The 60,948-nt window shown below is 29.4% G+C and overlaps 3 protein-coding genes and 1 long non-coding RNA gene across 7 annotated transcripts; 1 reads left to right on the top strand and 3 right to left on the bottom strand.

Moving 5' to 3' along the window:
- Nucleotides 1-8,677: 8,677 nt before the first annotated feature.
- On the top strand, nt 8,678-59,035 carry LOC136079681 (voltage-dependent calcium channel subunit alpha-2/delta-4-like). 4 transcript variants are annotated; one of them, XM_065795860.1, is made up of 4 exons: nt 8,683-8,854; nt 31,858-32,937; nt 53,635-53,871; nt 55,762-57,309. In XM_065795860.1, the coding sequence occupies exons 2-4, from the start codon at nt 32,850-32,852 to the stop codon at nt 56,100-56,102; spliced, it is 666 nt and encodes a 221-aa protein (XP_065651932.1). In that variant the 5' UTR covers nt 8,683-8,854; nt 31,858-32,849; the 3' UTR covers nt 56,103-57,309. The 4 variants fall into 4 exon arrangements, with proteins under 4 accessions (XP_065651933.1, XP_065651932.1, XP_065651934.1 ...); XM_065795861.1 differs by lacking the exon at nt 31,858-32,937 and having other exon boundaries at nt 8,678-8,854; XM_065795862.1 differs by lacking the exons at nt 8,683-8,854; nt 55,762-57,309 and adding an exon at nt 58,711-59,035 and having other exon boundaries at nt 32,614-32,937.
- On the bottom strand, nt 9,428-10,470 carry LOC136079684 (uncharacterized). The gene is made up of 3 exons (XR_010638126.1): nt 10,267-10,470; nt 10,096-10,173; nt 9,428-9,819 (listed from the first exon to the last, which is right to left on the bottom strand). It is a non-coding gene; the product is annotated as an uncharacterized LOC136079684 (long non-coding RNA).
- Nucleotides 15,348-18,488, bottom strand: LOC136079682 (uncharacterized). The gene is made up of 5 exons (XM_065795864.1): nt 18,381-18,488; nt 17,883-18,295; nt 16,528-17,668; nt 16,220-16,313; nt 15,348-16,136 (listed from the first exon to the last, which is right to left on the bottom strand). The coding sequence occupies exons 2-3, from the start codon at nt 17,929-17,931 to the stop codon at nt 17,178-17,180; spliced, it is 540 nt and encodes a 179-aa protein (XP_065651936.1). The 5' UTR covers nt 17,932-18,295; nt 18,381-18,488; the 3' UTR covers nt 15,348-16,136; nt 16,220-16,313; nt 16,528-17,177.
- LOC136079683 (uncharacterized) lies at nt 21,494-24,634 on the bottom strand. Its single transcript, XM_065795865.1, has 5 exons — nt 24,527-24,634; nt 24,029-24,441; nt 22,674-23,814; nt 22,366-22,459; nt 21,494-22,282 (listed from the first exon to the last, which is right to left on the bottom strand). The coding sequence occupies exons 2-3, from the start codon at nt 24,075-24,077 to the stop codon at nt 23,324-23,326; spliced, it is 540 nt and encodes a 179-aa protein (XP_065651937.1). The 5' UTR covers nt 24,078-24,441; nt 24,527-24,634; the 3' UTR covers nt 21,494-22,282; nt 22,366-22,459; nt 22,674-23,323.
- Nucleotides 59,036-60,948: the final 1,913 nt, after the last annotated feature.

Raw genomic sequence — 60,948 nt, forward strand, 5'->3', positions numbered from 1 at the left:
CCTTGCTATTTTCAGCTTTATTAATAACTCTGGTTTGAGCCAGATTTACCGATAGACAGACTAGGTAAATTAGGCCCAGGGCTTTTCCAACCTAGGACCTGACGATTTTAGGGGTTTGCTAAAAATATTAAATGTTAAAAACGAGGATCTTTTTTTTATTATGCAAATTTGCTATTTATAAATGATGCGGGCCTTGCTTGGCAATTGCTAAATGATTTTACTAAAGGTCTCCGAGAATGTAAATCTGGATTTGATCCTTGATCATATCAACAGACCAACGCATCAAATTTAGAATTGAACTCACATAGAGCGCTTTCAATATGCTCAAATCTGTGAAAATATAATATAAGGTCAAAGTAGGCATCAAAACTTGAAACAAGTTTTGTAAAACCTACCCTAGTCATTACATAGCCTACTACATAGTCATTAGGATCATGGTTAGGGTATAATTTTAAATAATACTCGTTTTGCGTACAATATCTTTTTACTGACATGAAGGGGTGGCTTGAAATACTCATCCTCCAAAAAGAGTCACACCCTAAGACTATCAAAATATAAATATTTTGTTTTACTTATGGCACGCGTGACATCGGTAAATTTTGACACGGGAAGCACTCAAATGCTATTTTAATTATAGTGCTCAGAGACAAGACTATTACGTCTTCCTAAAACTTCCGTTGAATATATCTTTCAAATCATACTACCTAATTAAATAGCCTGATTTTTCAGGCGATGTAAAGTTTTAAAAATTGAAATGATATGCCGTGCGGAATATTTGCAATTAATAAAGTAAATATTTTGTTGAAAATATTAGGAAAAGCTCAAAGTCTGAGCTTCGGAACATAATCACAAGAGATTTTATTTTATACTAATTTGGGCACCAGTATTTGGATAGTAGAAATCGTTGATACGTAGGTAAAACCACAACTACTAAATTCTAACCGCGAGCAAGCTAATTGAATAACACTTTGTTTAAAAATTTGAAAAAAGGTATTTTAATTGCTATTAAAATTTTATAGTTTGAAATTGGTAGAGAAAGTTGCCATGGTTGTCAAAGTTTCATCAAATCATAAAAAACTCCCTTTGTATACCTGCTGTTATTAATATATTGCAAGACAAGTCAACTTTTTGCACTCTCAGTGCAATTTTTTTTAATTTGAAAATAAAACACTGTTTTAAAAAAAGATTATTACAACAGTCTCGATAAGTTGGACACTTATAGAAGATAGATAAATAGTCCTAAAAGCTAAATAGACTTACCGAATGTCCGAGTTGAGCAAAGCTCTCGGTAAAAAAGGGATAGGCAGTTTGATTCTTTCGAATAATTTCCATTTTTTTAAAAATAGCTCAAAATCAGTAGCGTAGTGAGAGAGGGGCCAAAGGGGAAATAGCCCCGAGCATGAAGGCTTAAAGGCGCCGAAAAAAAATTAAGGAGCAAAAAAAAAAATTATTGTTAATAGGCGCATTTTTTTCATTATTGCCCAAGGCGCAAAAATTCCTTGCTACGCCGCACTATGCGTCGCGCTGATAAAAAAAAACAGAAATAGCCTTATAACTAGCGAACTGTTTAACATTTTGAAATAATTTTTTTAACAAAGCATTAATTATGAGATATTGTTTGTTTATACATATATTTATAAAAAAAGTCCGGTTTTTTTTAAAACCGGTTTTTTTGGCGGTTTATTTTCATTCCGGTTTTTTGGCGCTTTGTCCGTACTCATTCGTTTGATTAAAAACACATAAAACCGATAGTTTTTGATATTTAAAACTCTAAGTCTGATATATCAATTTATCTTTTTTAGGGGTAACATGCATTTTATGCCTTCTACTTATATTTTCATGTTAAATAAAAAAGGAAATAACATAAGTATTTTATTATAAATAAAAGTGAAATAAATAAAAAAGTTCCATTCCCTTCAATTGCAGAATAAAGGTTCTGATGCTAAAGTAGGTTTTTAACAATATGTGGCTATGAAAATAACCGTTTTTTAAAACTTGCCTATCTATTACAGCTGCATGGTTTAGTGATACTTCCTTGATTTCTTTTCTTAATACGAACAATTTATCCTTGACTTCCTAAAATCATTTAACCACAAACATTAAAATTTTAAAAAGTTTCATTATTGTAATAAAGAGTATAGTTTAAGATATAAACATTTATTATAGAAATTATCTTTTATCAAATTCTAATTCTAATAATTATACATTCAAGAAAAAAACTGTGTTCACTGTAATAAATAGATATAATTGAGTTTTTTTTTTGTTTTTTTTTGCAAGCATAAAAAAAAACATACTGTGTTGATTATGTAAAAAGGCCTCAGAAATATCAGATTGGCTACCACCAGCACCTAAAATATATCATTAATAGAACTAAACGATAACATTAAATATCTAAATTTAAAGATACACATAGCTTTCTCCAATATTCACCTTAAGAACAGTTATCAGCAGAATCTTCTTACAGTATAGCTTTTATACCTCTTGCATTTTGTTTTTCTTGCAGTATAGATTCATGTCAGATGTCATAAATAAATAAATAGCTGTATCCCGAGTATTTTTGGCAAAAAAAGTTAAACGTGCATGACCCACTCGTGCAGTTTTGTTGGCTTTGCTCCTGGTTTCAATGTCACTCTCAGACAAAGACTCTAATGGATACTTAAAATATTTAATAAAAGAAACACCATGAACTATCATTCTATGCACAGACTGTGACATTGGAATGGCTTTTAAAAACTGATCGTTAGAAATGAGATCAAACAGACGTTCAGATTTCTGCTTAAAAATTTTTACATCTGGTCTTGTGGTTGAACTGTTCATATCAATGAGCAGGTCCCTAAATAGTTTGATCATATTGGTATTCAAATTTAAAATTCTTCCAATCACAGATTGTTAAAGAATTTTTTTGTAACATTGCCAGTATTGGATGTACCACTTCCCTTCCTGACAAAAGATACCCTTATTTTTAATTGTGTTTTGAATAAGTGCTGGAATTTTTATTTGTTTTCAATAAATTCTTGGCTGTTTTTTGCTGGAATTTTTCTTCCATGTTTCACTGCAGGAAGTTTGCATGCAGTATTGAAGACCCACTCCATGCTGCATATCCACAAATGAAGACTGCAAACTCCAAGTTTTAATATATTCTTGTCTACAAGTTTATCTTTATTCCAAATAGTTTCCAAATTAAGCTCCTTAGGACTTGCTTGATATAGATGACAGCACTGAAATGCTAAAACTATTTTAAGCATTTTTGATACCACAGCATTAAGTGTTTTACCATTATTCATTGTGGTATAAATAGTTGACAAACTTGAATTTATAACAAAAGTATTTTCATGAAGTGTAAACTTGATATTCTCTAAAGATAAAATTTCATTTTGTAAATGTTCAAACTTCTCTTGAATAAAACTAGCAGTCTCTTTGGCAAAACAAAACATAAGATGACGGGTTGGATCTGTACTATCTGGATTATGATTCTTCCATATTACCTTTTTCCGACTTCGAATCTCCAACAGTACAAACAGTATGCTATACACAGTGGAATCATTCACACCTCACTTCATAGTTGCTGCATTCTGAAACTCAGATTGGTCACTCTGACCATCACCTCCCACTTTGCAAATAACGTATATGATATTATGCTCCTCCTGTGCTAAAACTTTAATAGGATTATCTTCATCCTCCAAAAGATGCTCAAATACTTTAGAAACTGAATGTTTGATCATATTGAAGATACTACATTTTACTTCAGTTTTTGAATATTCCACATGCTCTGGATGTCAATTTTTTGTATTCTTTTAACTTGGTTAAACCTGGAGGAACAAGATGATGATTCTGTGTAACAAATTTCTTAAATTCAGCCCATGTTCTGTCTGTTAGTCTCAAATTGCAAAAAGTATGCAATGAAAAATTTGGACCATATAAAGTAGACCTGGTTGCAGTAAAGGGATTAGATGCAAATCTTTTTACAGCATGTTCTTCCAGTTCTTTTCCCTGAAGATTATCAGTTTTTTTACATTTCATCCTACTCGTGAGTTCTGAAAAAAATTATCTAGGTTTTGGCGCACAAGGTGCAGTATATATACCTGTTTCAGGTGTTCCCATTGTTACAGTATATTTTCTAAAACATGTATAGAATGTTTGTACATATATATATATATATATATATATATATATATATATGTATATATATATATATATATATATATATATATATAAATATATATAAATATATATATATATATATATATATATATATATATATATATATATATATATATATATATATATATATATATATATATATATATATACACACAACATTTTAATTTAAAAGTGATAAAAAACTTGCGAGACATAATTTTTTTTTTTTTTTTTATCTAGAAAATCTTTGTATTTAGTAAAGAACAACCTGCTTTTTTTCCCACATTTGTTAAAGTTTTTATCAACTCAAAAGCCAGTCTTCGAAAAATTGTGAAACTAACCATACAGCCAGCATTATTTAGTGCAAAAAACTTAGATTGCAAAAATTTGGTACAGGCTTTAAAATTTTTTCGAAAGGATGTTCCAAGAACAACTTAATTCGAGAAGAAAAATGGTCGTAATGTTTTAAAGATGTCAGAAAGGGAAGTTAAATATCAGCATATAAAAGCAATGTTTATAAATAATACACTATTATTTATTAAATTACTATTATTTTTATTTGTTTATATTTAACTAATGTGAAGTGCTTGTCTTTAGCAAAAATAAATTAGTTTATGCACACACTTTAATATTTATTATGTTAAAACTCTCATCAGGTGAAGATATCTTTAATAAAAAAATATCTTGATTTCTTTAAAAAGTACCACAGCCAAATATGTGACAATTAAGACCAAGTAATTGCTAAAAACAAGGATAGACCAACAATTTTTTTGTAGATATTCTTTTTAACGCGCCTTTATTTAGAAAAAGTGTGCATTTATTAGTTGGCTAGTTTATAAAAAAATTCTAACAATAGGATAAACAAAGCCCGTTTTAACTGGTATATTCAACTATGTACATTTAGAAATGTGCTATCCAGTTATTATAGAGATCAGCATCATCTGAAATGTCGCCAGCAGCGATATTTCAAATGATGGTCCGCAACCGGCATGTTCACTGGGATAGATAAAAAAACAACACAGAATGTTTCCACAAACTGCACTTTAACTAGTAAAACAAGCTATCTTAAGTTTCTATTAAGTTTCTAGTAAAACAAGTTCATTTAAGTTTCTATGAGCTAGCAAAGTTTTGCAAACAACTATAACTCCACAACTTGTAATATATGAAACATGTGTTTTAAAGAAACGTAAATACAATAAAAAAAAATAGAGCAGAACTTTGAATAATTCCTTTAAAATGAAAATCTGACTGTTTACTTTAAGAGTAAGAAAACTAACAAGCATAAATAAATGCGCTTACATACCATAGTGGGTAGCGAACAAGCAAAAATCATCAATCTACAAGCTCCTACATCAAATCAAAAATATTATCTCAAGCAATACACTCAATAAAAAACCTCTAATACATGTAACTGGTGACTTAAACGGTGTCAACACCAAAAGTTTAATTAATGCACAGTATTCACCAATTAAATAACCAACCAACAAGACCAAACCGTGTTTTAGATATGATACTTACGAACGCTCGATGATTTAAAGCAGCCAGACATATCTCGCTTTTTAACTAAATCAAACCATCAAAACGAACGCTTTCTTTTTACTACAGGCATTGTTTCAAACCTTTTAAAAAACTTAAAACAAATATCAGCTGGACCCGATCAGATCTACCTCGAATGCGTTTGTCTTGAAATCTCCGATATTCCAAGTTTTCTGTCTAACTAGTGTTTGTCTCACTCATTTACGCCTTATCAATGGAAACTTGCAAAAATAACACCTATTATTAAATTAACAAACCCAAGAAAAACGGTCAGACTTCAGTTCAATCTCTCTCACATCCCAACTCTGCAAGACATTAGAAAGAAATGTCACCAAGTTTATTATTCACCATACTCACACCATCTTAGAAGACAACAATCAATATGGCTTTCTTCCAGGTAAAAGCACCATGGATGTAATCGCACGTGTCATAAAAGACTGGCATCTTGCTATAGACAAAAAGAAAAATTTAATTGCAATATTCATCGAAATTGCTAAAGCCTTTGACAAGCTTCTTCTTACCAAATTTTCAGTATATCTTCCTAAATGACTTATTTCAGCAAATTTATATTATACTAAAAAGCGTAGCAACAGAACGACGACCTGTGGAATCATCCAAGGCAGTGCACTCAGACCCGTTCTCTTTGTACTCTTCATACTTGATATAAACAATATATTTGACTGCTGATGACATCCTTGCATATATTGTCGTAGACCTAGCCCACTCAACCCAACCACAAGAAATTTGCGACAAAGTTAATTACTGGTGCATCAAAAACAAAATGTTATTAAACATAACAAAATGCAAAATTATGAGCATACCTAGTAATAAACTTGACACACGCCCACCACCAATTATTTCCATCAACTCCAAACCTCTCGAATATGTATTATCATATAAATACCTAGGATTGGATTTAAATATAAAAATAAACACCAACCGACTATTGCAACGCATTAAGCCCAAATTTTTCTGAGCTCAGTACCTAATTAAAAGCCTAAAAAAACTAGATTTTTATACCAAAATACTAGTAAAAATATACCGAAAATTTGGACTTAGTCAATTGATCCATAGTGCACCGTTACCGTGTGCAAGCAGTACCAAAATAAACCACGGAATACAGCATATACATCTTAAAACGCTAAAATCTATAGGTATTAGAAGAGAAATTGTGAGAACAAAGTATAACATCGAAAACACTGATACATGCATTGACAATATATGTATAAAAATCTTAAATCAAATTCTACGAAACCCAAATCTTCCGCTATACATAAAACAAAAAATAAATCTAAAATAACAATAAGACAAAACATCAACTTCGGGTTTAACCCACATCAAATACGACAAAAATAGTTTTACCCAACGAACATTGCGTCTTATAAGAGATGGGAAGCATAACTTGTAAACTAGTTAATGAAAGCAACGACTACTTAACGCCCATAATATGTATATATATATATATATATATATATATATATATATATATATATATATATATATATATATATATATATATATATATATATATATATATATATATCTGTGTGTGTGTGTGTGTGTGTGTGTGTGTGTGTGTGTGTGTGTGTGTGTGTGTGTGTGTGTGTATGCATGTATGTAAAAATTCTGTAATTTCCAAGTTTTTAGACCATTGAATTTAAATAAAATTCTATATATTAAAAACAAAAAATACGTACTTTTGTACTATGAAATTATAACCGCTAAGTTCGCGTATCTGCGACTCAATCTAATAGAAATGCATTGACAACATTTTAAAAATATTTGACTAATATCAATTAAAGAAAAGCAATAATTTGTTAATCGGTAACACCACAAGAGTCAATACTGAAGCCACAAGTAGAGTTATTGTGATAGTTTCATTTCCAACAGATAGTTTATAATTAAAGCTCCTCATCTTTAAACTCCTTATAAATATTTTTAGCAAAGGGAAATATAGCATTATTATCAAAAGCATGTATTATTTCTTTACCTTGAACACATTATTCAAAATGATTAACGCAAAGCGGAACTCTGCAGCAATATGTGCTTTGCTCCCTGATGTGAAGCTAAAAAAACAGTATAAACGTATAAAACTGTAAAAAAAAAAAAAAATAACGCATTGGTTTTGTAAGCATAAAATACTTAACCCCCACCGCGTTTTGCGCAGAACCACATATAACAATAGTTGGACCACACACAATTTGCTTTTTCGCGCTTAATTTGTGCAGTGTAGTTTTACGTTTGTTTCGAAAAGCTTAAGTAACGTTAATATAGAGACAACTGATGATTTATTTAAACTTAATTATTATTTAAACTATAATTCAAAAAGATCAAACAAAAGTTTTTTTTTTTTCAAAAAAAGTTGAAATATTTTACACAAGGGGTAGATGCACTCTAATTGAAATGGAGGATTTAAGTTTCAAGCTTAGCAACGTAAATTTGATAATAATAGTATCAAATTAATTAATGTATGTAAACCATGTAATCAATGTCAGTAAATCATGTCAAGAAATAAATGTAATTTAAAAATTATCAGAGTGGATAAAAAGTTATACAATAAGCAGACGTCAACAAGTCAACCAATGTGATATAGTCTCTGCATAATATCTTAAATGGTGAACCTTGAGGATCAATGCTTGAGTTTTTTATATTAGACATCTTCTCAACGCAAAAAAAACTTGAATGAAGTACTTTTTATTTTTTACTGATTGCAAAAAGTTGATTAGTTACTCAAATTAGTTCTTGCCGTATTTTTATTCATTTATTACACTAAATTTCTGAAAAGACTCCACTTATGACTCCCTACTTACCGTTCTTGAATTAATGTCAACTTTTACTAAAAAAATTTACGTCCCAGCATGCTTTAAACTGTTTTTTGTAAACCTGGTTTACATTAGATTCAAACAAACATTGTTTTACATCATATATTAGCCATTATTTGATAGAAACAAATCGTTAGCAAATAAATAGTTACTTAATATAGTTCTCATGCGATACTTTTACTTTCTTTTTATTCTGTGGCATTGTCTGTATTGCAAGAGTTATTTAAGAGTTAAGTCACAAAAGTATCGACATGAAGTAGAAATTAAAAATATAAAGTATATTATATAATATATAAAATGTATAACGTTTATAATCAACATAAATAAAAGTTGTGTGAAAGTCTATACGATGGAAGGTAATTTTTTTTTAATTAAGATTTTTTTAAAAAAAAAACAGTAATAGGCTAGGTGAATAAAAAAAAGCATATGTTTTTACTTAACATTTTTGAAGTGATTGCTCAGCTTTACGCGAATAAAAATTTGAGAAATATTGCTAAAAATTTTATTCACGTAAAGCTGAGCAATTACTCCAAAAACGCTGAGCAAAAGTAATTGCTTTTTTTTATTCACCCGGCCTAATATGCTGCAGAGTCATTCTTGTTATACTTTGTAATTAAATAGGGTAAAGCATTAAATAGCCGCGTACGAACTATTTTTCTCTCAAAACTCTTTAATCTGTTTTTCATAGACTTCACACCTAAAATGTTATCAAAAGTCAAATTACCACGGCGTTAATTTTTGCTTAAAAATATCCCGATTGCCAGTTTGCGTGTTTTCTCACTTCCAATCATAGTAAGTGGAAACCATGTAAAAATAGCAGTAAAATTTTAATAGACCAATCAATACCAGAAGTTTTTGCGAGTGGTTTCTATCGGTACAGACATTTTGCGCTAAACTTGAATTTTATTTATAAGAAAACAAAGTGTATGTTAATGTACCTCATCCTACCATTTTTTTAATTATATCTTGAGATTATACTTACACATTGATAACATAATATCAAATTGATATTTGCAGAAAAAACATTACAAAATTGGACACTACAATTATAATTGTACTTCTGAATAAAAGTTAATTATTAAAAAACTAAAAATCTATATGTAAAATAATTTTTTCAACTTAAAATTTTGTAAAACACCAGAGTTAAACAATCTCCAAAATTAATTTAAAGAAATTATGAAATATAATTAATCTAATTAACAAATAAAATTCTTCTTAGAAAATGCTGCTATAAAAATTATTTTAAGTTGGTTTGTAGTTGAAGGTTCTTTTGATTTCGATGCAGGAAAGTAAGTCGTCAAGGCTGTACGCCTTCCAATACCTAAAAAATAAAAATAAAAAATTACTACTGTCCTATCAAATTATCATACATGTTCTATTTTCGTTCGATTTGTAAATTCTATTTCATAAATCTACACACATTGTAGTTTGCATAGCTTGTTGAACAGCCTAGCTTTAAATGTATTGTGGATTAAATAGCTAACCTTAACTTAACCTTAAACCAATAGAACTACTATAAACATCTACAAGTAAGGTGTCATCTTATTGATATTTTTATAACAGGTACTATTGATAAAAACTAATAGAAAAAAATTACTTTCATATTTTGAATATCTTATCTTTTTCCTGAAGGTTATATGAAAATATCTTGAAATGATGTAAATAAAATCCAAGTCTAAAAAAATATATTAATTAATTTGAACAAATATAATTTCTGAAATCAAGATATAATCAAAATGCAAAAGGATTTTCAGAAATAAAATGAAACCTAAAAATTTGTTGCTTATACATTCTTTTTGATGTTTGCCTGCACAAATTTTTTAATAAAAACTGACCAGCTCTCCAAGTCATTACATCTGTGATACCTATTTTGAAATTCACAATACTTGAAGTAATCATTTTGTGACATACAAATCCGGAGTCCTTTTGGGACTCCGCATCCCTGCTTGGATCATGGCTTTACTTAGATAACCTTAACACAAACATTAAGGTTTTTAATAAACTGGTACTTTGTATAAGATTACTATAACTTCATACAAAGTATATCTGATACCTTGTATCAGATGTTTATCAACTTTGAAAAACAAACTACAAATTGTTTTTGTTTTTAAACATGCAACATATAAATGGATATAAATGAATAAAAACGAGAGAAACACAGTTTTTTAAGATATACACCAACATTTGTATGAAAAATTATTAATATAAATCATTTTAATCTGTAAAAATAGAAAATTTGTGAGCACTTCAGTTCATTACTTATATAATGCAACATAATCAAATAGTCGTTTGAAAATACTAATCATAATTCCTTAAATACTTTTTTGTAGCTGTTTATACATTTTATTCACATTAGTACCAGTCTTTACATTTCTGGAGGTCTTTCAATAATAACACTGTATTTCAATAATAACCAATAATAAACAAGTTTATCAACTTGATAATAACATAATAATAAGTTAATAATATGTAACCAAGTAAAAAATTTATCCTTTATAAAAATATTTAATGAAGTTACATTAAAAGTATACAAAAATGCAGAATAAACATAAACTTACTTCATAAAATAATTTGAATGCAGTTCTCAGTTAAACACGTTCAACACTGATGTGTAGCCTGTCACACATTGCAAGTTAAGATGTTTGTTAACATTTTTTTATACTGTTTTATTTATATATTTATACCTACTAATAAATATTATTTTTATGAAATATATTTTATCAACTATAAAATTTTTAAAATGTTTCATAAAATTTTTTTTTAATGTTAAGCAAAATGAAGTAAGTTTATGTTTATTCTACATTATTGTGTTTTTAGGATATTTAAACACACTAAATATTATTTTTTTTTTTATTTGGCTGAGGTAAGCAGGCTTTGTGAGAAAAAAAAATGTTTGAAAGTGTTTGAAGTTTCAAATTTTATCTTTATATTATTAGATCTTCATAATTGTTTATATTAAATATTATTATTACTTATATATTTTTATTTTGTTTTCTGTTTTATTTCTAATTCATGAATTTCGAAGTTATGTTCATTAAATTTTGAAATTGTCTTGATTTTATTCTGCATTTTTGTATACTTTTAATGTAACTTCATTAAATATTTTTATGAAGGATAAATTTTTTACTTGGTTACATATTATTAACTTATTATTAAGTTATTATCAAGTTGATAAACAAGTTTATTATGTAGAGTATATAAAAGAATGCTCTGAGCATTACTATTATAATATTTTAAATTTTAACTCATAGAAAATTTTCATTTTCAGTTTTTCAAATTTTTGATATGCATAACAATGATTGAAAGAACTATCGTTAATAAAAAAAAATTCAGACATCAACAAAAAGTATATAATAGATATACTCAGAGCATTACCATTATAACTATTTTAAATTTTAATTCATAGAAAAGTTTAATTTTTGATGGCGAATTTAATTATAAATAAAAATTTCACAAAAAAATCACGACTGTTTAAGAAGAGAAAGAACTTTTATTGGAAGCAATTTCCCATTTTTACGTCTATGGTTAGTGAATTGGATGCTCGATATAACTGGATCACTCCTTATCATAAGATAGTTAAACTGGTTTTTCATAACATTTATCCTTGAAATTTTGCATGAATGGTTTATTCTTGCATTTCTAATCTCTTTGATAAGAGCCTCTAGTGATTCTTCTGAATAAAATCCAATGGGAAGTTCTAATGCATCGGCAATCTGTAAACCATGTTCTAAAAGTTTGTGAACGCTTGGAGGAATAACATACCAGTTATATTCAGAAAGAGTTTTATCTGCTGTATCATTACAATAATTCTGAAAAGACCTTGGATCTAAATCATATCCTGAACAAACTGCCTTTAAAATTGTCTAAAAAAGTCTAAAAATGACGTCAACATCTACACCAGTTATCCCAGAGAAGGTATCTCATTCCTCAAAGGCTCTTTGGGCAGTATTACCATCATTAGTGTTTCCAAAACCTTGCTTTTGCATGTCAACAGTAAGACTTAGTTCTTCCATCATTTTCTTTTGGATAAATGCTTTTCTTTCTTTAACTGATTCTTTTTGCTCAGAGGTTTCAGCATAAAATGACATTATTTTCAATTTATATCCAATGTGAAGAATGTACTAAAAGCATTTTATCCAACAGTGAAGTGGTGAAAGAACAAAAAATAAAGCTTCTTTATTGACATATTTAGATCTAATCATTTTAATATCATTCATCCGTGTTGGCTTTGCTGAACATACATTACAGCTTTAAAAAGAGGTAGTACTTGTCAGTGCATTGACAACCTTTCCATCAAACATAGTCAAATCCAAATTATACTTTGTAATGTCATCATAGATGACTTCATAGATGTCATCATAGATGTCTTTGTCGTAGCTGTCTTTGTAATAGCTGTCATCGTCATAGCTGTCATTGTCATAGCTGTCATAGATGTCTTTGTCATAGCTGTCATCATAGATGACTTTGTCGGTTCTGACTCTAAACGTACTACAAACGAGTCAAGTTTCTGAATCTCAATTCGTAATTGTTTCTCTTCTTCTTTAAATAGCACATCTGTTTCCTTTTTGTACTGCAAATAAACTGGTCTGCAGAAATGTGTACTAAATGGTTTTTTGTTGCACCATATTACTGTATTAATAATAGTCAGTTTTAAAGGCACATTATATGTTTGGAAAATACTCTCTTTGTTTCTAATAACTTCATCTAGAGTTGTATCTAAATATTTTTGTTCATACAGACTCTGGCTAGACGCTCCATCAAAACCGCCTTTGAAACCCATAATTCCATAACCGCATAATGTTGATTGATATCTTTAACCAACAATTTAAAAAATATTTTATTGCAACTATTTAGGCGCAAGATTTTACACAGTGTGTGATTAAAAAGAAATTGAAGGGAGCAAAATGATTCTGAAAAAATCATTTTATCAGCATAGCATTACTTTTTTTCAGTTAAAATTTTTTGAAAAGACGATAGATGTTTGCATTTTGTAACAAGGAGCTATTACTGATTATCTGATATTGTTCACCGGACAGATCACTTTGAATTTTTAGGCAGTAGGCATCTTCAACTTTCATTTTAACAGGTTCATGCAGAGAAATGTTTTTCCTAATTTTATTTGCTTTATCTGGATCCAAAGCCTTCTTCACTATAAAGATAAAATTGTTTCTATTAATGTTGGATTCAGTTGCTGAACTTTTTAAAAAAGCTGAGGCCAATGCTTCGTGATTGTTTTCAGCTAAATGGGCAATTTTAGCTCTTTTGCTTCATTTACTAAGATTTTTCCAAACTTTATTTATTCTACCTGGAACTTCTTTAAATTTAACTCTTTCATCAAAATTGGGAAAAACTCCACCTGTAAATAGAAACTTAATTAAATAGAATGATTGCATTAAGAAAATTATTAACAAATAATTCTGTTTCTTTACCTGCAGCCAAACACTCTCTATTAAAATCAATCTGTCATAGTTAATATTATGCTTATCTAACTTTGCTTCCACTTTTGCTTTAAAAAGAGACAACTTATTCTTAAAGTCGGTAAGGTCTGATTTATCGAAATCATCTTTATGAAGGTTATAAACATTTGAAACTTCTTTAAACAAAGATTTAAACAGATTAACTTTATTGAAAGTTTGCTCTTCATTTTTTTGAAGAAGAGCAATTTTTGTTTTGCTTTATATATTATCTATAACATAACACACAAAAATTATCAAAAGTTTAACAACCTTATTGTCATTTACATAACAGCTTAATAGCTACAAGTATTTTGAAAATCCATATATATATATATATATATATATATATATATATATATATATATATATATATATATATATATATATATATATATATATATATTTATATATATATATATATATATATATATATGTATATATATATATATACATATATATAAATGTATATATATATATATAAACATATATATATATATATATATATATATATATAAACATGTATATATATATTTATATATATATATATATATGTATATATATATATATATATATATATTATATATACATATACAGAAAAATAAAAATGAGTATGTGTAAATGAAAATATAAATGTATAGATGAAATTTTATAACAAAACAAAAAACATTTGACAACCTAATCAATTATCAAGATTATCTCTTTATCTTTTACTGTATCACATTTTAACTTGTTGCTTACCAAGCCCAATCATAACAAAAATTGGGTAAGAAAAGTCAATAACCAAGACAGACAAAGGTTGTGGATTTTTACAAATATTTGCATTCATTTTATAAAGTTTATACCAACTTTTACTTTGTTTGATATCAACTATGTTCTCAGGCTTACAATAGTCAGAGCTCGGCATATCAAATAACAGGATTGCTGATGCAATTTTTACCTTCTCCTCTAATGTTAACTCGTCATCTTGCATAGCTTGAGGCATTATGGTTGAATCCAAATGCCAACAATGTTTGTACTGAGACTTTAATACAGCATCAGCAGCTATTGGCTTTTTACATACATTCTTTTACAGATGCATTTGATGTATGGCCGTAAGGTTGAGAAACGGAGCTTTAATGACATGCTCAGATTATAGGTACCATTTTGCATAGAAGTAAACAAGAATTTCTGTTATAAGAAGTAAACAAGAATTTCTGTTATCTTCACCAATGGATGGAGGTACTCCAAGTATGTAAGTATCTCCATTAATGTTAACTAAAACAGCCCTTCTATCCCTCTTCAATACTTTTCCTTTGTTTAGCTCAAACAAGGTCTTGCCATCAAAATGAATTGTAGATGAATATGGAGATGCATTAACTCAACATCGTCTTTTGTAATGATTGACATGTTTTCATTTTCTTTTTCTATTTCTATAAGCAGTTGACAACTGCTTTTATTTTATTTAAGATCAACACCTGATTGGTATAAAATTGCCGATGCTACCTCCTGTAAAACATTTAGTGACATATCACAGGCTGCAGTAGTAAGTGAAACATTACCAGTATAAATATCTTTCAGAATTTTTGCAATTACAGTATTTGAGTTTTCAGAGACATCTATGTCATACCAACCACTTGGATCGGAATCAGATTCAATTTAAGAGTCCTCGCTTAGAATCGTCTCTATAAGTTCACTAAAGGGTGTTTCGTCTATCAAGCTTTTAAACTGTGAACAATTTTTTTCCTGAATAAATTAACAGAGGTTAAACCAGCGCTAAATTATTTAACTAAAAGCCTTGACTACCTTTTTTTTATACTTAATAGCAACTTTTTCTTATCTTTACTGATTATATTTTTGAGATTAGAATTGCTAGCTCAAAAAAAATTTTTAATTCAATTTCAAACTCATTTTGTTTTAGTCAAATAACTGATGGTTCTTCTTTTTGCATTTTTAGTCAATTTGGAATAAGACTTATGCATATTAAAAGTTTTTGTCACTAAAATTAAATCATTTAACACATCAAAGCTAGCTTTAATCCACGGTCTCTTGATTTTAAACAAAAAACTTTCACGACAACCATCTGGACAAAATCTTAAAAATTTTCTTCACAGAGACAAGCAATAATGTTCGATATTGGTGCAGGTTTAAATTGTTAGTTATATCAAATGTTGAAGACTATTCAAGCTTTTTGAAAGCTGTACATCTAAACAGAAAGGTTTAGGCATTTTTAAATAAATACTTTAGAAACCAGTAATTTAAATAACTCCAGTATCGATAAAATTCTACCTGATATAGCTGGTTTTGCCTCTTTTATAATAAAAAGTCCCGTTTTCTTTGACCTTTGTTGTGCTTTACTCCTTTTTAATATGTTTATTGCAATCTTAAAATAGAAAACCAAAATGATAAACAATCAGAAGTTGCACCAAAATATTAATATACAACAATAGAAACAACTTAAAATTTCAAAAGTTTACCAATTCTTGTGATTTTCAATACCACCAAACAAAGTTTTTTTGGTGGTATTGAAAAACCGTATATTTTCAAACTAAAATATAGCTCGCTATATATAAAGTTATAAAAAATTTGAAATTAACCTTCGGCTCTATATTTAAATGTATCTTTGCATACTTCTGTAGATCACAAAATGATACTTTTGAACTCTCCAATAACTGAAGAAGCACTGCTGCCTAATTCGTATCCAAAGATGCACTCATTAACCTTTGCAAACTTTCTGAGGCAATGAACTATAGGCAATAAATAAGTTTGAGATGCTAACACATCTCTCTATAAAATATCTACTTTTTCCAGAAGTTATTGGAATTGTTCCCATCAAAGGCTATCCCATAATAACATCGAAGTAAGATATAATATTCTTTAAGCCAATTTTTAAAAAGAGGCCAATGATCTAAAAGTAGTCTTTCCAAGTAATGTCACAACCCCCATAAGAAGATGTAACTCTGGTGGAGGGACAAAGTGATTAATTTTATCTTTAGCATTTTTATCTTGATAAACGAGCCGAGGACTAAAAACATTTTAAAAATCTTTCAACAAATAAGTTGTACCAACGATCAAAAGAACCTAACTTTTTTGGATTACCAGATTCTAGGGAACATTCGCTTTCACACCACAAGCACGCATGTTTACCTGAATGAGTAGACAGACCTAAGATGCTGTTAGCACATTTTAAGTCAAATGCAAGGTGATATGTAACAATATCCAGATTTAATTTACTCAAGATGTTTTGCTAATTTCCATTTTCTTTACTTACATCTTCAAAAATAGAAAGAATAAAACACCTTTTAACTCCGCTGTCAATGTAAATCTCATTTTTGTTGGTTCTATCAAATACATTTGCAATTATTTTAAAAAATCCTTGACCTCCATTGATTGATATACGTACCATACTTTTTATAAGAATAAATTCAGAAGTGTCATGGATAAATACTACATGTCTTGTTACAATTTCATCATTCCAAATAAAGTTCTCTTGTTCTATTTTATATTTAGATTCAATTTCCTCTTGTAATAATGTCATCGTACTAATTACATTATTCTCCACAACAGTAGATAATCCCAGATTCTTACGGAGACTTGATATCAGTTTTTTTGTTTTATTTTTTGTCGATTCCAAAACAGAAGTTAATTCCATCACTGTTTGAAATGATATCTGATTAAAAAACTTTCTAGAAGATTTATTGTCTTTAGTTCCAACAGTTAAAGTTAACGGATTTCCACCTTAAAGATAAAGTATAGTTAATTATATGTATCTTTAACCTACACCTACTTTAATTTTACATAGCAAACATTTTGAAAAAGTTGTTAGCAACCTATACAATTGCTTAGTTAAAAACCTCATATTTACTGAGTGTTTTAAACATGCATGTAAGTTTTATCTGAGCATATAAACCCTCTTTAACTATTTAAAAATGAAAAATAAAAACTTACAGACCTGTAGATATTTTAAAGGATTGGCCTCTCTCAATGCCTTCTCGTTCCATCTTTTTTTTTCTTATGCCTGAAGCAACTTGCTCAAATAATGTAGGATCAAGAGTTTCTGACAAATTAATTTAATTCAAAACAGCCTGACTAGAACAACAGTTGTGATAACATCTTGAAGAATAAAGTTTACTCTTAAATTATTATACGCCTTAAGGCTAATTTTTGAAGTTTATAAATAAATATTTGAAAACTTCTAATTTACTTATCAAGTAACTTATTATTAAATTTTTAATCTTTTCCAAGGAGAGTAAAGCAGCAGCTGCACATATTTTTTTTGAGAGGTTCAACATCTTTTGTATTAACATAAGATGATAGTATAATATCAATAAGCTCAGTACTACGTCTAATTCTTGGTCTGTCAACCTAATTCAAAAATAGTACTTTATAAATAATCTATATCTTTATATGTATTAATTATTTAACTTAAATAATATTTTAAGTAATATACTTGAGAAATGTTATTTATCTAGTTTAAAAGATAAGTGTTTGATCCCTTTAGCCAGTCTTCTCCGTTTAACCAGCGCTTTTGCGGGTTGAAAATTTTTCGGAAATTTTTAACTAGGGAAAATTTTAGGAAAATGTTATGTATTATTTAGGCAGTTGTAATGGACAATTTTATGGTAAAATATTGTGAAGATTATAAAAATTTTAGAAAGCTTTTTTTGAAAAACACTTTTGTCGGTACTTTGTTGAGTTTTTTTATTACAACTTTAAGTAGCAACTAATTTAATTTGTTTTTAAAATATTCTAAAGCTGTTTTGTCCTGTTATTTGCTTAGCATAATGATGTTCATATCCGTAGCAAGCTTTGTTTAAGGCTTAGCATAATGCGCACCCCCATTCCTAAAGTGGATTTTTCAATATTTATTAAATTGGCCTGAGTCAATATTTAATAGATATTGGCTAAGTTATTTTTCAATATCGGGCGGCAAAATATTTTCTCCCTAAGTTTTTCGGTTTGCGTATTTCAGTTTTTCCGTTCAAATATACAAAAAAAACCAGTCAGCAGACAAACATCAAACAATGCAATTAGTCAACTCAGAGTAACAACAGAGCTTAACGCTAAGTCAAAAACGAATTAATATGCGTTGTTATAAAAATGTAATTTTGACTATTAAAAAACTACTCGTGAAGTTGTTACAAACTATAATATACACAAACACAATTAAAAAAAAAGATATACATAGAATATACATACACACAAAATAAAAAAAATTAAAAGCCTTTAGTTTTAGTTAAGCCGTGCAAAGTACTTAAGCAACAGAGAAAAAAAATCAAAGAAGATCCATTTTGATCAATTTCGAGGAGACCATCTGCAAAACGTGCTAAGACACAATAATTAAATAAATTCTTTTAGTTAGTTCCCTTTTCACAATCTGTATGCTAAAATTGATTTATCTATTTTAAATATTAGACCAATTAAAAGTTTGTAGTCCTATAAATAGAAAAAAAAATTTCTTTATTAATACCCAACTAGGAGTTTAAGCTTTTTGTTATTTTCTCAAAATCAAATTACTTGAAGTTTGGGCGTTTTGCATATGGACAAATAAGTTAATATAATAAATATATTAAAATAGTTATAAAAAAATGATAAATATGAACAAAATGGATAATTGTAAACAACAAAAACTTTCAGGTAATACTTGAATTTACACTGGATAGAAAATTGGTTATATATTTTTTTAAACTAATTCACTTCCTGCAAGGCTGCAAGCAACCACTGTTTAAGTCTCAAGGTCAAAAAAGTATTATTAATTATTTTTAAAATTGTATTAAATGTTATTGCATAGATGCATAGAGTGAAGTTGAAAACAAAAAGTGGTTGACAGAAGTCTTAAAAGACTGTAGATTTTATGATTCAGGAAAACATAAAGACAGAAAAGAATTCTAAAACAACGATGTGCAAGAAATAAAGCTAGATAAATAAAAGTAATTTCGACCTAAAAGAACCTGTACAGTTAAAAGATGTAACTTTGCTGATTAGCAAGTCATGTAAAATTAAGCTTTGGTTGTTGAAACAACAGATGATAGCTTGTTTACTAATAGCGCCACCATGGTAACGTTTGTAAATAAATAAATAAAAAGATGTAACCTTACAACAATGGAACAAAGGCTCACATTTGGCAGCTAGAGCATATTTAACTACATTTACAATGCGTTTTTAGATGCAAAAGAATGGGTATCATTTAAAGAAAAGACCCAAATCAACAACAGTATTTTATACAAGGACGAATAAGAGATTTATAGAGGTAGAGAATGAAATAAGAAAGCGGTGAGTACAATAAAGAGAGGCAAATTGTGAGTTTTAAAACAAAAAAAACTTAGTTGTTTGCTGCTAATAATGATCATTTACCTTAGCATACACATAAGCAGGTGCTAATTTTGCAATGGATAGTATATAGGGTTTCCACAGAAGGCCAACACTAAATGATAATCTGCAAAGCCGTAAAGTAGAAGACTCAGTAAGAGAGTTGTTATTTATCAATGAAGAAATATTGATAATATTGTTATATTGCAATAATTATCAGTAGTAAACAACTAAGTTATGTTTGGATTTAAATTGCCAGCCATTTCAAACTCAAAAGAAACAAGCTCAGCTGCATTTTCTAAGCAATCAAATGTTAATTTGGGAGTTGGGTTGTGAGAAAATAAAATTTTCAATTGTATTGTTATCGAATAAGGTCACACAAGGTGTAAGATTGTCAGCAAGATAATTATTATAGAACAGAAAAAATACAGAACTAAGGTTGGAATTTTGTGACATCCGAGAAGTTACTTGAGTAACTTCAGGAATTTTTAGGAATGAACTCATCAAACTTGTCATCATGAATAACTTCAACTACTTTCCTGCTTCTATACCTGTATACATGTGTACATGTAAACTAGCAATTTAAATTTAAATGGCCAGTTTATATTTGAATTCTATTTCTAACAATATTACTATAATGATAAAAAATAAACGAAAGAAAAGGATGGCTAAAGTTAAATGTTATACTTTAACACTATGGTGTTGGTTATACGCTTACAACGTCACTTTAATATTATTTAGTATAATTTATTTAATTTAAATGTAATAATAATCAACTGAGATTTCTCGAGTTAGTGTTGGTTATTAAGTGTAGAACATGGTTTTGGTCATTAAGTGTGAGAACATGAAACTTCAAGTTGAGGTTGCTAAGGATGCCAAGTTGTTTTGATCTTTTATAAACAAAAGTTAAAATTTAAGAACATTCTTTTACAGATGCATTTGATGTATGGCCGTAAGGTTGAGAAACGGAGCTTTAATGACATGCTCAGATTATAGGTACCATTTTGCATAGAAGTAAACAAGAATTTCTGTTATAAGAAGTAAACAAGAATTTCTGTTATCTTCACCAATGGATGGAGGTACTCCAAGTATGTAAGTATCTCCATTAATGTTAACTAAAACAGCCCTTCTATCCCTCTTCAATACTTTTCCTTTGTTTAGCTCAAACAAGGTCTTGCCATCAAAATGAATTGTAGATGAATATGGAGATGCATTAACTCAACATCGTCTTTTGTAATGATTGACATGTTTTCATTTTCTTTTTCTATTTCTATAAGCAGTTGACAACTGCTTTTATTTTATTTAAGATCAACACCTGATTGGTATAAAATTGCCGATGCTACCTCCTGTAAAACATTTAGTGACATATCACAGGCTGCAGTAGTAAGTGAAACATTACCAGTATAAATATCTTTCAGAATTTTTGCAATTACAGTATTTGAGTTTTCAGAGACATCTATGTCATACCAACCACTTGGATCGGAATCAGATTCAATTTAAGAGTCCTCGCTTAGAATCGTCTCTATAAGTTCACTAAAGGGTGTTTCGTCTATCAAGCTTTTAAACTGTGAACAATTTTTTTCCTGAATAAATTAACAGAGGTTAAACCAGCGCTAAATTATTTAACTAAAAGCCTTGACTACCTTTTTTTTATACTTAATAGCAACTTTTTCTTATCTTTACTGATTATATTTTTGAGATTAGAATTGCTAGCTCAAAAAAAATTTTTAATTCAATTTCAAACTCATTTTGTTTTAGTCAAATAACTGATGGTTCTTCTTTTTGCATTTTTAGTCAATTTGGAATAAGACTTATGCATATTAAAAGTTTTTGTCACTAAAATTAAATCATTTAACACATCAAAGCTAGCTTTAATCCACGGTCTCTTGATTTTAAACAAAAAACTTTCACGACAACCATCTGGACAAAATCTTAAAAATTTTCTTCACAGAGACAAGCAATAATGTTCGATATTGGTGCAGGTTTAAATTGTTAGTTATATCAAATGTTGAAGACTATTCAAGCTTTTTGAAAGCTGTACATCTAAACAGAAAGGTTTAGGCATTTTTAAATAAATACTTTAGAAACCAGTAATTTAAATAACTCCAGTATCGATAAAATTCTACCTGATATAGCTGGTTTTGCCTCTTTTATAATAAAAAGTCCCGTTTTCTTTGACCTTTGTTGTGCTTTACTCCTTTTTAATATGTTTATTGCAATCTTAAAATAGAAAACCAAAATGATAAACAATCAGAAGTTGCACCAAAATATTAATATACAACAATAGAAACAACTTAAAATTTCAAAAGTTTACCAATTCTTGTGATTTTCAATACCACCAAACAAAGTTTTTTTGGTGGTATTGAAAAACCGTATATTTTCAAACTAAAATATAGCTCGCTATATATAAAGTTATAAAAAATTTGAAATTAACCTTCGGCTCTATATTTAAATGTATCTTTGCATACTTCTGTAGATCACAAAATGATACTTTTGAACTCTCCAATAACTGAAGAAGCACTGCTGCCTAATTCGTATCCAAAGATGCACTCATTAACCTTTGCAAACTTTCTGAGGCAATGAACTATAGGCAATAAATAAGTTTGAGATGCTAACACATCTCTCTATAAAATATCTACTTTTTCCAGAAGTTATTGGAATTGTTCCCATCAAAGGCTATCCCATAATAACATCGAAGTAAGATATAATATTCTTTAAGCCAATTTTTAAAAAGAGGCCAATGATCTAAAAGTAGTCTTTCCAAGTAATGTCACAACCCCCATAAGAAGATGTAACTCTGGTGGAGGGACAAAGTGATTAATTTTATCTTTAGCATTTTTATCTTGATAAACGAGCCGAGGACTAAAAACATTTTAAAAATCTTTCAACAAATAAGTTGTACCAACGATCAAAAGAACCTAACTTTTTTGGATTACCAGATTCTAGGGAACATTCGCTTTCACACCACAAGCACGCATGTTTACCTGAATGAGTAGACAGACCTAAGATGCTGTTAGCACATTTTAAGTCAAATGCAAGGTGATATGTAACAATATCCAGATTTAATTTACTCAAGATGTTTTGCTAATTTCCATTTTCTTTACTTACATCTTCAAAAATAGAAAGAATAAAACACCTTTTAACTCCGCTGTCAATGTAAATCTCATTTTTGTTGGTTCTATCAAATACATTTGCAATTATTTTAAAAAATCCTTGACCTCCATTGATTGATATACGTACCATACTTTTTATAAGAATAAATTCAGAAGTGTCATGGATAAATACTACATGTCTTGTTACAATTTCATCATTCCAAATAAAGTTCTCTTGTTCTATTTTATATTTAGATTCAATTTCCTCTTGTAATAATGTCATCGTACTAATTACATTATTCTCCACAACAGTAGATAATCCCAGATTCTTACGGAGACTTGATATCAGTTTTTTTGTTTTATTTTTTGTCGATTCCAAAACAGAAGTTAATTCCATCACTGTTTGAAATGATATCTGATTAAAAAACTTTCTAGAAGATTTATTGTCTTTAGTTCCAACAGTTAAAGTTAACGGATTTCCACCTTAAAGATAAAGTATAGTTAATTATATGTATCTTTAACCTACACCTACTTTAATTTTACATAGCAAACATTTTGAAAAAGTTGTTAGCAACCTATACAATTGCTTAGTTAAAAACCTCATATTTACTGAGTGTTTTAAACATGCATGTAAGTTTTATCTGAGCATATAAACCCTCTTTAACTATTTAAAAATGAAAAATAAAAACTTACAGACCTGTAGATATTTTAAAGGATTGGCCTCTCTCAATGCCTTCTCGTTCCATCTTTTTTTTTCTTATGCCTGAAGCAACTTGCTCAAATAATGTAGGATCAAGAGTTTCTGACAAATTAATTTAATTCAAAACAGCCTGACTAGAACAACAGTTGTGATAACATCTTGAAGAATAAAGTTTACTCTTAAATTATTATACGCCTTAAGGCTAATTTTTGAAGTTTATAAATAAATATTTGAAAACTTCTAATTTACTTATCAAGTAACTTATTATTAAATTTTTAATCTTTTCCAAGGAGAGTAAAGCAGCAGCTGCACATATTTTTTTTGAGAGGTTCAACATCTTTTGTATTAACATAAGATGATAGTATAATATCAATAAGCTCAGTACTACGTCTAATTCTTGGTCTGTCAACCTAATTCAAAAATAGTACTTTATAAATAATCTATATCTTTATATGTATTAATTATTTAACTTAAATAATATTTTAAGTAATATACTTGAGAAATGTTATTTATCTAGTTTAAAAGATAAGTGTTTGATCCCTTTAGCCAGTCTTCTCCGTTTAACCAGCGCTTTTGCGGGTTGAAAATTTTTCGGAAATTTTTAACTAGGGAAAATTTTAGGAAAATGTTATGTATTATTTAGGCAGTTGTAATGGACAATTTTATGGTAAAATATTGTGAAGATTATAAAAATTTTAGAAAGCTTTTTTTGAAAAACACTTTTGTCGGTACTTTGTTGAGTTTTTTTATTACAACTTTAAGTAGCAACTAATTTAATTTGTTTTTAAAATATTCTAAAGCTGTTTTGTCCTGTTATTTGCTTAGCATAATGATGTTCATATCCGTAGCAAGCTTTGTTTAAGGCTTAGCATAATGCGCACCCCCATTCCTAAAGTGGATTTTTCAATATTTATTAAATTGGCCTGAGTCAATATTTAATAGATATTGGCTAAGTTATTTTTCAATATCGGGCGGCAAAATATTTTCTCCCTAAGTTTTTCGGTTTGCGTATTTCAGTTTTTCCGTTCAAATATACAAAAAAAACCAGTCAGCAGACAAACATCAAACAATGCAATTAGTCAACTCAGAGTAACAACAGAGCTTAACGCTAAGTCAAAAACGAATTAATATGCGTTGTTATAAAAATGTAATTTTGACTATTAAAAAACTACTCGTGAAGTTGTTACAAACTATAATATACACAAACACAATTAAAAAAAAAGATATACATAGAATATACATACACACAAAATAAAAAAAATTAAAAGCCTTTAGTTTTAGTTAAGCCGTGCAAAGTACTTAAGCAACAGAGAAAAAAAATCAAAGAAGATCCATTTTGATCATTTGAGGAGACCATCTGCAAAACGTGCTAAGACACAATAATTAAATAAATTCTTTTAGTTAGTTCCCTTTTCACAATCTGTATGCTAAAATTGATTTATCTATTTAAATATTAGACCAATTAAAAGTTTGTAGTCCTATAAATAGAAAAAAAAATTTCTTTATTAATACCCAACTAGGAGTTTAAGCTTTTTGTTATTTTCTCAAAATCAAATTACTTGAAGTTTGGGCGTTTTGCATATGGACAAATAAGTTAATATAATAAATATATTAAAATAGTTATAAAAAAATGATAAATATGAACAAAATGGATAATTGTAAACAAGCAAAAACTTTCAGGTAATACTTGAATTTACACTGATAAAATTGGTTATATATTTTTTTAAACTAATTCACTTCCTGCAAGGCTGCAAGCAACCACTGTTTAAGTCTGGAGTTAAAAAAGTATTATTAATTATTTTTAAAATTGTATTAAATGTTATTGCATAGATGCATAGAGTGAAGTTGAAAACAAAAAGTGGTTGACAGAAGTCTTAAAAGACTGTAGATTTTATGATTCAGGAAAACATAAAGACAGAAAAGAATTCTAAAACAACGATGTGCAAGAAATAAAGCTAGATAAATAAAAGTAATTTGAGCCTAAAAGAACCTGTACAGTTAAAAGATGTAACTTTGCTGATTAGCAAGTCATGTAAAATTAAGCTTTGGTTGTTGAAACAACAGATGATAGCTTGTTTACTAATAGCGCCACCATGGTAACGTTTGTAAATAAATAAATAAAAAGATGTAACCTTACAACAATGGAACAAAGGCTCACATTTGGCAGCTAGAGCATATTTAACTACATTTACAATGCGTTTTTAGATGCAAAAGAATGGGTATCATTTAAAGAAAAGACCCAAATCAACAACAGTATTTTATACAAGGACGAATAAGAGATTTATAGAGGTAGAGAATGAAATAAGAAAGCGGTGAGTACAATAAAGAGAGGCAAATTGTGAGTTTTAAAACAAAAAAAACTTAGTTGTTTGCTGCTAATAATGATCATTTACCTTAGCATACACATAAGCAGGTGCTAATTTTGCAATGGATAGTATATGGGTTTCCACAAGAAGGCCAACACTAAATGATAATCTGCAAAGCCGTAAAGTAGAAGACTCAGTAAGAGAGTTGTTATTTATCAATGAAGAAATATTGATAATATTGTTATATTGCAATAATTATCAGTAGTAAACAACTAAGTTATGTTTGGATTTAAATTGCCAGCCATTTCAAACTCAAAAGAAACAAGCTCAGCTGCATTTTCTAAGCAATCAAATGTTAATTTGGGAGTTGGGTTGTGAGAAAATAAAATTTTCAATTGTATTGTTATCGAATAAGGTCACACAAGGTGTAAGATTGTCAGCAAGATAATTATTATAGAACAGAAAAAATACAGAACTAAGGTTGGAATTTTGTGACATCCGAGAAGTTACTTGAGTAACTTCAGGAATTTTTAGGAATGAACTCATCAAACTTGTCATCATGAATAACTTCAACTACTTTCCTGCTTCTATACCTGTATACATGTGTACATGTAAACTGGCCATTTAAATTTAAATGGCCAGTTTATATTTCAATTCTATTTCTAACAATATTATTATAATGATAAAAAATAAACGAAAGAAAAGGATGGCTAAAGTTAAATGTTATACTTTAACACTATGGTGTTGGTTATACGCTTACAACGTCACTTTAATATTATTTAGTATAATTTATTTAATTTAAATGTAATAATAATCAACTGAGATTTCTCGAGTTAGTGTTGGTTATTAAGTGTAGAACATGGTTTTGGTCATTAAGTGTAGAACATGAAACTTCAAGTTGAGGTTGCTAAGATCTAAGTTGTTTTGATCTTTTATAAACAAAAGTTAAAATTTAAGAAAATTTATTTTCAATATACAATTGTAGGTTGATTAAGGTTGTTATGTAGAATTGTATTCATTAATATTTATTCTTTCTATTTTCAGAAAATGTTTGAAAACTAGAAGGTTCTAAAAATTCTGATATTGAGCGAGCCAAGGCGGTTTACTTTTTTTTTTTTTTACATTTTTTTTTAGGTGCCCCAAGAAGTCCTTAACGTCTTATCACATCACCTAGGAAGAGCATTTGAAAGGAAATCTTTCCTTACCGATATTATAAAACTTGCTCAATAAACTCAAAATACAAAAGATGACGTGTAAATAGAAAGAAATATTTTTAATATTCGTCTTGAATGTATTTATTAATTGCAATTCTATAGAAAGAAATTTGTTTTTCAAAATTTTTTTATTTTTTTTATAGAAGGAAATTAACTTTTCCTTATAATTTTTATAATTTATATTAAAAAGCACATGGGTAATAAAATATTTTAAAAAATTGTGGGAGAGTTATTTTATTTCTGCAAATTACGCTTAAAAATAAAGTAGCTAACTATTAAAACGCAGAGTGCTCAAAAAAATTTTATTTTGATACTCAGGGTGCCAAAATCATAAAAGTAAAACTTAAATGCAATGAAACACACCAGTTAAAATGAACAAAACTCAGTTTTGATATCAGAAATATAGTCTCTTACCCCAAAGACCTATGTTTTATTGTATAATACGAAACATGTTTACCGTTTGACGAACCTTTGTTGAGTTTTGTTGTATTTTGATGTAATTTTGCAAACATTTGATGATTCTATTTATAATCCTTGATTGCAGGGTTAGAAAAAACTCGCGTTCATAAGCAAAAACTCAACCCAACTGGGTTTTTGATTGGGTTTTTACGTTTTTGAAAACGTTTGGTACAAATCTTTATTAGCAATGCTGGATTAATTTATAGTTATTTGAAAACCATTTTTCATTTTTTAATGGTATATTGTAAAGTAAAGTTAACATTTTAAAATATCAGTTTTATTTAAGATAAAAGTAAAGTATATGTTATTAAACATGACAAAGTATCATTCAGGGGGAGGAAATAATGCTAGCTATTGGAATGAAGTGACCATATCAAGTGATCAACCAAATAGAGTAATATTTAATTGTTGCAAAGAAAGCATAATTCAAAAAATAGAGACAATTAAAATTCATTTGGATAAAAGCAGAAGAAAGAAAAAAGGAAGTGCTAATGATTTCACTGAAGTATTTAGCAGTATATCAGAGTCAAAGATAAATACTGCAGCATCGAACAAGTTTAACCAGTCAGAATATAAGTAGAAAGATAGTTTAGGCTTTATAATTGATTCTTCTTATTCATCAATTGTTCAGTCAATTGCAATGACGGTGCAGCGGCAAACATACATTTTTTAATTTGTTATTACAGTTACATTATTTGTTACAACAAGTAATTAGAAGGATGAACTTGAATTGCAAGTTGCAAGAGTTTATATGTGATTAAGTTAAAATAAGTACAGATGTAAAATGTTTGTTAAAGTTTACTTTCCTTACAATTTTTTTTTTCTTAGAAAAAACATTAGATAGAAGTCAAGAAGAAGAAGCTGAAGAACTACCCCGAGTGAAAATAAAGCATACCCCGAGTTTTTGCCTGGCTATAATACATTTAGACTAAAAAATTCTAATTGTTTTCCAACATATTTATTAAATGAAAACAAGTAGGGGAGATGGGGGCGCATTGATCGCCGGGGCAGTATGATCTTTTGGCTTTTACTCGTTCATTTTTGCCTTACTAGAAGTGAGGTTGCAATTTAATTAACCATTATGCTTCCCTAATTGATTATTCGTAATATTTTTTCATAAGGTTATCAGCGTCAAAAAAAATAAAGAAAATATTGTTTTTCGTCATAAAAAGTGATTTTTTTAAATCGTACTATAATTCAAATATATTTTTATTTAGATGTCTGTATGGGTTAACAACAATTTTATTTTAAATTTGTAAGTGTTAGGTGAATAATATAATATATAATTTTTATTTGGCTGCAATTTATACAGTAGATATTGCTATCAATATGTTACCTATACCTATTGGGGTACATTGATCTTTGACTATGCGGGGCCCATTGATCGGAGGATCAAAGTGCCCCATTGAAGACAAAGTGCCCCATGTTTTTGTTTATAAGCAATACAGTTACACGAATGGAATTGTATTTATAATTTAAAAAAAAACCATATATAAACAAACAATAGCTTTTAGCATTTCATTTTTTAAATCTACTTATGTTATAAGCTAGTAATAATAATACTATTATTTTATAATATCAAAAGAATAATATTTAACATAATAATTAAAAAATATTTAACATAATATTATTATGTTAAATATTAGCATTTATTAAAAACATATGTTTTTATTGATATATTTTTTTACAGATCTTAAAATAGTTAGAAATAGAATTAAAAAAACAAATAAAGTTGCTATACCAAGTGAAACAATGAAAGTAGCTGTTAATAAAGTTTTAGAAGGAACACAACTGAATGTTGTAGCACGTCAGTTTAACATAGATAGAATGACTTTAAAAAGATATTGTCGTAAAAAGAGGCTTAATCCAAATGAAGCTTTCAAGCCTAACTACAACAATAGACAAGTTTTTACAGCAGAAGATGAAAAAAGTTTATCAAGTTATTTACTAATTGCATCAAAAATGAACTATGGCCTTTCAACTAGGTCAACGCGATTATTGGCATATGAATTTGCTTTAAAAAACAATAAGATATGCCCATCATCATGGATCAAAAATAAAATTGCAGGCATTGATTGGTTGCAAGGTTTTATGAAAAGACAACCAGAGTTGTCTCTACGAACACCTGAAGCAACGAGCTTCGCTCGATCAACAGCTTTTAACAAACACACTGTAAGAGAGTTTTTTCAAAATCTTAAAACGCTAAGAAATCGATATAAATATAATCCTAACTGTATATATAATGTTGATGAAAATGGTTTAACAACCGTTCAAAAGCCGGTAAAGGTTTTAGCTGGTAGAGGAAGCAAACAAGTTGGAAGAATCACATCTGCAGAACGAGGAACATTGGTAACTGCATGTTGTGCCTCTAATGCTATTGGAAATTCCATTCCTCCATTATTTATTTTTCCTAGGGTAAAGTTTCATGATTACATGATTAAGGAAGGACCTCCTGGATGTGTGGGATTTGCAAATCCTTCTGGTTGGATGAACTCAGAAATTTTCATAGAATGGATTAAACATTTTGTTAAATATTCAAACTGTTCTCAGGAATCTCCAGTTTTGTTACTTCTCGACAGTCATGAAAGTCATATTTCTGTTAAAGGCTTGGAGCTTGCAATTCAACACGGAATTACAATGATAAGTTTTCCTCCCCATTGCAGCCATAAATTGCAGCCATTAGATAGAACTGTTTTTGGACCATTGAAAAGGTTTTACAATTCTGCATGTGATAATTGGATGGTTTCAAACCCAAGACCATTGACCATTTATGATATTGTTTTAATAGTTCGAGAACCGTATACAAAAGCTTTCTTACCATCTAATATACAGACAGGATTTAGAGTAGCTGGCATTGAGCCATTCAATTCTGAAATTTTCAAAGATGACGAATATTTACCATCATCAGTTACAGATAGAGCTGCTCCAGATACAGTTACTATCACTCCTGTCAACAACATGGAATCTGAAATGATACCAGCACATGTTAATCACATAGAGTCTGAAATAACTATAGTAAATATTGAAACAAGTATTTTAAACAAAGTGTCAACAAGTGTTGCTTCTATAATCTCACCTGAGGTTTTAAAACCTTACCCAAAAGCATCTGCCAGAAAGAAAAATGTTAAAAGTAGGCAGTTAAAAACAAGGATCTTGACTGATACTCCTGTCAGAAATGAAATTCGTTTGTCAAAAGAAAAGAAAATTTTGAAGCAAACCAAAAATCAACAAAAAGTCTCCACAAAAGATAAGAAAGAAACTAAGAATTACTTGCTTAGGAATACAAAACAATGTAAACCAAAAGCTGCTTCACAACTTGACTTTCACAAATGATGAAATATTCTTAATCAAAATATTGTACTTTTAACAAGTTTTGTAAACTTAAAAGTCGTATTCTTATTTCAGTCTTTATATTTCAGTTCTTATAAATTTCAAGTTGTTGTAAAGTTTTAAACGTATATAAAGCGGGTAGCTTATAGCTGCTGTGATTTATACATTTTTTAATTAAAAATTAGACTAGTGGGTTTAACTGCTATATTTAAAAAATAATTAAAAAATTTAGATGTATTATATGTTATACAATATTACCCTTTGACTAAATTATTTACAAGATTTAGTTATAGAAGTGTTAAACGTTTAGATAATATTACGCATATAAGATCAATGTGCCCCAAGTCGGAGATCATAGTACCCCATAGTTTGGGGTACATTAATCTTTTGAGAGGGTTGTTTAAAAGTTAAAATTATTCATGTTTATCATTTTTTTAAATCAAAATATTTATATATTCCAAAAGCCAGATAGTTCTACATGTGTTTCGTAGTTAATAAGTTTTTACATCTCTTTCAGGTTCTGCGCAATTTTCAAAACACTGCTACGGCGATCAATGCGGCCCCATCTCCCCTACAACAACAGCAACATATTGGTGGAAAATTAAAAAAATGAAGGAGTTCCAAAGCTCTCCAAATTGCCTGAAATTTTTAAAGATTTTTACGATAGTTGCACACTTTTCCAGGTAGTAATGGAAGGATTTTTCTCATCTCTTCGCATTATTTGGAAAAAAATTAGAAATCATTTATGAAAAGAAAAAGCTAAGACACTTGTTCGAAATTACATTTAAGATCAAGATCATCTGCTGAAGACTAAGTTGTTAGATGACTTTGTTTTAAATTTTTAAGTTTAAATATTACAGCTCGAAGTAATATAAAATTCTTATTTATGACTCACAAAACTCCATATTTTATTATTATTAGAAAAATTGTTGAGCAGCATCAAATCTTGAGCGTTAACGTAAATTTCTTTATAAATGAAAAAATTAAAAATAAAAAGAAATAAAGACCAAAAACCCGTAAGCTTTTGGTGGGTTTTTGCTCCTGGGTTTTTGGGTGTTTTATAGTTCTTAAGTCAATAACGAAATCTCTAAGATAAACCCATGTTTGAATGTATTATTATTAATTATTATAAATGAATTTGTTGTTTTAAATATTTTATCATCCAAGAATTGTAAAACTTTTGAAAAATTTATAACCAAGGTGTTTCAGCAATTCATTTTTTAACAGTTACAATCGTATATAAAAATTGATATCATTTTTGATGTTTACACAGAAAACAGTCTTAAAAAATCAGCAAGAGTCAAAAGAGGACAAACTTTTCCGAGTCGTGTGTTACCTGAATCAAAAATTTGAGGCAATCAGATCAAAAAAGAATTGTTCTATGCAGTCTAAATATCTTGTCTTATTGATAGATTGATCGTTGTGACCCACGAGGAATTGATAATATTAAACCAAATAATCAATAAAGTCAATTCAAAGCCTTGCAAACATGAAGAAACAAAGACTCGTATGTTTTGTCACACGTGTCATGCTGCTATAAATAGTGGGGTCAAAAAAACCATGATCAAAGATATTGATACTGATGTTGCTGTTAACGGTAAAACTTATTTTTTAAAGATACGATTTTGTACAATACACTTTAATCCCCTGATTCTTTTACAGCCCTGCTATTCGTTTACCTATTTTTAAAATAAAGTGTCTAACTACAATAATATATATATATATATATATATATATATATATATATATATATATATATATATATATATATATATATATATATATATATATATATATATATATATATATATATATATATATATATATATATATATATATACATATATATATATGTATATATATAGAACCCTTAGATGTTGTCCGAAAGTTTTTTCGATATTTTGTTGACAAAAAGTAAAAATTAAAATGCAAGACCGGAATTTTTTTTTTTTAATAATGATAGACTGCCTGCCCCAACCAAACCCTCAGTCGATGTAGCAGCACTCCCTTGCGGGTCAGGCTATTTGTCAGTCGATGTAGCAGCACTCCCTTGCGAGTCAGGCTATTTGTCAGTCGATGTAGCAGCACTCCCTTGCGAGTCAGGCTATTTGTCAGTCGATGTAGCAGCACTCCCTTGCGAGTCAGGCTATAAGATAGTCGATGTAGCAACACTCCGCGCATGATTTACAGTAAAAAAAATAAAAATAAAAACATTTTATTAAAAAAAATTAAAATAAAAACATTTTATTAAAAAAAATAAAAATAAAAACATTGTTTATATTGTTAAAAACATTCAAAATGTTATAAAAACATTCAGAATGTTTTTAAAAACATTCTGGTCAATTAAATTTGCGTTTTTGTGGCTTTTTTAAAAAACGATTAATTTGTAATTAAATTAATGGTTTTTACTTTCGTCCAACACGGAAATGTTGGACGAAAGTCAAAAGTAATTAAAAGTGACGTATGTGTTGGCGTAAGAATCACTTTTTTCCTTCCGCTCTTCCTAAAGCCAACAAACTATAGAACTATATATATATATATATATATATATATATATATATATATATATATATATATATATATATATATATATATATTTGTTGCTGTATTTTTGATAAGTTTATAACTGATGCCTAAAATCAGTGTTATTTTTCTTTTAAATTGCTTGCTACGGATATGATTCAGTTACCCTGAAGGCTATTTTACTTGTGGTTCTGAGTGTTTTAAAATGAGTATCTCAATATTATTAACGTATTGGCCATGTTTTATAAAGTAACAATCTTCCATGAAATAAAAAACATTTATCGTAAAGAAAATAATAAGTTAATATTCATAACATCTATAATCACAATAAAGAAGCAAAAACAGCGAGAATACAAGAAACTCTTGCAAAGTAGAAAATAAAAATAAATAAAAAATTTCGAAATTAGTGCAGTCGGTTGATGCTTTTTTACGTAACAATATTTCACTGCCGGACACCAACAAATCCTTTTGCACAACTTAAGTTTATATATTCCTGTATGTAAAACAATCGAGACACAAACCGTTAAGCGAATAAAATTGGTTAAATTGGTCTTTAAAGATAAGAAAGATTTGTGTCTTGTTGACGCCATTATATTACGTCACGGTCGTAGTAATAACCAAATTCGGACGAATAACGGACGAATAAATAAAAACATGGCACGTTGTTAATGATTGAACTTTGCAATGACATCGCAAACGGTGGACACTTTTTATTAACAACTATAAATAATTTTTTAAAGAGTGAAAAAAGAAAAAGAAAAATCAATAAATCAGGAGATATTTTGCTTTAGTTTTTCAAAAATATAATCAATTATAAAGAAAAAACGAAATATCTAAAAAGAAGAAAAAAGAACGAACTAATTGAAAGGATATAAAATAAACTACAAAAGTAACGAAAATAATAATAAACAAAAAAAAGTTTAAAAATGAATGAAAAAGGAAAGAAAACATTCGAAAATTTGGGAAAACTCGGCATAACAAGATTTTATATTGTTTTTACTTTTTTCATATTTCGTTAGTTATTCATTTCATATTATGATTTATTTTAAGGTAGTTTTATTTAGCTATGCAATGATGTTTTCCGTTATGTAATGGTATTTTCTTTTCTTTAGTTTTTAGTATATGTAGTGCATATAGCTTTACTTATTATTTGTTGCTAATCATTAAAATCATTTGCTAGTTATTTACTCCATCATGTTAGTTTTATAAAGTGTTTCTTTTTTTCTTTCTATGTTTTATGAATTATTTATTGTTACTAGTTTGCTTGATTACATTATTATGCTTTGTACTTTTTTAGCGGTAGCTTTGTTTGTAATGTTTATTCCTTTTTTTGGTTTTTGTTTTTCACAGTGTTTTTCTGTTTTTGTTTTTTTTGTTTATTGTGTTATTGTGTTATTGTACAATATATTATGGTTTTCATATTTTAACAATTATGATTAACATATTTACTAAATCTATATAATTTTTTTAGTAGTAGTCGTTTTTATGTCATCGTTAATTGTTACGTTTTGTCAATTTTTTACTGTTTGTAACTGTAGCTATGTATGTATAAATGATTATTGTATAAAACGTAATATTGATTTATTTTATTTATTGTAATTACTGTATTACTATTATTATTATTATTACTATTAATAATATAATTATTAATATTACCAAGATTATTTGTATATATGTAAATTATTTTTTTAAGGTATTTACTTGTATGCTCTGTATGTTGTATTACTCTGTATGCTTATTTCTTGATGCGCTTTTCATTTCTTTCAGTTTTAATAACAATCATGTCTACCAGTAAAAGAAGAAAAATAGAGCTTGTTGATGTCGCACAATTTCCTGAGGTACTTGTTCCTGTGCGTGATATCAATTGGGAATTGTGCATTTTGTGTCAGCGTGTTTCACCGGAACCTCTTATAATTCCCAAAGAGGCAGGTTATAAAACTCTAAGTGAAAACTTGATCGAGTTCGATAATCATGAAGCTTTGCCACCAACTATTCGCTTGGATAAAATAAGTGATGGAAAGGAGTTATTGCACGCATTAATTGTTAATAAGGCAAAGTACCACAAGCTTCGCCGAAACAAGTACGACTCTCAGAAACTGCAGAGAATCATTGAGAGAAACCAAAATGTGCAAGATGATTCTGAAAACGCCCAGAGCTCTGCTAGGTGCATGCGATCCTCATGTAAAGCAGTTGACATAAAAAGTTGTTGTTTGCTTTGTGATGGTGAATCTGTGACAGGCAACCCCTTAGTACAGGCAAGCACAAAAGAAATTGGCCCAAAAGTGTATGCTCTAGCCATTGAAATGCAGGACACAAATCTGCTTAACAAAATAGCAAACCAAGATTTCATAGCACTCGAAGTCAAATATCATAAAGACTGTTACAGGGGATTTCTCAACAGAGCCCGCAGTCATGAGCGCTCCTTTAGCAATGATGAACACAATCTCTATCGATTGACTTATGGCTCTGTCATTGCGGAATTGGTTAGTTAGATGGAAGAGATGTTTATATATGGTACATCATCCCCTGTTTTTAAGCTGTCTGACATCAATAAACTTTGTGCAGATCGTATGTCGAGTCTCGGAGTTCAGTCTGAGTCTATCAACCGAACTAGACTGAAGGACGATTTAATTTCCTTAGTTCCTGGTTTGAGGGAAGACAAGTGTGGTAAAGAAGTCATCTTAAGCTTTGAGCCAGATGTGGGTAATGCCATACGTGATGCTTGCAACTTCAACGATATGTCGGACGGTATTTGCATTGCTCAGGCAGCTGGTATTCTCCGTAGAGATATGTTTAGAGAGTTTCCCAAATTCAGCGGCTCGCTTATAGGCGACTTTGGATCTCGTGATTGTGTGCCACCTTCCCTTGTAAATTTTGTTAATACTCTTTTAGGAGGCTACAATATCGACAATGGTTCACCTGCTTCCGCACCCGAGCAGGAAGCTGCTTATTCCATTGCACAGTTAATTCGATTTAATAGTGTAAAGCGTAGCAGAGCCAACAGACCTCAACAAATACGTCATCAAGCAAACCAAGAAACTCCATTGGCCGTGTACCTTGGTTTGATGATCCATAACTGCACTCGGAAAAGATCAGTTGTCGACAAATTGAATTCTCTAGGTTTAAGTATTTCATATGACCGAGTTCAAGAAATTGAATCAAGTTTGACTAATGAAAAGTGCAAATTTTATGAGCAAATAGGTCATGTGATACCAAGTTGCCTGTCTGAAGGTGTTTTTACAACAGCTGCGATAGACAATATTGATCACAATCCATCTTCAACTACATCTAACGATTCATTCCACGGCTCTAGCGTCACAATTATTCAGCATCCGGATACTCCCCATTCAAATTCAAAATCCACTTCAGATGGACTCCTTTGGTCTAGGAAAATCAATAGCAAATTGCCGGATACATACACCACTCTCCCTGCAACGAATAATGTTGTTTCCGAACCACTAATGACCACCGTGAATGCATCACCTATTGCTAGTGATCCAATAACCATTGAGCAGTTGACACCTTGGCTAAATTCTGTGCAGGAGTCTGTGTATAACACATCAACAAATAAAACTTCATTCGCTGCTTTCCATGCGGAAAGAAATATGCATCCAGCAACCTTTCCATGTCATAACATACTATTGCCATTGCTAACAGATCACATTCAGTCTCCAGCAACAGTACGCCATTTGATGGATGTAATAATAAAAATAACGAGTGCTGTCAATAACAAACAAGGTGCTGTTATAACTGGTGATCAGCCCGTGTACGCAGTTGCAAAGTATATACAATGGAAGTTTCCGGATGTTTATGGAGAGGATAAAATAGTCATTATGATGGGTGGACTCCATATTGAAATGGCCATTCAAAACATGATTGGAAAGTGGTTGAAGGGCAGTGGTTGGACTGAAATGTTCATAAAAGCAGAGGTTGCTAGCATTGGAAGGAGTGAGTCGCTGCTTAAATCGTCGCACATAAAGAGAACAAGATATGCGCACGAAGTGAGCCTGGCATCTCTTTTCATTCTTCGTGATGAGGCGTATAAGCTAGATTGTAAGGACTTTGTTGAGTCATTGGAAGAGTGGATTTCCAGGAAAAGCAACGAATCTAATCAGTTTCTTTATTGGCAAACCGTTATGGAGTTGGAGAGCCTGCTACTGAGTTTTGTGCGCAGTATTCGCGAATCAAACTTCGAGGAGTACGTGCGAATGCTAAAGCAGATTGCTCCGTGGTTCTTCGCACTTGATCTAACTAATTACTCTCGCTGGTTGCCGGTTTTCATCAAAACCTTGGAAGAGCTACCTGTCCGACACCCTTATGTGTTTGAGGAATTCAAAAAGGGCCACTTCACAAGTAGGAAAACTAACGCGGACTTCTCTGCCATGTCTGATGACCAGCTTCATGAACAGAACAACAAATTGATCAAGAGTGACGGAGGAGCAATCAATGTACTTCATAACGAAACTGCTCTTCTTAAGTGGATGGTGGCTGGTCCAGAAATTTCTCGAATGATTAATGAGTTTGAGAATGAAGTTCGCAGTTCCACTTCTTTGGGTTATCAACACCGTCGCCATCATGAAGACAGAAATAGTTTTCAGACTCGTTATCTTCATCACGTGTCTGAAGTGGTGAAATCTATGCGCGATGATGGGAATCCTTTTGCGGAGCAGTTACTGCAGACAGCAGACAACCATAAGATTATAATGTCCAATTCAGCTGAAAAAACTGTTCAAGAAGCCAAGATCACAGGGCAACAGCAATACAACGAGTACGTAGCTGACCGTCTTGTGTCCAGACAAAAGTCAATTCATGAGCCTTTGAAAAGAAACAAATTTGAATTGTTCCACAGTTTGAAAATTCTAGGTTCCAAACATAAAACTAAAATCGCTGATCTTAAACATGACTCCAACTACTTTTGTAAAATGTATGTAGCAAGTCAAAATCGTGTTAGTGATATAGAGGATTTCTTTTCACACGAAAACAACCGTTATCCGCCGTCAATTTCTGAATTCGGAAGGAAGCGTAAGGCCACCAGCAAATCAGATGTCCTCATTTGTTTGGAACAGTATGGTAGCGAGAAACAACAAGACTTCAACCTTGACTATAAGGTTTCTGCTCTGATTGTTGATGGTGCAGCACTCGTACACATGCTTCACCCGAGATCGTCAAAGACATTCTCTGACTACTGCGAAAATGTGATTGGACCATTCGTGGACAGACTTCTGAGATCCGTGCAGCGCCTTGACATTGTTTTTGATCGGTATGTCCCAAAAAGCTTGAAGTCCGAAACACGGGAAGATCGTGGATCAGGGCAACGCATAAACGTCACAATGGGTACACTTATTCCAAAAAAGTTTGACAGATTCCTATCTGTGGACTTCAATAAGACGCAACTGTTCGGCCTTATTTCCAGATTCGTTTTAACGCAATCCGTAGTTGGAAAAGTTATTGTTTGTACCATTGAAGAAACTGCATGTGCCAGTCAACAAGATTTAGATGTATCGTCCATATCTCCTTGTAGTGCTGAAGAGGCAGATGGCCGTCTTTTGCTCCATGCTAATCATGCACTGAAAAATGGCACCTTAACTATAACTATACGCACTGTGGACTCCGATGTGGTCGTTGTAGCTCTCTCTGTGTTTAGCCAGATGATTGGAGTGAAAGAGTTGTGGATTGATTTTGGAGTTGGAAAAGGAAGACGAATGATAGGAGTTCACCATCTACATCAACACATTCCAGATGGTGTATCGTCAAATTTACCATTCTTCCATGCCTTCACCGGATGTGACACAGTATCAACATTCTGTGGGATTGGAAAACGAACGGCATGGAAAGCGTGGATGAACTACCGAGTAGTTGATGCTGCATTTCACAATCTTTCCACGTCAGACTTAAAAAATGATGTCTTAACTGATACGGCAATGAAGGCCATTGAGCGATTTGTAGTATTGATGTACGATCGATCATCAACCGCTGCTGGCGTAAACGAATGCCGCCGTATACTCTACACCATGGCCGATGGCAGCCATCTTGAAATTTCAAAACATTGATTTCAGTCAGTTTTATGTAACTTTTCTCTTAGAACAAATCGATGTTTATTTGAAGTGGATATCACTACTAGTTCTACAGTTATGACCATTTAAATACATTCAAAATGGCCGCCATTCGCCATTTTGAATAATTCATCAGTAAAACGATTCCAGATGCATAACAAGTTTGTGTCTCGCTATTTTTTTGTTGCTCATACCGTCCACTATCACTATGCAAAGTTACACGCTGGTGTCCAGAAGTGAAATGTTTTTATGATAGCCAGCTGCACTATTGTTATAAATATCTGGGTAGATAAATTGTTGTATATACAGTTAGTATATGTTAGTTAAGTGGTAACCTTTGGTTTTTTAAAAATACAAACTTTTCTCCTTTTGTAACAATAAAAAAACGAAACTTCTAAATAAATCTTTTATTATATTATAGTAGTTTGGTTTTAATGTTTCAAACACATTTCTAAAGTCTCACAATACTCATATATTTACTTTAAAAAATGTTGTGCTTGTCCAGATAAATGCGCATTACATTCTACCTTTATAAGACAGTCTGGTAAGATATATAGTAGACACGTAACTATAGATATATACTTTATCAAAAAAAACAAAACAACAACAACAAAAAAAAAAATGTCACGACAACTTGAGAATCGGTTATTTAAAAGTAAAACTCTTAACGGCATTGTATCCAGCTCTTATCGAGTATAAAAAATAATATTAATAGGAATAATAATAATAATAAGATAAAAGGTGGACTACTGCTTTGGCTGTTGTACGTACTAATATTTGGTACCAGCTAAAAGAAATATTAAATTTTTGGCTCAAATTTTTTGCCAAAATTAAGAGTAAAAATATTTCTATTAATTTTGCACTTAATAGTACATCAATAATCATTTTTGAAGTTTATGCCAACTTACCCCATGATTGTTAGCGTAAATTTTTTTTTTTTTTTGAGGACCCGGGAAGGCCTCAAGAATTTTTTTTTAATTTAAACATGTAATAAAGTTTGGTAGTTTAATGTTACAGGATTTCTTTGCTCTAGAACGTGTCACTGCTTTTTGACAATTTATTATCAATGTTTTGGAATATGTTTAAACAAAATTTATTTATTGTATCCAGTTGTTAAATTATATATTTAGATAGTCATACATTTAGATCTGATTTTAAAAGGTATAAACAATTTTTGTATCAGATGAAATACTTACAAAGTGCAAAAAAAAAAGTAGCACTGTATCAAATTTTGAACGATGTGGTTTCATCATTTTAAAACACCAAAATGATACCAAAGAAGTTCTTGAAAACAAATGTACGATTGCTTGTGAAATCGTTTTTCAACATACCAAAATAGATCAAACGATGGCAAACCCTCAAGGTTTTGTTCTAAAGTCAAAGATTTTAGAAGAAGAAAAGAGTATAATTAAATCTTGATGATACTGTTTTCTTCTTACAAATCGAGGTTGACGCTCATTGTACAACTAGGATGAACCAATTTGCTAGTAATATATTGAAAGAATTTGCAATTGTGATTTCAAAATCAACTATCGGACTAATATTGAATATTACTTTTGCAACTAATTAATACTAATCAATATAAATTGGTTCTCGAAATACTTCCATTTGCTTTACAACATCACTAAAAGGGCATTCAACGGTAAACCTTTTACTGAGTATATTCAGGAACTAATTTTGAGACTCCGGATATTTTGAAAATATATATTTTTTTAAGAGCAATATACGCTTTTTTAAAAGTTGAGCGTTTAAAAAATTGTTATGGTTGGGCATTTCAACTTGTTGTTATTATATACGGGCAATTCAACTTGTTATTATTAAAGATGGGCAATTTAACTTGTTGTTAATATGAGTGGGCAATTCAACTTACTGTTATTATGGATGGACAATTCAACTTGTTGTCAATATGGATTAGTAATTCAACTTATTGTTATGATAAATGCCTATTCATCATTCAATAACTTTAACTTGTTATTGTTATGGATGGGCTATTCAAGTTGTTGTTATAATGAATGGGCAATTCGATTTGTAATTATTATGGATTCAACTTGTTATTATTATGGATAAGCAATTTAACTTTTTGTTATTATGGATGGGTAGTTTAACTTGTTGTATTTACCACGGTACATACTGTTCTTCAACCCTTTTGAAAAACCCTTGTTCATCAAATGGAAAAAAAATAAAAAACAAACAAATTTACGTAATGAGGTAATGAGAGGAAATGGACAAACTTCCGACGGTTTAAACCTTGGATACTTTTGCAATATGTCGCAATTTATTTAAAGATGTCTCAAGATGAAAATAAATTGGCCAAAAATTACAAAGAAACTTATGGTTAGTAAAGCAATTCGATTAAAACAGTCAAAAGTCAATTAAAAATTGTCAAAAATCAATGACACTTTATTAAAATTTGATAACACATTGTCAATTTGAGCCGGAAAACCCTTTATTGGCTTGTGTCTTCCCTCTCTCCACCCCTTCTCTCTAATAAATTTCCACTAAAACAAAAGTCGAACAAAAAAAAAGTCTCAAAATGTTTTATATATATATATATATATATATATATATATGTATATATATATATATATATATATATATATATATATATATATATATATATATATATAAAATTGTTAAAGAAAACATATATAAGCTTCAAAATATCTAAGTATAAAAGCAAGATATAGCAATAAAAAAATATTTTGTCAAATAAAAGTAAAAGTTATACAATTAAATATAAAATAAAAAGCGTGTTTAAAGTTGCTGCAAATATGTGAATTACTTACCAATTTTAGTAAAACAATTTTCAAAATCAAGATAATATATGGAGTTATAATACAATATTTTAAAAAGGGCAATATTTTATGTAAATGTTATTTATTTCAATCGATTTTTTAAACAACATTTTTCTCTTTATAATTTTTTTTTTCTAATTTACAGTCGCGCCCAGGAAAAAAAGTTCGATAGAAGTTCTATAAACTTTTGGAACATACGGTCTATAGAAATCCTATAGAATTGTCTATAGAATGTTTATTAATTTCTATAGAAATTGCTATAAAACTTTATTTTCTATAATATCAAAAGTAGAAAAAAAGTTCAACTGGAATTTCTATAGAAATTAACAAAGATTATATAGAAATTCTATAGAATTCTATAGAATTTCTATAGACCATAAGTTCCAAAAGATTATAGAAATTCTATAAAACTTTTTTTATTCGGCGTCTACTTCAACCAGATCATTAGTATATTCATTAATATTTTAAATGTAAATAAACGGTTTTAAATTGTTTTATAAGATCTATATAATGGTTTAAAACCATTATGAAATTAAAATTGACTTTGGTTTTTATACTTTTGTTCAGTCACTGGCCCACTGCGCAACACCGGAATTTCGATATAATAAACTTACCTTAATGAAAAGGTACTGCTAGTTCAGATTAGGGTTGTCAAAGTTTGGTTATTTATGAAGAAAGGCGCTGTGGAAAATTTGTTTTTAATTAAGATTTTTAACGCGCTCTCCTACATAAATAACCGAATTTTGACATCCCTAATTCAGATCTATCAAAAAAGTAACTACAATTAGGAAATCAAAATTACTGAAATTCTGGTTTATAAGTGATGGTTTGCTTTAACTGCTTTAAATAAAATTTTTTATATATTTCTTTTATTTGTCTGTTTTTGCAAATTTTTTTAGCACAATGACAAAATAACTATTAACTAAAGAGATGGAAAAATTAAAGACTTTCTTAACTGTATGTAAAACAATTGGAAGTTTAATCAGCTTACACGAAATAGCGATTTTTTCTAACTTTTCAAACATGTGCTATTTTCTGCGCTCTTATATATTATGTTTTGAAAAAAGCTATTATATCTTCCAAAATTTGCTTTAAGGTTAGGAGAATGCTTTTAAATAAGTTCCAAACCAAGCAGCACATTTCGCAGTGTGCTGCTCAGAAACAATATATTTATTTTTTTAAATAAAATTTTTCATACACTACGGCACAAAAAGACTATTTTAAAATTATAATATATAATTTTGATATTTATACTCATTCTTTTAAAGTCAAAATCATTTTTATTTTTTAATTGGTTAGGGTAATATTGCTGTTATATTTGATGCAGGTAATCTGCGGTACTTGAACTTGACTGAGCAATGAAAGCCCACAAAGAAATATAAAACATTTCTATTAAAAAACTTTTAAAATGAAGCAATATATATGTATATATGTATGTATATATAAAACAAGATAAATGCATAGAATAATAATTAAATAAAAATTTTTTTAATAAAATGACAAAAAACAACAGACTGAAGTATAAATGTTAATATATAATTATTATATTTTAATAGAAAACCCCAAAATACTCAACTACACTACCAATGTGATAAATGCTGTTAGATAAAACTTTATTATAAATACAAGTCGCTAAAATGGTAATTATTGGATAAATAAACTTTTAATTGCTAATTCAGTAAAAGAAAATAAACAGTTAAAAGTAAAAGTAAAGGATTATTAAACAAAGCAAAAATAAAAATTTCTAAAAAAGAAGATTATCATTTAAAATAATAAAAGATGTCAAAACTAGAATAAAATAAGATTGGTAATATATTTTTATCAAGTTTGAACATAAAAATAAAAACATGATAGAGGTTTAGTTTATATACATTTAGAATATTGATGTCATTAAATAAGGTAAGTGTGGGTATTAAGGCCCGGCGGGTAATAGGCCCACTAATCCAAACTTAGGGAAAAAATAAATTGTGAAACTTTTTTTCGACATTAAAATATTAGAGTTATCTGGTTTTATCACTTGCAGCAAAAAAAAATCAGCATTTCTTTACATTTTCATTTTTTTAGGTGGGCCTTAATACCCATACTTACCTTAGTATTTGTGCGCGTGAAAAGCGATCTACGTTCGAAACTATCCTAATAGCTTGTTTTTTTTTGCGAAGCAATTTTTATATTTTCGTCGCGTTAGTGCTGAACTAAGCAATGTTCGCCAAACTTAAGTGGTAATGAATAAAAGAAAAGTAAATGTTTTTTAAACTAGATTGATCTAATAACTGCTTAGCTTTGTACATTATACCTAAATTTTACGATATTTTACATTCAACTACAACTATATGTTTCCTCCAGGTTACATTTTCGTCAAGAAACACGCCTAAAAACTTTATTGATATCTCTCTCTTTATTAATTTATTATCAATAAAAAGGTCCGGAAAGAAGAGAATAACTGATTTTTTATGTAGACGATGGAATAAAGTGTATTTTGATTTAGTAATATTCAAAGATAATTTTGTTGATTTAAACCATTGGGTTAGTTTGTCTAGTTCTTTGTATACTGTTTGAAATAATATATTGATATCTTTAATGGAATAAAACAAGCTGGTATCATCTGCAAACTAAATTGTATTAAAAATGTTATAAAACTTACTTATACTTTTTATATAAACGAGAAATAGATGTGGTCCTAAAATTGATACTTGAGGAACACCACATTTAATTGTGTCATAATTAGTTTTTCCTTCGTCATATACTAGATACTGCTTCCTTTTAGTCAAATAGCTCTCAAACCAGGACAACTGAGTATTTTTTATACCATAACTATTGAGTTTTGAAAAAAGAATTTGATGATTGGTTGTATTGAAACTTTTACGTAAATCAATAGAAAGGCCTAGGGTATACTTGCCTTCATCAAACAATTTAAATATGTCCTGAACAAGGTGAATGATTGCATGATCGATGAAATGGCCAGATTTGAATCCAAATTGTTTATGGTAAAGAATGTTATTTACATTTAAAAAAGAATAACGCCTATTACACATAACTCGCTCTAATATTTTAGAAAAACAAGTAAGATTTGGGGATAGGACAATAATTTGCATATTCAGAAGGGTCGCCTGATTTTAAAATTGGAATGATTTTTGAAACTTTTAGATTTTCTTAAAAATATGTAATAATGGAATTGAGATGTGTTTTATTGATTTGTTTACTACATTACTACTTTTAGCATCGAAACCTATGCGTTTATTTGGCTTTAACAAAGAGACTGCGTCAAATAATTCTTTTTCCGTAAGTTTAGGATTAGACATGACACTAATGTTGTTTGAGGTAACGTAAGAATTAAAGTGTATTTGAAAAGTTGCTATACTAGATGATAAAATAGGATTTTTATTTACAAAAAAACTGATTAAGTGTTTGTAAATAAAGATCCTATTTTATCATCATGTTGTGTTATTAACTAAGATTATTTGGAAGTATATTTCCGTATAAGCATTTTTTACAGATTATCTCCTTTATACTTTGCCATGTTTTATTCGAATCATTTTTGTGTTTCATTAATTGTTCCGAATAGTAATGCTTCTTTGAGCGTTTAAAAACGTATGAAAAACTTTGTTTTTCATACGAAATAACTTCTCGTTTAATAAAAGCATAATTTTGTTTTTACTGCTTTTTTTACATTCAAGGTTTTTGTATACAATGACTCCACACTCAGTTAGAAATAAATATAGTTTCATTACCTTGCTATTCCTTTAAATACATATTTTTTCATATAATTTCTATAACTATAAAAGGAGGTAAAATTGACTGTTTGCGAATTCACAAAACATGACATTGATTTACAATACGATGGTTTAAGGTAATGTGGTGTTTTTGATATCACTAAAATGAGAAAAGACGCAACTACATCAAGCACGCAAAAATAAGAGGGTTTGCATTATAAACTACGTTAATAAAAGTGTTCCCAAGCAATACACTGGTCCTGAGAGCAAGTGAAGATTGGGTTGTCACCATCATCTTTGTTAATGGCTTTATTGGCTGCAAGAATGCTGGGGACAAACGATAATTCTGGAACATTTTTCTCAGAAACCGCTAGCCAGATAAGAATCTTATGTTCATAATTTTTGCAATATTTAATATTTATCGGAGTCTTGTCTCTGTCACTGAGGTATTAGGTGGCATTTATGAGCATGAAAAATGTGTTTTAACCTGTGTCATTTAAAAGTCAGTCCTGCTTTTTTCTAATTAAGAAAAATCAGAACTGACTTTTAAAGCTATTTCATGGAAAATTGTCCATGAAATAGCTTACATAAGACATCAATGGTTTTTTTATTTTGCCTAGTATTAAAAAAGATTCAACAAAGTTATACATATATTATGAAGAAAAGACAAAAAATCTCCCAACAAAGTTTGTTTACAATTGCTTAATTATAAGAAGAACAAATTATAACCAAGAGTAAATAATCTTTTTCGAGTGTGGTGATTCATATGACTAACAGAGCAAAAAGCATACATAAAATTTAAAGGAATTAATCAAATAACAAGGTTTTCCAAACATCACACATTATTTTTTAATTAGGAGTCATTAATTTTTACCCTGCGATAAAGAATTCGGAAACATATAAAGGTTGATCTGTTGTTTTAATCAAGAGTACTCTTCTTTGCAAATATGCAAGGCTCATCACGAGAGCAAATAAACTAAATAATTTTTCTATTTAAATAATTAATTCTACAGATACTCTCTTTTTCAAGTCATGATGGATAAAAAATATTAAAAAATTAAAAACTTTAATGAAACATTTGAAGGAGGCATTCAAAAATCAAAGAATTTCTTTCCGGATATCAAAAATTTCAAGTTTAACTACAATTGACACCAAAATTGGGGAAACACCAAAATTGGGGAAAATACAAATAAGGGATTAAATAAATGTTTTTACTATCAATTATTATAGTATGGCTGATTTTACAAAAATTTCACCTGCTTCGCCAACAGAAAAGACATAAATATTGGCAAAAAATTAAAAGTATGTTAATGAGCACAAAGACTACTAACATAGTTCTGTTTTTTTAATAAGTGGCCAATTATCAAAATAGATGACTGTCCTACCGATGTTGAAGAGTTTACATATTTTATATTTTGTTTCATTTCTTTATTTCTTTTCTTATATTACGACTTGTGAAACTTATATGTAAACTCCATGCCCTGCTGCTTTGCAGAGTGTACTTTGCTAGGCAAATGCTAGGAGAAACAAACTCTAACTTAAAAATCCTCTGCTTTGGGGATCTTGGTTGAAATGGCTAGAAATGGTGTCTCAATAAAATTCTTATCTTGGGTAGATTTTAACTACATCCAGCTACAGTCTTGTGGGAGGACTCCTAAGCAAAGGTTTAGAAGTGAACAGAACATTTCTGTTGACCAGCCTTGAACCCCTTCTTTATCTATTAGGCTGGAATAAATGTAAACCTGTTTTATATTGTTTCCTACCTAGAATGATGAACACTGGATCAAATTTGACTCTTCTCATAGGTTTTTACTTGCCTGCCTGATAGTGGCTATGAAACTCTTCCTGTTATCTTCTAATGAGGGTACGGCTCTAAAACTCAGTTTAATGGTTCTGAGGCCAGCTTCATGGTTTCATGAGCAAGGTTTCATGAGCTCTGTGGTAGCTCTCAGTGAGGCTGATTCCATCAACAGCTGCAAAATATTAGAATATTATTAGTGTCATGTTGTGCATAAATTGTTTCCTTGTTAATGCTTTTGGTTCGCATTGTCCAGGCCACATAAGGAGCCTATGTTACGACTTACTTTTAATTAGCAGGACTAAGAAAATTGTATAGCTTATTGCTTAGGATGCCGTGCTCTATGTATGAATGAGTCAAGTTCTCTTTAAACTTAAAACATGCTAAAAGTAACCATAAATTTTTAACATGAAAAACCATCTCCACAACCTAACTGTTATACTATATCTTTTACTAACATTTGTGGTCTGCAATACAACTTTCCATCAGTCGAATCTAACCTCTTCCGAAAATCGTTAAACTTCCTTGCTCTTAGTGAGATTAATTTAACTTCTGCTATTTCTTCTTCAGATCTCAGTGTTGATGGGTACTATCCTTTGATTCGCAAAGACTCCATTAGTCACATACTTGCCTTAGGGGTATACATACGAATCAATTCACCTATTTGTCGTGAAATTAGATTTGAACCCTTTGACCATTATTTTATGTGCTTTTGCCTAGCACCTCTTCACTCTATTACCTTTCCCTTTATCGCTCTTTATCGTTCTCCTTCTTCACAAGACTGCATTCTTTTAGATGCAATTTCTGATCAAATTGACGATGCCATCGATCTTAAGCCTTCTACCAACATTGTTGTTATTGGTGACTTTAATGCTCATTACACTAATGGCTTGGCTCTAACTCCACGGATCCAGCTGGCACTAAAGTCTATACCTTCTGTATTTCTCAATCTATTAGTCAGATAGTTAACTTTGTGACTCGTTTTCCCGATAACCCTAATCATTTACCTTTACTACCTGATTTATGCATGGTTTACTACCTGATTTATGCATTCAGTTTCTCCTTTTTCTCCTTTAGGTGGTTATGACCATGCTATGATCTCTTTAAATGTTTCATCTGGTTCTTCCTTTTTGGACTCGTCCTATTATTGCCCTACTTACTACTAACCTAAAGCTGACTGGGATTTATTTTGTGATTTTCTTCGTAACGGCTTGGGTTAACGGTGCTTGGGTTAATTTTTTTCCCTCTCAGCTGAAAAATGCGCCTCCAACGTAACCTCCTGAATTCAGCTAGGAATAGAAGCTTTTATTTCTTCTTGTGGGTTCCAAGTTAAGCCTCATTCTACTCCATGGTTTTCACCCTCTTGTGCAGCTGCTATATCTAATCGTAATAATATTTTCATATTTGTTCAAAAGAACAACTCTCTTGAGAACAAACAGCTATTTATTATTGTATGAAACTGATGTAAAAAGTTACTGTTAAAGATGCTAAACTCCAATATTCTCACTTCACTAAATTTTGTATTTTATCTCAGAAGTTAAGATTTTTCAAAAGTCTAGAGACTTTTGGAAAATCTTAATAGTGTTAGGTCTAATATTCCATCTCTCATTCACGGGACTGATCTTATTACCTCTCCCAAGGATAAGGCAGAACTATTTGAAAATAACTTTTCTTCTAATTTAACTCTCAAATCTTATGGCCATTCTATTTCTTTCCAATTAAACAGGTTATCTAATTGTTAGACATTCAAATCACTTCAGCTTCCGTTGCTAAAGTCATATTGCAATTAAACTCTTCAAAATAGTTTTACAAAATTGATCTCCAGAACTCTCTTCAATACTCTCTCAACTATTTGAGAGAGTATTTAAGAGAGTTGTACTTGACTGAGTCTTGTTTTCTTGCCTGCTGGAAAATGGCATCCGTTGTTCCAATTTTCAAAAACTCCGGTGAACATTCTGACCCCTCCAATAATCGTCCGTTAAGTCTACTTTCTGTTATTAGCAAGATTTTTGAGTCTTTGTTAAACAAATTTGTCACATCTCATCTTGAGTCAAATAACTTACTGCCAAACAATTAATACATTTTTCAATCCTCTTGCTCTACAGCTGACTTGCTAACTGCTCTGACCGAAAGTTTTTATTGTGCATAAAATGAAGGCGCAGAGGCTAGAGCTATTGCTGTAAACATATCAAAGGCTTTCGACAAAGATTGACATGCTGATCTTCTCCATAAGCTTGTTTCATATGACGTATCTGGAAAAACACTCTAAACACTCTCCCAGCACTCTTCTTTATTTCAATTAACTGCTGAGGTACGTCAAGCTGTTATTCTTGGTCCTATTTTGTTTCTTATCTACATTAACAACCTTCCCAACAACATTACAACTAATGTAGCTCTTTTTTCTGATGACTCAACTTTGTGCTCCTGTCTTGACAAAAAGTCTTCTCTTTTTAATTGCTTAGAACAGGCAACCGATCTTGAATCTGATCTTACTTCTGTAACATTGGAGCTCACAGTGGCTTGTAAATTGTAAAACTCCAACAAAACTCAGTTATTTATTGTTAACAACTATTGCTGTACTGTTGACAATCTTATATTAATAAATGACAACCCTCTCACTGAGCCCGCTTCTTTACGTCTTAATGGATTGTCGTTAACCACAAATCTTTAATGGAAACCATATAAACAATTGATTGCTAAATTACCATCTGCTAAGGTTGCTTCTCTTAATTGTGCTCACCATTTTCTCTCTCCTGATTCAATTCTCTACCTCTACAAATCTCTTATTCGTCCCTGTATAGAATACTGTTGCCTTATTTGGGCTGGTTCTTCTAATGATGCTCTTTCTCTTCTAGACAAGGTCCAAAAACGCATTTTAAACGCAGTTAGACCCAATATATCAGCTAGCGCCTCTTTCCCCTTGTCGTAAAGGTTGCGCCTCTTTCCTATTATCGTAAAATTGCATCTCTTTCTCTTTTCTACAAATACTACCATGGTCGCTGCTCAAAGGAGCTATTATCTCTAGTTCCATCAACTAAAACTCATTCTCGCTTGACTCGTCAGCGAGCAATGTCTCATTTATTTACTGTATCTGTCCCTGCATGCTCTAAAAACTTTAATTTATCTAGTTTTTTACCTGTACCTCAAGCCTTTGGAACTCTCACCCATATTCAAGTATTCAATATTTATATATATATATATATATATATATATATATATATATATATATACACTATTCATTAAAATCATTTGCGACATTATTTCTTATTCTGTTATTCGACAATCAATAATGCGACAATTTACAACTCTATTCCTTTATTGCATCTTCGAATATCAAGTTTGTGACAATAAAAATTTGCGACAATCTAAATTTTGAGACACTATTCTGCCATACTGCAAAATTTATTTGTTTTTATTCACTTAACTCAACGTTGATCCAATGTATATAATAATCACAAGTTGATTCAATGTATATAGATTGACTTTGATCCAATATAATCTTTCTCTTTAGCCCAACTTTGATTAAATGTACATAAATCAACGCTGTTCTAACGTATACAACCTGAGTGAAAGTCCGAAGTAGTCGAGTTAGAAAAAAAGAATAGAGTAAAGCGAACAAACGCTTATTCTTCATTCAACATCCTAACTAGATGTTAAAATGTGCAATTAATTATTAATTATTATTGCATTTAACTTTGAAACTGTGCAAATAATATTAGCCTATATACCGTATTGAAGTTTATTTCTCTGATCAACTACTAAAAAAATAAAAGGCTTTAAAACTAAAATTTATCCGAATTAACTGTGTCAAATACCCGACTAGCCAACTAAATTCGTAAAAAAACCGACTATAACTTGAAAATCACCTTCTTTTGGGGAAGGAGGGGGGTTGAAACATCCCCCACACCCTTCTCACCTCCCTTTCCCACGTAAAATCGCCTCTGGTTATTGGGCATTTCAGTTTAAAAATCAATTAAGATCTATTTCAATTTTTGAAGCGTTGTTTCTGTTGCACCAGCTTTCTTTAATTTCTTTTAAAAATGCTTTTAAGTTATCGTTTTCTCTTACTTTTTGGTATTCCTCATTCAGTATTTTTTTAATTCTGTTTTGGATTTCTACCAAAAGCGCTATCCTTGAAAACTTCTTCTTTTCATGGAACAACCTTTGTTTATTACAATATATTTTATATAAACACTCGTTTAATATAATTTTTCCAATATTCTATATATATACAAACTTTGTGATGATGCAAAAAAGGAAAGTTTTGAATGTGATTTCTAGGTATGGAAAGTGTGGGTAGATTATGTTAATGAGTTCAGTAGAGTATTTTGTTATTTGCTTTGTTATATGTTCTGTTTTAGCATGTCGTTAGAAAATGTTTGATACATTCTTTTTTCGGCGATATTGCTCATACTTTTTTTAAAACAATGTTTCATTTCGAGTGGTTTAACGTGACTTTATCATACTTTTGGGTATGCAAGGTTTTATATAGTACTTATGGTGTAAGTTTTGTGATTTAGATAGGACGGTTATATTTTAAATATAGAAGTGGTATGGTTTTGTTATGGTCATTTTTTTGACTTTTGGTGTTGATTATTACTTTCAATTTTGGCAGTAATGAATGATTCAATATAATAATGGTGCTAGTGATTTTTTTCATCAACAATATGTACGAATCCAAGGAACATTATTTCCTATTTACTGATATCATGAAGTTTATTATTATTGGAATGAGCTTCAAATTTTGTTTATTGATTATTGCTTGTTGTGACGACTCTCTCTTAATCCGTAACTCCAAAACACAAACCTTCAAAACGTGAACCTTGAAAACACGAAGCTTGAATACACGAGCATTGAAAACACGAACCTTGAAAAAAAAGATAAGAGCGGAACTACGAGGGTCGTAGAATTAGTTAAACTTTGAACTTATTGCTTACAAAGCAAGTTAAATTAATTTGTTAAAACAATAACAAAAATAGTTTAAAAGAAGAAACGCAATCATTTTTTGAACAATATTGTTCTTGTTTCATCAAAAACTAAGGAGTTAACACCGCGCATTCTTTCAAATTTTATTTTAATTTATTTTACTTTTTACATATTTTCAAGCAAAACAAAAAATTATAAAAATAAATCATAATTTTAGTTTTAATTATAACAAGTTATATCACAATGATATAATTATATAATAGCAATATACATAACCATGAACATAAGTCAGAAATTTTGAAATGCATTTTTATTTGTTAAAAATGTATTTAAAAAATGCAGTATTTGTTAATAATTGCAGTTATAATATTTTAGTCGGAAACCTTTTTCCTGTTACAGTATTAAAACATTGGTGTTTTGACATTGTAGACAGTGATGACAAATTTTTGTTTATGTTTAAAGAAAACAATGACTATATATACTTTTTAGCTATAGCAAAGATAGCGGCTCGAATGATTATTCATGCTTTGGGAGAAAATAATTATTTCAACGTAATTACTGTTAGCAACGGAGCAAAACTCATAGAACCATGTGTTCCATATCTTAGTCAAGCAACAAAGTTTAATAAGGAAAAAATGCAAATCGCTATTAACAAAATTGAAAAACCAAATAATGTTCTTAATCTTACAAACGGTATCCTTTTGGCATTCTATATCTTAAACTCAGGTAAATTTATCTAAAATTACTTTTTTAATGATTCATAAATAATTAAAAACTTTATTTCGGCTTGCAGACACTTTTGAGTTGGCTTCCAGAGACACTTTTGAGTTGGCTTCCAGAGAAACTTTTGAGTTGGCTTGCAGAGAAACTTTTGAGTTAGGAGGAAAAAAAAAGCTCCGACTCATTTCCCGGTAGACACCACTGATGTTATCCCAAAAAATAACAAATAAAGTTTTGAATGACATGCCGCACATTGTATTGCTTCATACAAGCTAGTTAGACGAAATTATTTTGTTCTCCAATTTGATTCCTAAGAATGTAGTTTATAGTATTTTGGTATTTTAATGATCAGTTTCGCATTTTTTGATTATTTTTAAGTTTTAGGGAGTTTTAGTTTTGAAAACGTTATTTAAGTAATAAAAATTAATTCTTTATTACAACACGTAAATTATGACAAAATTTTGGCTAAAATTGAATTAAAAAATAAACATAATTCAGTTGATAACGTAAAATAAAAAAATATTTTCCTAACATTATCATTGGATGAATCATTGCTATTTTCCTCATCCGAAGAATCGGACCCTAAATAATCTTCATTATCACACAGAATTATATTCCAACCAGCTGTGGTGGTATTACAGGTAGGATAATTAAATTAATTTGACAACTTCCATCTTCCAAACTTCCAACGAAAATTTACCCATCTTCTTACTTGACAATTCTCTGTGTGAGTTAATGGCAGGCTCTGATTTTACAAAAAGCGTATCGAACAAATATATATTTGTAGAAATACATGAGTTTTTTTTTGTACGATTCTCGCGAAATTAACAAAAATCTTTTTTGCGAGCTTCTTGAGATTCTTCGGAGTTAGTTCGGAAATAGTTGTGCAATTAGAAAATGCTTATATAACTTCTGTGCTATGTACAAGTATTTTGTTCACAGCAAGAAATACGTGTACATAGCACGAAAAGATTATTTAAAAATGCACCCTACTTTCAATTGGACTAAAAAGAATATAAACAGTAATTTTTCTATAGAGTTGACCCATTTGAGCCTAATTTTACAAAACTTTTAAACTTTCTTATAAATTTATTGATACACAAGAACACTGAAATGGTGGGACTTAAACGTTAGCTGAAAGAAAGAGAAGAAAATCAAACAAACTAAGACGATGAAGATAAAACTATTTATAACAAAAAAACTTTTCAGGGTTCTTGTGTTTCAGTAAATTTACAAGATGTAAAAGTTTTAGAACTTCGAAGCAAAAGTTTTATAAAATTAAGCTTAGTTGGGTCATATCTAAACAAAAAATCAATTTCTTTTTTTAGTCCAATTGAATAAAGTTTTATTTTATTTAATTGGACTTAAAAAATATATTTTAAAAATAATTATTATTCCTTAATAAGCTTTACTTTTTTACTTTCTCTAGCTTAAACTTAGGGGAGAGTAGGGTAATGTGGGGGTAACTCCTAACATGATTAAAACGGCAAAATATAAAAAGATATTTGACCATTTCTCAATTGCTGAGACGAGGCCCCATCCTCAGTTCTGGACGTGGAGCATAACTCCTCAGTTTCTGGATGTTGCAACAAAAATGGATAGCCGATGACTAGCCACATGTCGGAAAGTTATTGGCTAGCCATTTATAGCGGCTGCCACTAATGATTTCACAAAATAACAAATGAGCAAAACTCCAATGAATCGCTCAAAATGCTTTTGAGGTCCACTGCAACTCCACTAAAACAATGATTGCTAGATTACAAATAAAATAATTGTCTCGTATATTTAATTAACGTTATTATAATAATTCAATAAATCGATATTTATATATATTTTTATTTGTAGTATTTTTTTTTAAATAACTTTTAACGTTTTTTAAAATATATTTTTAAACAGCTGTAGGAGGAAATAATAGAATTTATCGAGTCAGTTGTAATAAACTTATCATTGTAATAAGCGATGGATTGAAAGGCAATTACAATAACGCTGGTAAAGCTGTATTCGACAGAATGAATTCTGAAAAAATTGTTCGTGTATTTTCATATCTTGTAGGTCTAGTAAAAAATCCTAACGACCGAGCATTAAAAGAAATGTCTTGTAATAACCGAGGGTATTTTTATAAAATAGAAACTCTTGGTAACATTTGGAATTCTGTTGTAGAGTATTTAGAAGTGCTTAGTAGATCATTGGCAAGTCATAAAGATGAAATAAAGCCAACATTATCTCCAGTTTATTGAGATTCTTCCGGAAAAAACATGGTGTTGACAATGCCTTTAGGTGTTTTTAACGATAAAAAAAATAAGTGGTGTAGTTGGAATTGATATTCTTTTGAGTATATTTAAGTTAGCTGTTCCTGAATATGAGTTAGGAATGTTTAGTCATTTGGTAATAATTAATGAAAACGGATTTGTAGTTGAACACCCAAAATTTATATCTCAGCATGGTTTTCTGCCATCTCCAATAAATGTATTACTAGAAAATTTAGAATATAGTGTAAATAAAAATGACTCTATAATGTTAAAAGAAAAAATGTTACAAGGAGAAAACGAATCAATGCAGTTTCCTATATTTTGGTTGTATGATGATGATCGCAAGATAATGATCACTAACGTAACACATAATTTAATCCAATCTATTATTCAGAGATAATCGCATCATATGCAATTAGTGAGACGGACGTATCTTATTACAAAGTAAACCGCTCAACAGTTAATCCGTTATTCAAACGAGGAGTTAATGCATTATACGTAGATCCACCTGAAAATGCAACAAATAGTTCTCTATAGTACTTTTGTAAATATACCAATTTGGTTGTTTTGTGATCAACTTATAATATACCAAATTGGTCTTTTTGAGACAAACTAATAACCAGCAAATCAAAACGGATGTATAGTGAAACAAACGATAACGTAAAAAACTTTCTTTCAGTTGCCGACCTTCACTCTTTTTTATCCGTTTATGAAAAAATTGAAGATTTAAATGATCGATGTAACGAAGAACTGATCAGTAATTTACTAGTGACAGCTGCAATAGTTCACAAGTACGTTAATGAAAGTTGTCAGTTTTATCAAACTGGAAGTGTAAAAAAAACACTTTATTTCAATCACTCTACGTATCGACTGCAGGAGGTTATACAAGGTATGCAAGTTAACAAATTCAGCTCAACTTGAATTTTGACTTTCAACATAAACATAGTATTTTCGTGCTGAGAATTTAGATGTTGGTGAAAAAAATTAAAATGATAAACAGTTGAAAATAGATAAAGAATTAAAATTTTATAAAACAAATATAACTGTGAGTATATGTATAGATGTAAAATAAACGTAAAAGAAAGTGAGCGCGTATGTGTATGCGTGTACAAGTGTATGTAAATGTGTATGTGGTAATGATGATTTTTATTACTAATTTGTATAAAAATGAAATAAAATATTATCAATTGGAAGGTATGAATTCTTTTTAACTAGTAATTCTGGTGTACGCTTGAAGAAAAGTGTTTCTAAACAAACTCTGAAACAATAACAAATTTATTTTACGTATATTAAGTATCCGCTTGTTCTTTTTCAACCTTTCAAAGCTATTATCAACATGCTGTTCATAAGCACATTTTACCAACATGCTGTTTATTTCATACATTCATTTCATACTTTCAATATTTAACTTAAAACTATTTCCTTACCTAATATGTCCTTTTCTGGCATTCACCTTACCACCATTACCACCTTACCACCATTACCACTTTACCTTACTTTTACCTAGGTTTAAAAAAAAAAAAAAAAGTTGAAACTTTAATATCTTATTCTCATACAAATATTCCAATATGAAGATCTACATACTTCGTAAAAAATTCATTTTTTCGTAAAAATTTTAATTCTTTATCTATTTTCAATAATATAGTATCGAATCAAGTTTCATTTTATAATTTTAATCAGTATATATATTAAAGCATCCAATCCATTTATACAATTAATCAGTATATATAACAAAGTATCCGATCATTTTACACATTACTATATATATATATATTATTATATATCTTATATATATTATTAGCTTTATTTAAAAGGCTATACTATTATATAAATTTTGTACATTCAAGTTGGAGTCAAAGGTAGTTAATACTTAATATTGTTACGTTTTCTTTTCCGATTCTTATTTTATTACAACTATTTTTAAGTTTTCGAACTCCTGCCAGTGATAGATTCATCATTTCCAGGTGAAAGAAGTAAAGATGATCTCATAGCATAATGTTGGAAAGAATAGAGATGATCATCTTATGTTAATAAAATTGTTTCTGCATCAATATATTACATAAAAAGATTTTTTTATAAAATGTGTTGGTGGTGGTAATGGTCCAAACATCCTCCTTAATCCACCATCAAAGCTATAAAAGTTAAAAAGTAAACATGTGCTACTTATATAAGTTAAATAACATTTTTTTTAAATATATTGTTAGAATATATTTTTAGATATATTACTATTAACAAAACAGTTACGAAACCGGATCTCAATAGACTTCGAATATCTTCGTTTGAAGATGCAATGTCTTTTCCTAACTTAGACATAATAGTGTCAGCGCCAGTTCAATATGGACTCGTTAAAAAATTTATTCATATTAAAGCTTCATTTTGGATAAAACGTAACAATGAAAAAGTATTAATGGCAAGTATGTGTGAAAATACTACTTTAATTATTGTCTAATTTAACTATATTTTCTATTTTGTATATAATTATCTTATTATGTTGCCGTGTTCTAAGTGTAAAAAAAAGGTTTACTTTTAATTTGTGTACTCGTAGCTGTATGTTTTGTTAGTTTATTTGCCTTATTATATTTGTTTTTTTAATCAGTTACAGGAACCGAAATTAATTTTGAATTATTCAAAGAAATGTTTGATAATGCCATAAAATCAATTAGACTAAATTGTAAAACCAACACAACAACTACCTGTGCTATTATTGACCAAAACCGTTATATTCTTTTCAGCAATCTAGGTGATGACTCAATAGGAACTTTTTTAGAAAGTATCAAGGAAATCTAATGTCTTATTTATCAACACCTAATGTTTCAATATTCAAAAAGATTGAACTTGAAGATACTCAAGCCGTGTGTCCAGAGCCGAAAACATACTCGTCTACTTCAAATATTCTATTTACTCCCGCAAAGATGCTATTTACTTTTTTAGGATGGATTTTTTAGTTTTTATGGCGTATTTTAAATTATGCTTTTGTTTTCGTTGTTGCTCTACTTCAAGAACCCACAGTTAAAAATCGGGCGTTTGTTCGCTCCGGGTTTATCAGCTGTTCTAAAATAGTATCATTTTATTTATTTCAAAATGAGAGTTTGAATGAAGTTTACTCCAACATAAGTAATCAAAATAAAACTTCTCTGCGTTTTGAGTGTGCACCTTCTAAATACATTTATTTTGTATTGGCTGTTATTCCAAAAATCAATTTGATATTTATTAATGTTGATGACCCGTCTGATATTAACTGTAGAAAAGAAACTTTAGAGTTATTAAAAGAAATTTCAATTTGTGTGCACTTTTTATATTGTCAACTATTATATTTTTTATAAAATTTGTATTTTAAGTTGATTTTATGCAGTTTACTCGCATTGATTTTTAAAATTGAATTGAATCAAATATCAATTTAAATTAATATGATATCTAAATATAATATAAATCTCTTTAAATTATTTACATATTAAACATATTAAGTTTTAAATTAATGATTTTAAAGTACGTTTATCTCAACATACATTTTCGATTTTCTAAGAGTTCTCTCTCGAGTAGTTTTAATTTTTAGAAAGAGCTATTTTGGCATTTTAAATATTGGTCAATAAATTTTTGACAATAAACATAGTGAAAAAAGGTAATTAATTTAAACAATATAAGTTTTTTTTTTGTGGTTAGGGTAAAGCTGTATTTAAATTTTTTCCCATTCAGATGGCAAAGTTTTATACTTGGGGCTAATACAGTTATGCAATGCCAATACAATTATTAAACAAATTTTTATTATTTTTTTTAATTTATTTTAGTTTTATTACAAAAGTGGTTTGTAAAAAAGTTGTAAAAATTTTTATCATACTAAACAGAAACAATAAAATGTAAATATACAGTTGTTGTTTAAGCGCTGGCAGTAACCCTATAGTTAAATCTTTTTGTGAATAATTACAAAAAAAAAAAGAAAAAAAGCAGTTAAACGAATTGTTTTGGATGATGAAAACATCATTAAAAATAAAACGGGGTCAATTACCTTTATATGTTAAGGTGGTTTAAAAAAACTTTTTTTGAAAACTAAATTATACAAGCTGTTTCGCAAGATCCAAGAATACTTGATCATAAAACAGTATCACATTTGCATTACATAAACATTAATAAACGGCGATCTTTCGTCAATAGGTTTTCTTATATCCGTGAATCTGATAATTATCAAGTAGTGAAACTGTTCAAAGTAAATTATTTAATATATTATATAAAAGTAACACGAACTAACTTTTTTTTAATATTGCACATTATAATGCGAGAACTTTGTTTTTTGTTTTCAAAAAAAATACTGCATGCATTTATCTGTATCGATTAATGAAAACTTTATCTACGATCTGATTCTGAGCATTTTCTTGCGACAAAAGTGTGTTTGTTGGTGTACTATTACTGACAATAGTGTATTTCTTGTTACACTATAACTTATTTAATACAAACAATAGCGCATTCTTTGAAAATAAAAAGGTTTTTTTTGTTGTTGTTAACAAATAAAATGTTTATAAACGGAGCCTTTAAAAGTTTGGGATGGGTGGGAAAAATTTCCCAAAAATAATAATCGTCTCCCCCATCTTACCCTTATATATAAAAGTATAATACAAGTGCTTATCAGTAAAAAGTTGCAGTATCATAAACCGCAAAGTTTTGAAGCAAGCTTTCTGTAATTTTATGTTTACAGTTCAGAATTAATTTATACAATTTAAAATTAATTTATCAATTTATTTATTTATCAATCTAATGTTAGTATGAAAACCCTTTATCCTTTTATATGTATTTACATAAAAAGCATTTTAATGGTCAAGTTTTTTTTAATAGTTTTGAAGTT

Source organism: Hydra vulgaris, chromosome 04 (assembly GCF_038396675.1).
Source record: "Hydra vulgaris chromosome 04, alternate assembly HydraT2T_AEP".
In the NCBI taxonomy this organism is placed as follows: Eukaryota; Metazoa; Cnidaria; class Hydrozoa; order Anthoathecata; family Hydridae; genus Hydra; species Hydra vulgaris.

What these genes read in the sequence shown, in the direction of transcription:
- LOC136079682 (XM_065795864.1), bottom strand. Translation starts at nt 17,931, where the DNA reads ATGGAACGAGAAGGCATTGAGAGAGGCCAATCCTTTAAAATATCTACA. An exon ending in ATCCTTTAAAATATCTACAG is followed by an intron (nt 17,669 to 17,882) that starts GTCTGTAAGTTT and finishes TTTATCTTTAAG; the next exon opens with GTGGAAATCCGTTAACTTTA.
- LOC136079683 (XM_065795865.1), bottom strand. Translation starts at nt 24,077, where the DNA reads ATGGAACGAGAAGGCATTGAGAGAGGCCAATCCTTTAAAATATCTACA. An exon ending in ATCCTTTAAAATATCTACAG is followed by an intron (nt 23,815 to 24,028) that starts GTCTGTAAGTTT and finishes TTTATCTTTAAG; the next exon opens with GTGGAAATCCGTTAACTTTA.
- LOC136079681 (XM_065795860.1), top strand. Translation starts at nt 32,850, where the DNA reads ATGTTTTGTCACACGTGTCATGCTGCTATAAATAGTGGGGTCAAAAAA. An exon ending in TACTGATGTTGCTGTTAACG is followed by an intron (nt 32,938 to 53,634) that starts GTAAAACTTATT and finishes TATACTTTTTAG; the next exon opens with CTATAGCAAAGATAGCGGCT. An exon ending in ATTCTATATCTTAAACTCAG is followed by an intron (nt 53,872 to 55,761) that starts GTAAATTTATCT and finishes ATTTTTAAACAG; the next exon opens with CTGTAGGAGGAAATAATAGA.